We start from the raw sequence: 72,089 nt of genomic DNA, 5'->3' as shown, positions 1-72,089 counted from the left end.
TTGGGAGGACTGGAGATTACGTGAGGGAAGATATTGAGAGATTAGTTTGGAAATATATGGAGGAGAAAGGTTATGGATGGCTTTGTAGGTCAGTGTTAGTAGTTTAAACTGGATACGCTGGGAAATTGGGAGCCAGTGAAGGGATTTGCAAAGAGTGTAAGCAGGAGTGTAGCGAGGAGAGAGATTAATTAGTCGGGCAGCAGAGTTAAGGATGGACTGGAGGGGTGCGAGAGTGTTAGAAGGTAGGCCACAGAGGAGTATGTTGCACTAGTCGAGGCGGGAGATGATTAGGGCATGCACATGCATTTTGGTAGAGTGAGGGTTGAGGAAAGGACGGATTCTGGAAATATTTTTGAGCTGGAGGCGACAGGAGGTGGCGAGAGCTTGGATGTGCGGTTTGAAGGACAGGGCAGAGACAAGGGTTACTCCGAGGCAGCGGATTTTGGGGAAAGTGTGATTTCATTTCTTTTGATAGATCAGGTAGGGAAGATATGCGAGATGGAGGAAAGATAATTAGTTCAGATTTGTCCACGTTGAGCTTGAGGAAGCGAGAGGAGAAGAAGCAGGATGTGGCTGATAGACACTCTGGGATTCTGGAGAGCAGAGAGGCGACATCAGGGCCAGAGAGGTAGATCTGGGTGTCATCAGCATATAGATGGTAATGGAAGCCATAGGACTTTATGAGTTGTCCCAGGTCAAGTGTATAGATCGAGAAGAGTAAGGTTCCTAGGACAGAACCTTGAGGGACACCAACGGAGAGGGGGCGGGATGAAGAGGTAGTATTGGAGTAGGAAACGCTAAATGTGCGGTTGGTAAGGTATGAGGAGATCCAAGATAGGGCAAGGTCTTTGACACCAAAGGAAGAGAGGATCTGTAGTAGGAGGCAATGGTCAACTGTGTCGAAGGCAGAGGACAGGTCTAGAAGGAGAAGTATAGAGAATTGTCTATTAGCTTTGGCTGTAAGTAAAGGTACCTTCACACTAAACTACTTAACAATGATATCATAGTAACATAGTAACATAGTTAGTAAGGCCGAAAAAAGACATTTGTCCATCCAGTTCAGCCTATATTCCATCATAATAAATACCCAGATCTACGTCCTTCTACAGAACCTAATAATTGTATGATACAATATTGTTCTGCTCCAGGAAGACATCCAGGCCTCTCTTGAACCCCTCGACTGAGTTCGCCATCACCACCTCCTCAGGCAAGCAATTCCAGATTCTCACTGCCCTAACAGTAAAGAATCCTCTTCTATGTTGGTGGAAAAACCTTCTCTCCTCCAGACGCAAAGAATGCCCCCTTGTGCCCGTCACCTTCCTTGGTATAAACAGATCCTCAGCGAGATATTTGTATTGTCCCCTTATATACTTATACATGGTTATTAGATCGCCCCTCAGTCGTCTTTTTTCTAGACTAAATAATCCTAATTTCGCTAATCTATCTGGGTATTGTAGTTCTCCCATCCCCTTTATTAATTTTGTTGCCCTCCTTTGTACTCTCTCTAGTTCCATTATATCCTTCCTGAGCACCGGTGCCCAAAACTGGACACAGTACTCCATGTGCGGTCTAACTAGGGATTTGTACAGAGGCAGTATAATGCTCTCATCATGTGTATCCAGACCTCTTTTAATGCACCCCATGATCCTGTTTGCCTTGGCAGCTGCTGCCTGGCACTGGCTGCTCCAGGTAAGTTTATCATTAACTAGGATCCCCAAGTCCTTCTCCCTGTCAGATTTACCCAGTGGTTTCCCGTTCAGTGTGTAATGGTGATATTGATTCCCTCTTCCCATGTGTATAACCTTACATTTATCATTGTTAAACCTCATCTGCCACCTTTCAGCCCAAGTTTCCAACTTATCCAGATCCATCTGTAGCAGAATACTATCTTCTCTTGTATTAACTGCTTTACATAGTTTTGTATCATCTGCAAATATCGATATTTTACTGTGTAAACCTTTTACCAGATCATTAATGAATATGTTGAAGAGAACAGGTCCCAATACTGACCCCTGCGGTACCCCACTGGTCACAGCGACCCAGTTAGAGACTATACCATTTATAACCACCCTCTGCTTTCTATCACTAAGCCAGTTACTAACCCATTTACACACATGTTCCCCCAGACCAAGCATTCTCATTTTGTGTACCAACCTCTTGTGCGGCACGGTATCAAACGCTTTGGAAAAATCGAGATATACCACGTCCAATGACTCACCGTGGTCCAGCCTATAGCTTACCTCTTCATAAAAACTGATTAGATTGGTTTGACAGGAGCGATTTCTCATAAACCCATGCTGATATGGAGTTAAACAGTTATTCTCATTGAGATAATCCAGAATAACATCCCTCAGAAACCCTTCAAATATTTTACCAACAATAGAGGTTAGACTTACTGGCCTATAATTTCCAGGTTCACTTTTAGAGCCCTTTTTGAATATTGGCACCACATTTGCTATGCGCCAGTCCTGCGGAACAGACCCTGTCGCTATAGAGTCACTAAAAATAAGAAATAATGGTTTATCTATTACATTACTTAGTTCTCACCGTGAATACCGTGGAGAAGAAGGTGTTTAATATGTTAGCTTTTTCCTCGTCATCTACAACCATTCTTTCCTCACTATTTTTTAAGGGGCCTACATTTTCAGTTTTTATTCTTTTACTATTGATATAGTTGAAGAACAGTTTGGGATTAGTTTTACTCTCCTTAGCAATGTGCTTCTCTGTTTCCTTTTTGGCAGCTTTAATTAGTTTTTTAGATAAAGTATTTTTCTCCCTATAGTTTTTTAGAGCTTCAATGGTGCCATCCTGCTTTAGTAGTGCAAATGCTTTCTTTTTACTGTTAATTGCCTGTCTTACTTCTTTGTTTAGCCACATTGGGTTTTTCCTATTTCTAGTCCTTTTATTCCCACAAGGTATAAACCGCTTACACTGCCTATTTAGGATGTTCTTAAACATTTCCCATTTATTATCTGTATTCTCATTTCTGAGGATATTGTCCCAGTCTACCAGATTTAGGGCATCTCTAAGCTGTTCAAACTTTGCCTTCCTAAAGTTCAATGTTTTTGTGACTCCCTGACAAGTCCCCCTAGTGAAAGACAGGTGAAACTGCACAATATTGTGGTCGCTATTTCCTAAATGCCCGACCACCTGCAGATTTGTTATTCTGTCAGGTCTATTAGATAGTATTAGGTCTAAAAGTGCTGCTCCTCTGGTTGGATTCTGCACCAATTGTGAAAGATAATTTTTCTCGGTTATTAGCAGAAACCTGTTGCCTTTATGGGTTTCACAGGTTTCTGTTTCCCAGTTAATATCCGGGTAGTTAAAGTAACCAGGACCTCATTATGGGTTGCAGCTTCATCTATCTGCTTTAGAAGTAGACTTTCCATGCTTTCTGTTATATTTGGGGGTTTGTAACAGACCCCAATGAGAATTTTGTTACCATTTTTCCCTCCATGAATTTCAACCCATATGGACTCGACATCCTCATTCCCTTCGCTAATATCCTCCCTTAAAGTGGACTTTAGACAAGACTTTACATAGAGACAAACCCCTCCTCCTCTCCGATTTTTACGATCCTTTCTAAACAGACTGTAACCCTGTAAGTTGACTGCCCAGTCATAGCTTTCATCTAACCATGTCTCGGTTATTCCCACTATGTCAAAGTTACCTGTAGATATTTCTGCTTCTAGTTCTTCCATCTTGTTTGTCAGGCTTCTGGCGTTTGCGAGCATGCAGTTTAGAGGATTTTGTTTTGTTCCAATCTCCTCACTGTGGATTGTTTCAGAAATGTTCTTACCTCCCTTCAGAGTATGTTTTCCTGGGTCGTCTTTGTTCGAGTCTAATGTTTTTCTTCCCGTCCCCTCTTCTTCTAGTTTAACGCCCTCCTGATGAGTGTAGCGAGTCTTCTGGCGAATGTGTGTTTCCCAGGTTTGTTGAGGTGTAGTCCGTCTCTGGCGAGGAGTCCATCATACCAGTAATTCACACCGTGGTCCAGGAATCCGAATCCTTGTTGTCTGCACCATCGTCTTAGCCAGTTGTTTGCATCAAGGATCCTGTTCCATCTCCTGGTGCCATGCCCGTCTACTGGAAGGATAGAAGAAAAAACTACCTGTGCATCCAGTTCCTTTACTTTCTTCCCCAACTCTTCAAAGTCCTTGCAGATTGTCGGTAGGTCCTTCCTTGCCGTGTCATTGGTGCCAACATGTATCAGAAGAAATGGGTGGACGTCCTTGGAGCTGAAGAGCTTTGGTATCCTATCGGTCACATCCTTGATCATCGCACCTGGAAGGCAGCATACTTCTCTTGCAGTTATGTCCGGTCTGCAGATGGCTGCTTCTGTGCCTCTCAGTAGTGAGTCTCCCACCACCACCACTCTTCGTTGCTTCTTGGCTGTACTTTTTGCTGTCACTTGTTGCTGTGTGCCCTTTTCTTTTTTGCTTGCTGGTATTGCTTCATTCTTAGGTGTGCCATCTTCATCCTCTACAAAGATTTGATATCGGTTCTTCAGTTGTGTGGTTGGTGATTTCTCCATGGTCTTCTTGCTTCTTTTGGTCACATGCTTCCACTCATCTGCTTTTGGAGGTTCTCTGACACTTTTTTCACCTTCTGTGACCAGTAGAGATGCTTCTGTTCTGTCTAGAAAGTCTTCATTCTCTTTGATGAGTTTCAAAGTTGCTATTCTTTCTTCCAGACCCCGCACCTTTTCTTCTAAAAGGGCCACTAGTCTACACTTCTGACAGGTGAAATTGGATTCTTCTTCTGGTCGATCTGTGAACATGTAGCACATGCTGCAGCTCACCATGTAGGTTGTCACATCTGCCATGTTGCTCCTAGATCCTGCTGACTTGCTGTGTGTTTTCCTTCTTGTGTAATCTACTCAGCCAAGCTCTCTTGCAATAATGTCCTACAGGCAAAAATTTGGTGATGCTTTCGAAGCAGCTGGTCCCGGCTGTACCCAACGATCTTCTAGCTTAGGGAGACTTCGCTTCTCCCAGAAGGCACCTGGAATATGCAAATTAGCCTCCTGAAGCTTGAATCCCTGGTTTGGTGATGCTTTCGAAGCAGCTGGTCCCGGCTGTACCCAACGATCTTCTAGCTTAGGGAGACTTCGCTTCTCCCAGAAGGCACCTGGAATATGCAAATTAGCCTCCTGAAGCTTGAATCCCTGGTTTGGTGATGCTTTCGAAGCAGCTGGTCCCGGCTGTACCCAACGATCTTCTAGCTTAGGGAGACTTCGCTTCTCCCAGAAGGCACCTGGAATATGCAAATTAGCCTCCTGAAGCTTGAATCCCTGGTTTGGTGATGCTTTCGAAGCAGCTGGTCCCGGCTGTACCCAACGATCTTCTAGCTTAGGGAGACTTCGCTTCTCCCAGAAGGCACCTGGAATATGCAAATTAGCCTCCTGAAGCTTGAATCCCTGGTTTTCAAACAAATATATATAAACATTTCTGGTATCTAGATCAACCAGGATCAGAACTCACATATGAAGAAACCTAAAAACTATCCTCCAGAGAATAAACCTCCGTCTTATACCACTACACCACCTGGTGGTCTTAGTAGCAGCGTCCTGGATAGCGATATTGTTGTGTTTGACACGCAGCAGCGATCTGGATCCTGCTGTGACATCGTTGGTCGGAGCAGAAAGGCCAGAACTTTATTTCGTCGCTGGATCTCCCGCAGACATCGCTGAATCGGCGTGTGTGACGCCGATTCAGCGATGTCTTCAGTGGTAACCAGGGTAAACATCGGGTTACTAAGCGCAGGGCCGCGCTTAGTAACCCGATGTTTACCCTGGTTACCATTGTCAATGTAAAAAAAAACAAACAGTACATACTTACATTCCGGTGTCTGTCCCCTCGCCGTCAGCTTCCCACACTGACTGTGAGCGCCGGCCGGCCGTAAAGCACTGCGGTGACGTCACCGCTCTGCTTTACGGCCGGCCGGCGCTGACACAGTGCAGGGAAGCTGAGGCCGGGGGACAGACACCGGAATGTAAGTATGTAGTGTTTGTTTTTTTTTACATTCACAATGGTAACCAAGGTAAACATCGGGTTACTAAGCGTGGCCCTGTGCTTAGTAACCCGATGTTTACCCTGGTTACCAGGGGACTTCGGCATCGTTGGTCGCTGGAGAGCTGTCTGTGTGACAGCTCTCCAGCGACCACACAGCGACGCTGCAGCGATCGGCATCGTTGCCTATATCGCTGCAGTGTCGCTTAATGTGACGGTACCTTTAGTCGTTAGTAATTTTGGTCAGGGCAGTCTCAGTGGAATGGTGGGGATGGAAGCCAGATTGTAGGTTGTCGAAGAGAGAGTTAGATGCAAAGTGAGAGGAAAATTCTGTATGGACATGCTGCTCAAGGAGTCTGGAAGCAGATAGGAGCAAAGATATGGGGCGATAGCTGGACATAGGATTCGGGTCAAGGGATTGCTTTTTGAGGATAGGTGTGATTGTGGCCTGTTTGAAAGCAGAGGGGATGATAGCAGAAGTTAGTGATAAGTTGAAGAGGTGGGTTAGGGATGGGATAAGTGTGGTGGTGAGGTTGCGGAGGAGGTGGGATGGGGTCAAGCCCACAAGTGGTGAGGTGTGATTTGGAGAGAAGATGCTCAAGATCCCCTTCAGTGATTTTGGAGATGGAAGTTATGGGGTTACGGCATTGGTCTGGTATACAAAGGAGTTGTGGTGGTTTGTCAACAAAGACTTGCCTTGTTTGGTCTATCTTACTTTTGTAGTGCTTGGCACAGTCCTTTGGAGAGATTAGGGAACTCGGAGGGGGCAGTGGTGGGCTGAGGAGGGAGTTAAAAGTGTTGAACTGTTTGGGATAAAGAAAATAGGAGGGATGTAAAATAGGCCTGTTTAGAAGAGGTGATAGCTGATTTGAATGCGAGTGTTTGTTTGAGTGCAGTGGAATCATCTTGCGAATGCGTTTTCTTCCAACGCCTTACTGCAATTTTGGATACTTGCCAAAGCTTTTTAGTGATGTTATTGTGCCAGGGTTGTCTATTGATTCGTCGCACTCTGATGCGAGAGTGGCATTGTAGAAACTAGTGGCAGTGTCTGTGCCGTGGAGTGAGGATATGGGTGCCAGTGGTAGGATAGAGTCAAAGAGCGTGTGGGTGTCAAGGTGTGCGAGGTTTCTGCGGGGGGGTGCATGTTGCTGGACATGGGTGACAGGTGAGGAGGACAGGGATGACAAAGTGAGTAGATGGTGGTCAGAGAGAGAGAGAGGGGGGAGGCTGTGAAGTTGGATAGGGAGCAGAGACGGGTGAAGACCAGGTATGTCCATCTGTGTGGGTGGCTGAGGAGGACTGTTGTGAATTCTGTGGCAGAGCTCCCTCCTGTGGCCACAAGTGGTATTTCGGCTGGTTCTCTCTGTGAGCTTCCGTTGGTGGAAGGAAGTGGTACTGCGGCTTCTGAGTCTCCTTCCTCAGGTGATGTGGTGATGTCGTTAGACGTTTCCTATTTAACTCCACCTAGTGCTGTGATCCTGGCCTCCTGTCAATGTTCTAGTGTGGGTCTAGCTTCCTCCTGGATCGTTCCTGTGGCCTGCTGCTCTGCATAAGCTAAGTTGTGCTTGTGTTATTTTTGGTTTGCTGTTTTTTCTGTCCAGCGTGCTCTTTTTGTTTTTGTTGCTTGCTGGAAGCTCTGGGACGCAGAGGGTGTACCTCCGTGCCGTTAGTTCGGTACGGAGGGTCTTTTTGCCCCCTCTGCGTGGTTGTTAGTAGGGTTTTGTGTTGACCGCAAAGTTACCTTTCCTATCTTCGGTCTATTCAGAAAGTCGGGCCTCACTTTGCTAAATCTGTTTCATCTCTACGTTTGTCTTTTCATCTCACTCACAGTCATTATATGTGGGGGCTGCCTTTTCCTTTGGGGAATTTCTTTGAGGCAAGTTAGGCTTGTTTTCCTCTTAGGCCTAGCTAGTTTCTCAGGCTGTGCCGAGTTGCATAGGTATCGTTAGGCGCAATCCACGGCCGCCTTTAGTTGTGGTACGATAGTATAGGGATTGCGGTCAGCAGAGTTCCCACGTCTCAGAGCTCGTCCTATGTTTTTGGGTTATTGTCAGGTCACTATTTGTGCTCTGAACTTCAACATCCATTGTGGTTCTGAATTACCATTTCATGACAGTACAGGAGGCCAAAGTACTAATGATTCTCAATAGAGGGAAAAAAGAAGTTCTGAGACCATTTTTTTTTCCTCTGCACTGTGTTCTGCCTTTTTTTTTTTTTTTCCCCTAGACATTTGGGTGGTTCAGGACACAGGTGTTGAAATGGACATTAAAGGTCTGTCTTCATGTGTGGATAATCTCACTGCACGTATTCAAAAGATTCAAGACATTATTGATCAGAAATCTATGTTAGAACCGAGAATCCCTATTCCTGATTTGTTTTTTTGGAGATAGAAATACATTTCTGAGTTTCAAAAATAATTGTAAACTTTTTCTGGCTTTGAAACCTCGTTCTTCTGGTGATCCAGTTCAACAAGTTAGGATCGTTATTTCTTTTTTGCGTGGCGATCCTCAGGACTGGGCATTTTCCCTTGCGCCAGGGGATCCTGCATTAAGTAATATTGATGCATTTTTCCTGGCGCTCGGATTGCTGTACGATGAGCCTAATTCTGTGGATCAGGCAGAGAAGAATTTGCTGGCTCTGTGCCAGGGTCAGGATGAAATAGAAGTATATTGTCAGAAATTTAGAAAGTGGTCCGTACTCACTCAATGGAATGAAGGTGCGCTTGCAGCGATTTTCAGGAAGGGTCTCTCTGAAGCCCTTAAGGATGTCATGGTGGGATTTCCCATGCCTGCTGGTCTGAATGAGTCTATGTCTTTGGCTATTCAGATCGGTCGACGCTTGCGCGAGCGTAAATCTGTGCACCATTTGGCGGTATTACCTGAGCTTAAACCTGAGCCTATGCAGTGCGATAGGACTTTGACTAGAGTGGAACGGCAAGAACACAGACGTCAGAATGGGCTGTGTTTCTACTGTGGTGATTCCACTCATGCTATCTCTGATTGTCCTAAACGCACTAGGCGGTTTGCTAGGTCTGCCACCATTGGTATGGTACAGTCAAAATTTCTTCTGTCTGTTACCTTGATCTGCTCTTTGTCATCATATTCTGTCATGGCATTTGTGGACTCAGGCGCTGCCCTGAATTCGATGGACTTGGAGTATGCTAGGCGTTGTGGGTTTGTCTTGGAGCCCTTGCAGTGTCCTATTCCACTGAGAGGAATTGATGCTACGCCTTTGGCCAAGAATAAGCCTCAGTACTGGACCCAGCTGACCATGTGCATGGCTCCTGCACATCAGGAGGTTATTCGCTTTCTGGTGCTGCATAATCTGCATGATGTGGTCGTGTTGGGGTTGCCATGGCTACAAGTCCATAATCCAGTTTTGGATTGGAAATCCATGTCTGTGTCCAGCTGGGGTTGTCAGGGGATACATGGTGATGTCCCATTTCTGAATATTTCATCATCCACCCCTTCTGAGGTTCCTGAGTTCTTGTCTGATTACCGGGATGTATTTGAGGAGCCCAAGTCCGATGCCCTACCTCCGCATAGGGATTGTGATTGTGCTATCAATTTGATTCCTGGTAGTAAATTCCCAAAAGGTCGACTGTTTAATTTATCTGTGCCTGAGCACGCCGCTATGCGGAGTTATGTGAAGGAGTCTTTGGAGAAGGGGCATATTCGCCCGTCATCGTCGCCATTGGGAGCAGGGTTCTTTTTTGTAGCCAAGAAGGATGGTTCACTAAGACCTTGTATAGATTATCGCCTTCTTAATAACATCATGGTTAAATTTCAGTACCCCTTGCCATTGTTATCTGATTTATTTGCTCGGATTAAGGGGGCTAGTTGGTTTACCAAGATAGATCTCCGTGGTGCGTATTAAGCGAGGCGATGAATGGAAAACTGCATTTAATACGCCCGAGGGTCATTTTGAGTACCTAGTCATGCCATTCGGATTTGCCAATGCTCCATCAGTGTTTCAGTCCTTTATGCATGACATCTTCCGAGAGTACCTGGATAAATTCCTGATTGTATACTTGGATGATATTTTGGTCTTCTCGGATGATTGGGAGTCTCATGTGAAGCAGGTCAGAATGGTGTTCCAGGTCCTGCGTGCTAATTCTTTGTTTGTGAAGGGATCAAAGTGTCTCTTCGGTGTTCAGAAGGTTTCATTTTTGGGGTTCATTTTTTCCCCTTCTACTATCGAGATGGACCCTGTTAAAGTCCAGGCCATCCATGATTGGACTCAGCCGACATCTCTGAAGAGTCTGCAAAAGTTCCTGGGCTTTGCTAATTTTTATCGTCGCTTCATCTGCAACTTTTCTAGTATTGCTAAACCATTGACCGATTTGACCAAGAAGGGTGCTGATGTGGTCAATTGGCCTTCTGCTGCCGTGGAAGCTTTTCAAGAGTTGAAGCGTCGTTTTTCTTCTGCCCCTGTGTTGTGTCAGCCAGATGTCTCGCTTCCGTTCCAGGTCGAGGTTGATGCTTCTGAAATTGGAGCGGGGGCTGTTTTGTCGCAGAGAAGTTCTGATTGCTCGGTGATGAAACCATGCGCCTTCTTTTCCAGGAAGTTTTCGCCTGCTGAGCGAAATTATGATGTTGGCAATCGAGAGTTGCTGGCCATGAAGTGGGCATTCGAGGAGTGGCGTCATTGGCTTGAAGGAGCTAAGCATCGCGTGGTGGTCTTGACTGATCACAAGAATCTGACTTATCTCGAGTCTGCCAAACGATTGAATCCTAGACAGGCTCGTTGGTCGTTGTTTTTCTCTCGTTTTAACTTTGTGGTTTCTTACCTTCCGGGCTCTAAAAATGTGAAGGCGGATGCCCTGTCTAGGAGTTTGTGCCCGACTCTCCGGGTTTATCTGAGCCGGAGGGTGTTCTCAATGAGGGAGTAATTGTGTCTGCCATCTCCCCTGATTTGCGGCGGGTGCTGCAAAAATTTCAGGCTAATAAACCTGATCGTTGCCCAGCGGAGAAACTGTTTGTCCCTGATAGGTGGACGAATAAAGTTATCTCTGAGGTTCATTGTTCGGTGTTGGCTGGTCATCCTGGAATCTTTGGTACCAGAGAGTTAGTGGCTAGATCCTTTTGGTGGCCATCGCTGTCGCGGGATGTGCGTTCTTTTGTGCAGTCCTGTGGGATTTGTGCTCGGGCTAAGCCCTGCTGTTCTCGTGCCAGTGGGTTGCTTTTGCCCTTGCCGGTTCCGAAGAGGCCTTGGACACATATCTCGATGGATTTTATTTCAGATCTTCCCGTCTCTCAAAAAATGTCAGTCATTTGGGTTGTATGTGATCGCTTCTCTAAGATGGTCCATTTGGTACCCTTGCCTAAGTTGCCTTTCTCCTCTGATTTGGTGCCATTGTTCTTCCAGCATGTGGTTCGTTTGCATGGCATTCCAGAGAATATCGTATCTGACAGAGGTTCCCAGTTTGTTTCGAGGTTTTGGAGAGCCTTTTGTGCTAGGATGGGCATTGACTTGTCTTTTTCCTCGGCTTTCCATCCTCAGACTAATGGCCAGACCGAACGAACCAATCAGACCTTGGAGACATATCTGAGATGCTTTGTTTCTGCTGATCAGGATGACTGGGTGTCTTTTTTGCCTTTGGCTGAGTTCGCCCTTAATAATCGGGCCAGTTCGGCTACCTTGGTTTCGCCGTTCTTCTGCAACTCTGGGTTCCATCCTCGGTTCTCGTCTGGGCAGGTTGAGTCTTCGGACTGTCCTGGTGTGGATACTGTGGTGGACAGGTTGCAGCAGATTTGGACTCATGTAGTGGACAATTTGACCTTGTCCCAGGAGAAGGCTCAACGTTTCGCTAATCGCAGACGCTGTGTGGGTCCCCGACTTCGTGTTGGGGATTTGGTTTGGTTGTCATCTCGTCATATTCCTATGAAGATTTCCTCTCCTAAATTTAAGCCTCGTTTCATTGGTCCGTATAGGATTTCTGAGGTTCTTAATCCTGTGTCTTTTCGTTTGACCCTTCCTGAATCTTTTTCCATCCATAACGTGTTCCATAGGTCATTGTTGCGGAGATACGTGGCACCTATGGTTCCATCGGTTGATCCTCCTGCCCCGGTTTTGGTGGAGGGGGAGTTGGAGTATATTGTGGAGAAGATTTTGGATTCTCGGGTTTCAAGGCGGAAACTCCAGTATCTGGTTAAGTGGAAGGGTTATGCTCAGGAAGATAATTCCTGGGTCTTTGCCTCTGATGTCCATGCTCCCGATCTGGTTCGTGCCTTTCATATGGCTCATCCTGGTCGTCCTGGGAGCTCTGGTGAGGGTTCGGTGACCCCTCCTCAAGGGGGGGTACTGTTGTGAATTCTGTGGCAGAGCTCCCTCCTGTGGCCACAAGTGGTATTTCGGCTGGTTCTCTCTGTGAGCTTCCGTTGGTGGAAGGAAGTGGTACTGCGGCTTCTGAGTCTCCTTCCTCAGGTGATGTGGTGATGTCGTTAGACGTTTCCTATTTAACTCCACCTAGTGCTGTGATCCTGGCCTCCTGTCAATGTTCTAGTGTGGGTCTAGCTTCCTCCTGGATCGTTCCTGTGGCCTGCTGCTCTGCATAAGCTAAGTTGTGCTTGTGTTATTTTTGGTTTGCTGTTTTTTCTGTCCAGCGTGCTCTTTTTGTTTTTGTTGCTTGCTGGAAGCTCTGGGACGCAGAGGGTGTACCTCCGTGCCGTTAGTTCGGTACGGAGGGTCTTTTTGCCCCCTCTGCGTGGTTGTTAGTAGGGTTTTGTGTTGACCGCAAAGTTACCTTTCCTATCTTCGGTCTATTCAGAAAGTCGGGCCTCACTTTGCTAAATCTGTTTCATCTCTACGTTTGTCTTTTCATCTCACTCACAGTCATTATATGGGGGCTGCCTTTTCCTTTGGGGAATTTCTTTGAGGCAAGTTAGGCTTGTTTTCCTCTTAGGCCTAGCTAGTTTCTCAGGCTATGCCGAGTTGCATAGGTAGCGTTAGGTGCAATCCACGGCCGCCTTTAGTTGTGGTACGATAGTATAGGGATTGCGGTCAGCAGAGTTCCCACGTCTCAGAGCTCGTCCTATGTTTTTGGGTTATTGTCAGGTCACTATTTGTGCTCTGAACTTCAACATCCATTGTGGTTCTGAATTACCATTTCATGACAGAGGACCACTGAGTAAGTCCAAACCATGAAGTAAGGGACATGAGTTTGGAGGCTGCTGACTGGTGGGTGTCAATGGGGATTCCCACCATGATGATGGTGGGAATGTCAGCAGACAGAAAATGAAGAAGCCAGGTGGAGAATTCGTCAATAAAGGGAGTGGTCGGGCCCGGAGGTCAGTATATGACGGCCATTTGGAGGTTGTAGGGGGAGTAGATGCAGACAGAGTGGACTTCAAAAGAGGGGAGATGTAGTGTAGATGTAGGGTAGTGCAGCACTGTTGAGAGGATGGTTAGGGTGGTAGACAGTGAAGAGGAGATGTAGGGCAGTACAGCACTGTGGAGATGACGTTAGGGTGATAGACAGATGATGAGATGTAGGATGGTGCAGCACTGTGGAGAGGACAGGTTGGGTGGTAGACAGATGAGGAAGAGATGTAGAGTGGAACAGCACTGTGGAGAGGACGGGTAAGGTGGTTTACAGTTGAGGGATGAGATACAGGGTGGTGCAGCACTGTCTAGAGGTCGAGTAGTGTGGTAGACAGAGATGAGGAGCTTTATCTTTCAATAATATATATTTTTAATATATAATACTCGCTATATAAGTGAGTTAAATAAAGAAAACAATAAATAAATAAAACTGGCAATTTGCAAGATTAATTTCCCATGACATGGCCTATAAGTCTCCCTATGTCAGTTTGGCACTCTACAAGGAGAGATGTTACCCCTTAGATATTATGTAGGATGACATGCATTATCCCTTTTGTAAAGGCCCCACCTCCGCCTCTTAGCACCTCAATAGCGTCTGGTCCAGAGACATCCTTCACAGTCTGAATAGAATTGAAGCTAGAAAGGATAAGTGTAATTTTGAAGCCAGAAAGGGAAATGCCTACAGGGCATCTTTTCAGAATTTGTGGAGTCCTATGCCCAAGAATGTTTAACGGCCTCTACCCCAATTAAAGACAATCACACAGACACTAGATTCCTCTACCATGTCTACATGCTCTACTGACAAAATTGACCTTACATTTTTTTTTTAATCCTGCTCATTTTTTTGTGCTTTTTTGTGTCAAACAATTCTCATTCAAAGACATTATAGACCTGATGTAGACACTTTCAAAGTGTGATTCCACCATAGCGTCTGCAACCCCTGCTGAGAGTGTTAGGACACACATCCAAAGTCACATCTTCTCCCTCATGTCAGCTTACAATCACATTCTCTGTTAAACTAACAAAAAGTTTTGAAAGTGTATTGAACCGATAAGTTTCATTACAAAAAGGATGTCATCATTGAAATCATCCACAGTAAGGCTGCCGTCACACTAGCAGTATTTGGTCAGTATTTTACATCAGTATTTGTAGCCAAAACCAGGAGTGGAACAATTAGAGGAAAAGTATAATAGAAACATCTGCACCATCTGCACGGGGGCCTAGCTATTCCCAATGCTTGGATTTATTATCATTGATGGGTTATACGTTTCCTCACTCTGACATGCAAGGCTTGGCTTGTCACTCTCCACAAGGAGAAACGTTACACCTTAGATCCCCACCTTAGATCCCAGTCCAGAGCCTCTCATCTAGCCAAATCAGATCTCACACTTTGCACTAATGAGAGGCAACAGTCCAAAACATCGTTCCTGTAAATTGGCTTTTATCCCAAGTGATATTGCAAGACTTTTAGGATTGCTGTTTCCTATAGGTGTCTCTAGATTTCTAGTCCTCTTCCTTTCTGAAGAGACAATTTGCATATTTAATTTCCCATAGGAGCATGCATGGCTTAGGGTACCGTCACACAGTGGCACTTTGATCGCTAGGACGGCACGATCCGTGACGTTCCAGCGATATCCTTACGATCTCGCTGTGTCTGACACGCTACTGCGATCAGGGACCCCGCTGAGAATCATACGTCGTAGCAGATCGTTTGAAACTTTCTTTCGTCGCTGGATCTCCCGCTGTCATCTCTGAATCGGTGTGTGTGACGCCGATTCAGCGATGTCTTCACTGGTAACCAGGGTAAATATCGGGTTACTAAGCGCAGGGCCGCGCTTAGTAACCCGATGTTTACCCTGGTTACCAGCGTAAACGTAAAAAAAACAAACACTACATACTTACATTCCGTGTCTGTCCTCCGGCGCTGTGCTTCTCTGCACTGGCTGTGAGCGCCAGCCAGCCGTGACGTCACCGCTCTGCTTTACGGCTGACCGGCGCTGACAGTGCAGAGGAAAGCAGAGCGCCGGAGGACAGACACGGAATGTAAGTATGTAGTGTTTGTTTTTTTTACGTTTACCCTGGTAACCAGGGTAAACATCGGGTTACTAAGCTCGGCCCTGCGCTTAGTAACCCGATGTTTACCCTGGTTACCAGGGGACCGGGATCGTTGGTCGCTGGAGAGCTGTCTGTGTGACAGCTCTCCAGCGACCAAACAGCGACGCTGCAGCGATCAACATCGTTGTCGTATCGCTACAGCGTCGTTTTAGTGTGACGGTACCCTTAATCTTAAGTGCATTAGATGTGCTTTACCAGATGTTATGTTTTATCGGCTGCTGCAAGATTGCAATAAAATGTAATAAAAGGCGATCAAAACATTGTATCTGCTCCAAAATGGTATCAGTAAAAAAGTCAGCTCAGAGCACACAAAAAAAAAGCCAGCACACAGCCCCATATCTTGAAAAATGAAAATGTTACGTGTCTAGGAAAATAGCAACAAAAGCTTTAAAAAAAATCCAATTTCTGAATTTTTTTTTCACCATTTGAAAAAACAAAAACAAAGACAAAGTATAAATGTTTGGTATCTGCGAGAATCATATTTCCAGGTCAGTTTTATCATATAGTGAACCTAGTAAATAAAAAAATTGTGGATGGTGTCATTCAAAACTACAACTTATCCCATTAAAAAACAAGCCCTGATACAGCCATGTGGATGCAAGAATAAAAAAGTTGTGGCTCTTGGAGGAAAGGGAGATGAAAAATTAAGATATTGTGCAAGCATCACTTTTCATGACCTCATCTAAACATTTAATATACCAGACTCTGAATTTTTCAACTTTTTGGAAGATCGGAAATATTAGTATAAAAATTTTAAGTTTCCCCTCACACTTCCTAAGTGTTGAATCTCGTAAACAACCCTTCTAACAATAATAAATGGAGGACAAGTGATCTTTATGCATCCTTTAATGAGGATATTAAATTCTTAAGGAAAGCACGTATCTTGCCTTGGGAAAAAAAATTTGACCAATCATTTTGAGACAGGTAGTTGGGTCATAGCATTTAAGATTAATTATTCCTGTCTTCTCCCGTGCTGCACCAATCCTCTGGAATGCTCTACCCCAAGTTATTAGGACCATCCATAATTTGCATAGTTTTAGGCGCTCGCTCAAAACACATTTGTTCAGAGCGGCCTATCACGTTCACTAATCAAAGTTATGTTATGTGTGTGTGTGTGTGTGTGTGTAGCCCATTCACTATCCCCATCTATTCCCCAACCCCTGAAGATGGCTGGACCATCATTGTAAATACATCATTGTAAATACACACCTGTACTTGTATCTCCCCCACCTCATTGTAGATTGTAAGCTCTCACGAGCAGGGTCGTCTTATTTTGCTTTAATTATTGTACTGTTAACGTTGTTACTTATGACTTTTGTGTTTGAAACTGTTAAACTGTAAAGCGCTGCGGAATATGTTGGCGCTATATAAATAAAGATTATTATTATTATTATTATTATTCCTGTACTTCTTGTGCCCTGCTATGTGCAACAAAAATGCTCATCAGCTATGAGTGCTGGCCGAGGGGCAATGACCACCACAGAGGGCAAATAACCCTCATTTTGCCCCATTCAAAATAAAACAAATTAAATTAGAAAATACACATATTTGGTATTGTCGCGTTCAGATCTATCAAAATATAAAATTAATTAATTTGATCGGTAAATGGTGTAACGAGAAGAAAAATCAAAACGCCAGAATTACTTTTTGGGGGGATCTGCGCAATATTGCATTAAAATGCAATAACAGGCGATCAAAACATTGTATCTACACAAAAATGGTATCAATGAAAATGTCACCTCGGCACACAAAAAATAAGCCATCGCCCAGCCCCAGGTCCCGAAAAATGGAGATGCTATGGGTCTCAGAAAATGGCGACTACAATGATGCCTGATGAACTGACCTATAGTGCACTCAGACGCCTGAAATGCGACTTTTTTTTTCAATTATCTATTAAAAAGGGATCAGCCATGGATCAATTTTTAGATCTTTCGGGATACCTTAACCTTGCTTAATAATGGAGACCTGAGAAAAGACAAAAGCTCAAGACTAGCCAACCCTGAGATATAGATGAGACAAGAAATGATCGGAGTAGAGTAAGGGTACCGTCACACAGTGCCATTTCGATCGCTACGACGGTACGATTTGTGACGTTCCAGCGATATCGTTACGATATCGCTGTGTCTGACACGCAGCAGCGATCAGGGATCCTGCTGAGAATCGTACGTCGTAGCAGATCGTATGGAACTTTCTTTCGTCGCTGGATCTCCCGCTGTCATCGCTAGATCGGTGTGTGTGACACCGATCTAGCGATGCGATCTAGCGATGCGTTCGCTTGTAACCAGGGTAAACATCGGGTTCCTAAGCGCAGGGCCATGCTTAGTAACCCAATGTTTACCCTGGTTACCAGCGTAAATGTAAAAAAAACCAAACAGCACATACTTACATTCCGGTGTCCGTCAGGTCCCTTGCCGTCTGCTTCCCGCACTCACTGACTGCCGGCCGTAAAGTGAAAGCAGAGCACAGCGGTGACGTCACCGCTGTGCTGTGCTTTCACTTTACGTCCGGCAGTCACTGAGTGCGGGAAGCAGACGGCAAGGGACAGATACCGGAATGTAAGTATGTGCTGTTTGTTTTTTTTTACGCTGGTAACCAGGGTAAACATCGGGTTACTAAGCGCGGTCCTGCGCTTAGTAACCCGATGTTTACCCTGGTTACCCGGGGACCTCGGCATCCTTGGTCGCTGGAGAGCTGTCTGTGTGACAGCTCCCCAGCGACCACACTACGATTTACCTACGATCACGGCCAGGTCGTATCGCTGGTCGTGATCGTAGGTAAATCGTATAGTGTGACGGTACCCTTAGAGGTGAGGAAGTCTGGGAAATGCAAATTGATAAGAAAGCTCCCAGTCACTGACAAAAGGACTGATAACACGTAGTTCACACCTCGGCACCCAGCAGACTGACTCCAGAGCTCTGAACTCCTAAGGACCCCATGCACATTAGAATAAAGTCTCTTCCAACAGACAATGACAGGAAAAATAAGCTGCAGCCAGATGGACTTCATCCAAGGCTTCCCATAGAAAATACATGAACACTAAAGGACTATTTCAATGAGTCAATTTGGAAGTGGTTTCTGACTATTGGCGGCCCGTATAAACAGGCCAGCAAACATCTAAGGCTGCTTTCACACATCAGGTTTTTTTGTTTCAGGCGAATTCCGGCTCTTCCGCCAAAAAACAGAATTGAAAACCGGAGAATCCGGATCCGGCTTTTCCCCCGTTGAATATTATTGGCGCCGGATGGCCCAGCGTTCCTTCCGGTGTAATGCCGTATCCAGCGTCGAGTCGATTCCGGCGTCTGGAAAAAACGTCTACTGCTAACGTTTTTTGTCTCCAGCGAAAAAGCTGGAAAGGCCGGATCCCGCCTTTCTGGCTTTTTGCAACAATGCATGTCTATGGACACCGGAAAGCGCCGGATCCGGAAAAAGTCGGATTCGGCGGCCGTATCCGGCTTTTTACACTGAGCATGTTCAAAAACCTATGGCCAACCCCCTGGACTATATATAAAGCAGGGCCATGAGGCCTTCATCCATTTCCAGCCAGAAAGCAGAAGAGCCAACACCCTGCCACACCCTGCCAAGACGGAAGGAGCCAGAAACCTGCCAGAGAGCCGAGAGCCTGCCACAAAGCCGAGAGCCTGCCAGACAGCCGAGATCCTGCCACAGAGCCGAAAGCCTGCCAGAGAGCCGAGAGCCTGCTACAGAGCCGAGAGCCTGCCACAGAGCCGAGAGCCTGCCACAGAGCCGAGAGCCTGCCAGAGAGCCAAGAGCCTGCCAGAGAGCCTGAAGTCTGCAGCCATGTCTTCGTGGAGCCCTTCTCCTCGTCAACACACAGAGGTAAATATGAACATAAGTTCTCTTGCTCCATCGTTGTCGAGTGTGTGTGAGTTTGTGTGTGTGAGTGTATCTATAATGTATTTTTTTATCTTTCATCGTAGGAAGCTGACGAGGCTGACTCCCCAGTAGAAGAGGTGCTCCCCGAAGAAGAGGGAAGGGGTGGAGAAACACACGGAGAGGGCTCACAATTGGTATGTATCTGTCATGTATTGCGGAAACACACCCTACACTACACACAAAACATAACACGAGATACTTACAACAAAACACATAAAAACTGATACTTTCAAACCTCACACAACACATACAAAACATATATATCACATGGCACACAACACAGAATCACTGCCAACAAGCACATAATTTTTTTTATTTTTCTTCTAGAGTTCGGAATCTGGTGCCCAAGCAAGAGGTCCTTCCAGTGGCTCCCAGGGTCGTCGGCGTGATTCACGTGGCGGCCGTCGTCGTGTAGGTTTTTTTTTTATTTTTTGGGGGGAGGTTAGCAATGTTTCAAATTTGGTGTTACATTTTTTTTCCCCCTTTTCAAACAGGTTTCACAGCGTGCTCCAGATTCAGACGGTGAGGAGGTCGGCCTTGATAGTGACCTCCTCATCGATCTTGTCAGAGACAGGGAGCCGTTGTGGAATATGGCTGACCACCACCATGCTAATCTCTCAGTGACCCGTCGACTCTGGGAGCAAATCTGCTGTGAACTGATACCGAGGTGGGAGGACCTTGATGTTCAGGCCCAGATTCAAGAATGCAAGTATCCTTAGTTCAGTTTTGGTGATGCATTCTAAAATGCTGTTTCTAACCAAGATGTCTTTCTCCTTTTTTAACAGGTGAGCGGATTGTGAAAAGGTGGCGGTCGATCAGGGATCGCTTTTAGAATGAGTTCAACAAAGAGATGCGGGCCCCGAGTGGATCTGCAGGACGCAGGAGCTGGTACAAATATGCAAGGGCCCTGTCATTCCTCAGGTCAACGATGGTTACCCGAAGGTAAATATTACCCACCACATGCACTAATGTTTTACATGTCTAAACCTCTTTTGCTCTTTCAGCCAGGGCCATGCAATGACAGTATATTAATTGTTTGTTTTTCTCTTTTTCCACAGTACCGTCGGGAGCACTCTGGAGCCTGCAGCACAGTTGAACCCTTCTGGGGCGATCCCTCAGGAGGCCGCCACCAAGGGACACTTTGACAGTGAGGAACCCTCTGCACCTTCCCACTCTACTGATCCCTCTTTCCCATCCACGAGCGCTGGAGCATCCTGGCCGGTTCCATTGCATGTAGCTGCTGGTGAGGACATAGCGTTTCCTGTACCCCACACCTCTGCTGCAGCCACTTCTAGTGCACCTGTAGCATCGGGGTGGTTTCGGCAGAGGGGTCAGGTACATAGTTATGCTCCCGAGTTCTTGCACCTGAACGCATCGTTCCAGAACTGTCTGAAAGTTTTGTCCGAGCAAATGGCTGCAGGCTTCAATTTCATAAATAAAAGTATGCTCGAGATGCATACACTTCTGGTAACGATGCGTTCAGAGGCAAGACAGTCACCGAACAACACTTTTTTTCAGTCGGTGCTTGAGCAAATGGAGACGCTATCTACTTCTCAGCAGATGCAAGTAATGGAATCCTGCCAGTCTACTCTAGTGTTCATTGCCTCTAGAGCAGATAGTCTTTCCAACCATCCTCCAACTGCCCCCCCTTCCTCCACTGTCCATCACTACAGCCAGTACCATCCTCCTGACCCGTACCGCCAAACTGACCGTGCCCCATCCCGCCCACCTCACCATCATCCACATCGTGCCCCGTCCCAACAGCCACAACACTTTCAGCGTTCCTGTGCCCCTTCCCACCAGCCACACTACCAGCCCCGTGCCCCTTCCCACCATCCACACTACCAGCCTCCCGCACGTGACCCTTCCCACCAGCCACACTACCAGCCTCCCGCCCGTGCCCCTTCCCACCCATATGATGATCCCGACCCATACAACTTCCCATCTACTTCATCCTCGCCTCCTCTCCCTGCCCACTTCCAACAGCCTCTATCACCTTCTTCCCAAACATCTTCTACACACATCATTCCTTCTGCCTCCCAATCCTCACAAAACATTACCTACACCCCTCCATCCTACCAAATTCCTAACCCCAATCCCACTTTCTTGTCCACCCGCTCAATAGCTTTCTCCACTCCTTCACCCCTAACTATAGAACATTCCTCACCACCACCACATTCCTCTCTCCACACTCCCACTGTCGAAGTGTCCCTATCCGACAGTCCCTCCAACAGTATCTCCACCCCGACGTATGAAAACCTTTTGTTACCTGTATGTTTTTTTGGTTGTTTAATAATGTTAATAAAACTTTTTGGTTGAAAACTCTCTTGTATTTATTCATTAGGGACAAATAACACTTTTGTTAAACAAGGTTTATTGGTAACAGCTAAAGTACCTTGGGTACAACCCAAACAGATGCACATCTTGGTTAAAAATTAAAATCAAACAGGTACACAACATGGGTAAAAGGTAAAAACCAAACTGGTACACAACATGGGTAAAGGTAAAAACAACAGGTACACAACATGGGTAAAGGTTACAGTTATTAATAGGTACATACAAAGTGTTTAAACTCTCTCATCCTGCCAGTGTATTCTTCCTTGGGGTGAAATAAAATATTCTACAAAGTGATCCCGTATTCTGGAAACTGTGGCAGAACTTCTGTATGTCTGGTTGCTATAATCCGTCAAGGTGGTTTCAGAAGAGTGGTCCTCAATGGAAAGCTGTTCCTTGGATATAACATAATTGTGTAGAACACACGCTTTCACCACCTCATCCACAGTGTCTGCCTTCAAGTTAATGGATGTCAGGAGAACTCTCCATTTGGCGGTTAGGATCCCAAACGCACACTCCACCATTCTCCTTGCACGTGTGAGTCTGTAGTTGAAAATTCTTTTAGTATTGGTTAAACCACGGCTGGAGTAGGGTTTCAAAAGATACTCGGAAAGCTGAAAAGCTTCATCCCCAACACATACAAATGGCATTGGTGGCTCAGAGGTTTGAGGCAGTGGTCTTGGGGGGGGATAATTGAAAGGTTTGTCCGTATAAATGCCGCCCCATAGAAGACAGTTTGAAAACTTGCGAATCATTAGAACAGCCATACGCCCCAATGTCCACCGCTACAAATTTGTAATCCGCATCGGCGATGGCCATCAGCACGATGGAAAAGTACTTCTTGTAGTTGAAATACTGAGATCCAGAACCAGCCGGTTTCATGATACGGATGTGTTTCCCGTCCACCGCACCCAAGCAATTGGGAAACTGGCACACTTCCAGGAATCTGTCAGCTACTTCCAACCATGTCTGCATTGTGGGATGTGGAATGTATTCTTCATGCAGAGAGTCCCACAGTGCACGGCAAGTGTGCCTCACTATTCCAGATATGGTTGAAATTCCCAGTCTGAACTGAAAATGTAGTGAAGACAGGGATTCACCAGTTGCTAGGAATCTGTGGACAAAAGCAAGGCTGAAATTAGTGTAAATTCAAAATATCAAAGAAAGTGCCCTACAAGAGTTGATTAAAAAAGAATGCTTACCGAAGAGTGACCATCAGACGCTCAGCCGGGGTAATGGAGAATCGGCAATAGGTATCACTCCTTATCAGATGTTCAACCCGCTCCACCAATATATCAAACTTCTCCGCTTTCATCCGAACATAGCTGAAAAACTTGTCAGGGTCACCTCGAAGCTCCATATACAAAGTGGAAAAGACTCCCCGGGTCATTCTCTGTGCCGTGATGGGGTGGATCCACAAACGGCGTCGACGCAGACGCATGACGCGCTGTCTCTCTTGCTCTTTCTCAATAACAATTGCTTTCAATCGATTCGCCTCTGTGATGAAATCCACGTTGTTCTGCAGAATCATTGCAATAATGCCATCCATCTTGCTCTGTATCTTGCTCCTCTCCAACCCGTCACAGATGCTATGAACACTGTATATATAGTTTTCAGCCGGCCAATCACCTTTTTAGCCTTTCAGGGGGCGTTTTTAAAAGCCAGATCCGTAAAACGGAAAGAAAACCAGACGAAACGGATGGCAACCGGATGAGACGGATCTGTTTTTTCGCCGGATCTGGACACCTGATCCGTCTGAAAAACTGATCCGTCTCATCTGGTTCCCATCCGGTTTCTTTTTTTAAAAAAACGGATCCAGTGATGCGGCGCGACGCCGGAACCGGCATCCGGCGAAAAACCTGATGTGTGAAAGCAGCCTTACATATGAGCAAAGCACTTGTTCATTAGCTGCTCTGATTTTTCAGCAGGCTTAAAAATCAAACAGGAGAAGAGCCGCCATTACGGACGATATTCACATTACAGACTGTTCTGGGTCTGAAGAACTTTCCTCGTCCGGTGTATATAGGTCCGTAAACTGCTGTTCCACTTATATATGGCGGACTGACGGTCCTTTATCATAGGATCAAGAGTTTTCTACCCGAAACGAGTAAGCATTATGGGTTTCCTTTTTTTTCTCAATATGTGCACATTCTCCCAACTTTTATATCCTATATGAGTAATGGATAAGTTTTAATTACTTTCATTTGGTGCTGGAGAACATCCCATTTTGGGCCAAGGAGAGCGCTAAAAAAGTGACAAGTGACACAAAAAAGTGCACAAGGATGCAGCCCTCAACAACCGGTTGAAAGGCCCCCATTAAACCAATCCTGACCCTCCAGACCAGAAGGCCACAACAAGAGTCAGGGATTAGTGGCCCCCCATAGCAGAAGCCATTCTTGCTGCCTTGCCAGTGGAAATAAGATCTGCTCACCTCCGACAGAGGAAAGCCTTGGGTTTGCAGGGGGGTGCGAAACCTGAATGCCGCACAGTCCCCCCTAGACTGACACAAGGACACACTGTAAAAGGGTGATACACAATTATAACAAAGTCCTTGTGTGGGTCCAGCACTGTGGCACATTGTTCTCACAGCCCTGTCAAAAAAAAACTATCATATCAAACTAACACACAAGAATTTTTTTTCCCACTGATTTCAATTGAAAATTTTTTGGTTTTGCCTTATCTAAAGAATGATGCAATTGTAAAGACAACTCCTATAATACTACAGTTCCATCCCAGTGTGCATTGTCCAGGTAGGATACTGACCACACCTGAAGCGCAGGGTCCGACACTGCCCACAAGCAGCTGTTACTCGCCGTTTTCATTGCGCTTTATTCCAGTCACTTAGGGTACATTCCCACGGTCAGTAAACGCTGCTGGATGGACGCTGCATACATCAGCAGCATCCAGATGTTAAAGCATAATGGATGGGATTTCAAGAAATCCCATGTCCACTATGCGTCCAGAGACGCCAGCTGCTTCCCTGCGGAGACGGACATGTGGCACATCTTTCCAGACCGCAGCATGTTTATTTATCTTGCAGAGACGTGAGTCTCCACAAGATAAATGTCACTCGTACAATGTATTGGGATGAGGTGATTCCGCACGGTACAGTGAACACATGGAATAACCTGCGTTCAAAAGCCGGCAGCGCTTTGGATACAGCGGACACGTGCTGTGTCCAAAGTGCTGCTGATTACTGACCATGGGTACATACCCTTACGAGTTTTACCATTTCTCTACTAGTCATTTGTACAAGAAACCCACGATTTATTGCTTATAAAATCTGCAACTCATCATGAAACTTGTTCAAAGACTTAATTAATAAGAAAAGATTTTCAGTGTGGAAATAGGGAATAATATAAATCTTGGCCTTAAACACAACATGCCCTACCTGTCGCGGTTGTCACCAAGTTTGTCAGATAATTAGGACACGGTGCTATAAAACTGTAGCTTTTACTTGAGCTCCTATGATTGCATTGTTTCCTATACACCATATGGAGAAAAGTATTGGGCAGTTCATCTTAATCACTCAATTGTTTTCTCATTCAGTCCCATTGGTACAAGGGTTTAACACCCGGCCCCTCGCCATAGAGTCTAACGTGTGACATAACAAGTTGTTTACAACAAGCCCATGATACCAGCGCGGTCCTGTAATAGGAACCTCAAGTCCATCTATGGCATTTCTTCCCCCATCACCTGTAAGTGATATTATTGAGAAATGTAAGGAACCGCAAGAACTCACCACGAAGTGGAGACCCTGTAATGTTACAGAGAAGGGGCCTAGTGATGAGGAGCAGAAAAGTCACCAATGCTCTGCTGACCCCTTAACTACAGAGTCCACACCTCCTCTGGTATAACATCAGCACAAACACTGCACCCCCTCCGGAAGCTTCAAGGCCGAGCAGCTGAATGCAGCCATACATCCCCAAGGACAATGCCGAGCGTTGGATGGAGTGGTGTAAAGCCGCCACCACTGGGCTCTGGAGGAGACGTGTTCTGTGCAGTGACGGATCGCACTTCTCTATCTAATGACTGATGGAGGATTCTGGGTTTGGTGATTCCAGGAGAACGTTACCCCCGGACTGCATTGTGCCCCTGTGCAGATGGTGGAGGAGGATAATGCTATGGACTTGTCATCAGGGCTCGGCCCCTTAGTTTCAGTGAAGGGAATTCTTAATCTTCAGCGCAAGACATTGTGGACAATTGTATTTTCAGCTTTGTGGGAGCAGTTTGGGGAAGACCCTAATCTGTTCCTCATGACTGTACAAAAATACAGACATGGAGAGAAGAACACGGGCGGCCGCACAGAGCCCGGACCACAGCCCAAACCAGCACCTATAATGGAGATTGTGTGTCCGGCCGCCCCCATTATAAATAATGATAAATAATAAGTAACCATCGAATACAATACTCACACTTCCAGGGACCCCTTACTGACCTCAGTATCCTGGGCTACATTGATGTTGTTTCCACATGGATCTCCATCTCAGTTGGATGAAAAGGGGACTATGACTGTTTAGCATTTACAAATAGGCACTTTCTTGGTGAATACGCAGAGCGCGTTCACCCAACATAACGTGAGCACAACCATACATGTGTGTTCATCAACACTGGTTATGTATAGGGATAAGCGGACCTGAGGAAGTTCGGGTTCATCAGGTTGGACCAAAGTTTAGTCCTGAACTCTACCGGAACTTTTACCAGAACCCCATAGAAGTCAATGTGGACCCCAACTTTGATCCCTCTTTCCTCCTGAAATTCACCCGTAACTCCAAACACTAAAATGGACATCCGGGAGAAGTCTGTGTTCAGAGTGTAAACTTAAAGTTCAGGTTCACTCATCTTTAGTTATGTACACCAACCTCAGTCAAAAGCCCACTAGGGTGTGTTAAAATCATTAAAACACCTTTTTAGTCTTTCTGTGCAGTAAAGCCAAAAATATTTTCTAGTTAATAAAATCTCTCCGGGTTAGTGGTTAAGGGATTAAAATTATTGCACACATCGTTAGTTTCAGGCCGGCGAAACGGCAACTTTTTCAAGAGGAACAAATTTCAGGAGATGTTGTTCCTGACCTCTTTTGATCATTTTTCAGGCGTGTTTTTACATTTTTTTTTAATTTTTTTTATTTGTAAAAAAACCTTAAACTCCAGACCACAATTAAAATACAACTAGCGTTTTTTCAAGCAAAAATGCTTCTCACTGACTTGTTTTGTAAGTATAGAGCTACATCTAAGCAGAAAACACCCGTACAATGGACTGGTCACATTTGTTTTTAAAGGGAACCCGTCACCCCCAAAATCGAAGGTGAGCTAAGCCCACCAGCATCAGGGGCTTATCTACAGCATTCTGTAATCACCCAGGGGCGGTCCCTGTTCTGTTCCGATGGGTGTCGCGGTCCGTTCCGGGGCCTCCCATCTTCTTATGATGACGTCCTCTTCTTGTCTGCACGCTGCGGCTCTGGTGCAGGCGTACTTATATGCCCTGTTGAGGGCAAAGTACTGCAGTGCGCAGGTGCGGGGCTTCTCTGACCTTTCCCGGCGCCTGCGCACTGCAGTACTTTGCTCTGCCCTCAACAGGACAGATAAAGTACGCCTGTGCTGGAGCGTGAAGACAAGAAGAGGACGTCATCCCATGAAGATGGGAGGCCCCGGACCGGACAGCGACGCACATCGGACCAGAACAGAACCGGGACCGCCCCTGGGTGAGTATAATCTAACCTCTTTTTCTCATCTTTCAGGATACATCGGGGGCTTATCTACAGCATTACAGAATACATTACAGAATGCTGCAGATAAGCCCCTGATGCCAGTGGGCTTAGATCATCTTAGATTTTGGGGGTGACAGGTTCCCTTTAAGTATTTTGCGTTTTTGAAAACCTGAACTTGAATGTGAAGGGTGAACAGCAAATTACTTTTACATAGCGATTCATATGTCCGTAGCACTTTTTCAGGCAGGTTTTGGAGCGCCACCAGCTACAGTTGCGGCAAAGCGGATGGGATTTATAGAAATCTTGTCCCTTCTGTGTGTTTGTATTTTGCGTAATGGGGCAGGTAACGGCACCCACCAGAGGTAATTTCTGCTCCATCTTGATTTTCCGTGTAGCCCTCCATGCTTCTTTAAGAGAAAGTTTTTTCCACTAGGATTTGTTGGCCTTTTTTGGATGTATTATCCTGTGAAGTGTGTTAGTTCATTAATTTCTATGTACAACCTCTTAATAATATGTGGTGGGTTCCTGATGCCAAATTTTTGGGTACCCACTTTTTAATACCTTTGTCTTTTTGGTCCTTTTCTGTCAATAAAATATTGTATTTTTTTATTATGATTGATTCTTGTGTACATTTTTTTTTCTGATTTTGTTATATTGTACTGAACCCTGTTTATGTACATTTTTGTTTGGCATTTTATTATTATTTCTTGTATTTTATGTTTTGATTTTAATGCCATAATTTTTTGACCCAACCCCTTTATAGCTCACTTTTATATGCAGATTTTCTCCATAAAATTGCATTAGATGCTGAAAATCTGCAAGTAAAGCTGTATGTGTGATTTTAGTCTGCTTCTGCAGCGGAAATGCATGTAATCAACACGACTATCAATAAAGTTATGTTAAAGCCAAACATCAAGGAGTATCAAACACAAAGCAGCTTTATTTAAAACATGACAAACCAACAAGATACAAAAGATCCGACATAATAAAATGTGATAAAAAGGCACTAAAAACGTAGTGAAGAATCACAAATAACTTAATATACACAGGCGATGCCAAAAAAAATCAGCAAAATCAAAATACTCATTATGGGAATGCAGCCTAAATGTACCCATTTTTGCTCCAACTTTAACTCATTGAGGACTGGGTCAATTTTGGACTTGTGAAGAAGAAAACCTTTCCCAATTTTTCCTCTTTGTAGTCTGGCAGTCATATATTCTAATTGAGGCTTTGATTTTCACTGGCAAAGTGTATTTTACTTAAGTAACACGGTTTTGTACATATGCAATCCTCAACATAAAAATGGTAACAACAAGAAGGAAAAGTCATGGAATAAATGATGGAAATCACAGGATGGAGACGTTAGTGATTGGCGAGTTAAATAGATAAAAATGTAGATTATGCAGAAATCCCGACACCTCCAGTCTCCGATGCTATCAGGTTATTCATGTAGGTCTGAGGAAGGTTCTGCTAAAAGTCTATGACATTTCAGAAATCTCATGCACACGCCTTGCTTTTCCGATTTTTTTGTCAAAGAGCTTGATTTTTGCAAATTACAACATCTCACTTCTTCCAGCGTTTTTTGTATAAATCATTTTTATTGGTCACAGCAATAAAGAATAAAGGTAAATAATACAAACTGGTAAATCTGTGCAATGATAGGCAGTAGTTACAAGTTAAACAAGTGAAGCATTGTTACAACATTTAAGTCTTATAATTTAACTTTCTAATTAATAATGCTGTTGGTTATCCCGAGATTATGAGGTGTTAACAATATAGAACAGCCGGGATAGTTGGTAACCATTGTTAAATTCCTTTGTAGTCATTTAAAAGTACAATATACAATCAAACTGGATATGAGGAAGACAAACATAGAAAGTAAAAAAGGGGAAAGAAAAGGGGTAGAAAGAAGAAGAGAGGAATGGATGAGGGTATGGGGAATTCTGGGAAGGAGTGTGGCTGCCTCCGTACCCCAGCGGACAGAACGCATGCCGAGAAACGGCCCAGAAGTACACGAAAATAAGCTATATAATGCGTCGGGTTTTGGAAACCCAGTGATCTAGTTCAGGAGATTCCCTAAAAGCGATCCAGGGAGTTCATATGTTGTAGGTTTTTTCTACATTACCTGGTGACTGGTTTATCAGCTGCTCCATTCTATAAATGTTATTAAGTTCTGCCACAAATTCTGTACGGGAAGGAAATTTTTCTTGTTTCCAAAACCGAGGGATTAGATTTCTGACTGCGGTAAGAAAGTGTCTGAGGATTCCCCTCTTAAACCTAGATATCGACAAGTCACATAAAGACAGCAATACTAGACTTGCTGAAGGTTGGATCTGTGTGATAGACAACCTATTATGAAGTTCAAAGACGGCCAACCACAAATCCTTTATGGGGGGGCAGTCCCACCAGATATGCATGTAAGAGCCGATTTCCTTTAAACCTCTCCAACAGGTGTCAGGAGTCGTGGGGAAAACCGCATGCACCATGGATGGGCATCTATACCATCTTGCTAGAATCTCATAGCTCCTCTCCTGTGATACCGCGCATAATGACGATCTGGACGAGAAGAGAAGAATTTTTCCCCTGTCTTCGGATGACAAGGGCCTTCCCAGATCGCCCTCCCATTTCGAGAAAAACATTGGCCAACCCTGCAGCGGAGCCCTTCCCTCTTGGAAGATTTTATATAGCAGCGAGACAGTATGATCCGGGGGGCTTGCTGATATGCAAAGCATCTCAAAGGGAGTTAGCGGCCTGCTGATATTGGTTTGTTTAGAGATTGAGTGGATATAACTTTTTAGTTGTTCATAGAAGAACCAATCAACAGAGTGTGTTTCCTCCTCTGGGAATAATTCCCAAAGGGACTTCATCCCAGTTTCTTTTAAATAATCGTGGATGATGGGTTTGGATTCTTTTCTCTTGTTTAGATATATCTCTCTATTCAGTCCCACCGGAAAAGCAGAATTGTCATAGATTTGAATTAAGGGACCCGGGAGAGTTGTGATCTGAAGGTCTTTGTTTCGGTTTTTAATAAGAAGCAATATGTTTCGTGTGAGGAAGGGTATGTAGATGCCTGGCCCTACCCCCTTGCCTCCAGTCCAAAGAACAACTTGGGAGTCGCATCCATTAGGATCGTTTTCTAGGTTTACCCACTTTTTACTATATTTTTGGTGATAAAGGTCCAGGATACATGTTCCCATTGATGCATAACTATAAATTGCGAGATCCGGGAGACCCAATCCGCCTGTCAGTTTAGATCTACTTAATGATGTATATGAAATACGTGCCTGATTATGAGACCAAACAAAACGAGTAATTATTTGTTTGAGGCGGGAAAAGAAGGAAGCTGGTAGGTATAGAGGAATTGTTTGAAAAAAATATAAGAGACGAGGCAGGAGGTCCATCTTGACTGCATTGATCCTACCCAGCCAAGACAATTGGAGCCTGTGCCATTTCTCTAAGTCTGAGTTTGTTTTCTGTAGAATTGGCGCAAAGTTGGTTTCAAACAGTTTAGACGTTTTGCTTGTAATTTTGATACCCAAACAAGTGAGGGTATCAAAGCGCTATTTAAATGGGAAGGTTGTCCTTAATTGATCAGCCAAGGGGAGCTGGAGGGAGATGTTTAGGATTTCGGATTTATGGGAATTCATTTTGAAGTTACTTAGGAGACCAAATTTATGTAGTTCCGAAATAATGTTTGGTAGGCTCGTAGAGGGGGACGTGATATATAGGAGAATGTCATCTGCAAAAAGTGCTAGCTTATGTTCTTCAGAATGTAGTTTTATACCATTAATTGAGGGGTTATTTCTCAAGGCCACAGCCAAATGCTCCATTGTTAGGATATATAAGAGGGGAGAAAGTGGGCACCCCTGCCTTGTACCATTTCTGATCGGGAACATATCCGATAATGCGCCGTTTACCTTGACCTGAGCACTAGGAGAAGAATACAAAGCGGAGATCCTACGCAGCATATTTTCTTTTAGGCCAATTTCCTCTAGGGTCTGAGAAATAAATTCTCACTGGACCCGGTCAAAGGCCTTTTCAGCATCGATTGACATGATACACAGGGGGGTCCCCCTCTCTACCCGCTCTGTCAATTAGAGAGATAGTTCGGATTGTGTTGTCTCTCGCCTCTCGCCCTGGAACGAAGCCCACCTGATCCTGGTTTATTAGTTTTGGTAAAAGGGGGCATAATCTATTTGCTAACATTTTTGCATATATTTTAATATCCAGATTTATCAGAGAGATCGGGCGGTAATTATCGCACGTAGAAGGGTCCTTGCCAGGCTTGGGGAGAACTGTTATGTGAGCGATGAGTGCCTGTGTAGGGAAAGAGCCCCCAAGAGAGACAAAATTACAAGCCTTCAGAAATATTGGACTAAGCAGTGTGTTGAATGACTTGTAAAAGCCTGCTGAGAACCCATCAGGGCCCGGGCTCTTGCCCTGTTTCAGGGCACTGATGGTTTCAGATATCTCCTCCACTCCTCCTTTTCAAGATCAAGTAGATCACCTTCTGGCAGTGTGGGTAGTTTATGTTCCTGTAAATCTGATTTGATTTTATGACGGAGAGAATGTAGTGGAGCCTCTTTATAGTGTCCCGCTATGTTATATAGAGATTTGTAGTATTCGCTGAAGTTGGAAAGAATATCTCTGGTATTAAACACTTTCTTCCCCTCTTTGTTTTTAATAAAAGGAATGTAGGTATTGGGATTGTGTTGATTAAGAGCTCTGGCCAAGAGTCTACCACTTTTATTGCCGAGCTGGTAGAAGCGGCTCTTGAGACTTTCTCTGAGGCATTTGGATTTTTGGTCTATGATAGTTAGCAGTTTTTGTCTGACCGAGGAGAGCTGAGCAAATGTGCTGGCCTCAAGGTCCCGTTTATGTTTGTTTTCTAATTGGTGGATTTGTTCTGTTAAGCTAAGTATTTCCGCCGCTCTTTCTTTTTTCAACCTAGCACCATGAGAGATGAGGACGCCTCTTATTACACTTTTCAAAGCTTCCCATTTCACAGTGGGGGACGTGGTGTCTTCCTCGTGGTCAGTCAGGAAATCTGTGATTGTTTGATCAATCTTGGATTTACATATGGGATCCTGGAGCAGGTTTTCATTCAGACGCCAGGAGAAACCTGGTCTCGAGGCAGAATGAAGTGAGATTGTTAAGTAAATAGGAGCGTGATCTGACCACAATATCGACCCCACGTTCGCCTTTATCTGCATATCAAGCAGTTTGTGTGAAACGAAAAAATAGTCTATTCTACTGTAAGTGTTATATATTTTTGAGAAGAAGCTATTGTCCTTAGTTGTTGGATTAAGAACCCTCCAGACATCTACCAGTCTCAGGCTGCGCAGCTGGGATCTTATTTTGTTAATAGAAGATGTAGGATATGAAGACTTACCCAAAGAGACATCCACCGCAGGGTTCATAGGAATATTAAAGTCACCCCCAAGTATCACAGGAGAGGAACCAGCAAACTCCTCGAGACGTCTTTTGCAATCAGCTCCAAACTTCTGCTGCCCTTGGTTTGGGAATTATACGTTAGCAATTACAAGTTTATGTGCTGCCCATGTGATAAGTAAGAAGATATATCTGCCATTTTTTGTCAATTTGTGAGTCCAAGATCTCAGGCATAAAGGATTTATGGAAGGCTATTGAGACACCTTTTGACTTTGAAAATGGATTTGGACTGTGATACCATTTAGGGTAGTTTTTCGTGATACAGTGCGGCACCACACCAGTTTTGAAATGTGTCTCTTGGAGCAGTAGCACAGAGACCTTTTGTTTGTGGCTATCAAATAGGACCTGCCGTCTTTTTTTCTGGGATATTTAGCCCCTTTACGTTAAAGGACCAAAATTTAATTTCATCCATTATTATTATTATTATTACTAGCTATTGAACCCGTTCTACGCCCGGGGTGGCGAGCATCTATATTGGTATATGGTCTCCATCCTGTCATGAGCTGCTCCATCCTGCGTCCCCATCCTGTCATGAGCTGCTCCATCCTGCGTCCCCATCCTGTCATGAGCTGCTCCATCCTGCGTCCCCATCCTGTCATGTGCTGCTCCATCCTGCGTCCCCATTCTGTCATGTGCTGCACCCATCCTGCACCCCCATTCTGCCATGTGCTGCTCCCATCCTGCGCCCCCATTGTGACATGTGCTGCTCCCATCCTGCGCCCCCATTCTGACATGTGCTGCTCCCATCCTGCGCCTCCATTCTGACATGTTCTGCACCCATCCTGCGCCTCCATTCTGTCATTTGCTGCTCCCATCCTGTGCCCCATCCTGTCATGTGCTGCTCCAATCCTGCACCCCCATTCTGACATGTGCTGCACCCATCCTGTGCCCCCATCCTGCCATGTGTTGCACCCATCCTGTGCCCCCATCCTGCCATGTGCTGCACCCATCCTGCGCCCCCATCCTGTCATGTGCTGCACCCATCCTGCACCCCCATTTTGCCATGTGCTGCTCCCATCCTGCGCCCCCATTCTGACATGTGCTGCACCCATCCTGCACCTCCATTCTGACATGTTCTGCACCCATCCTGCGCCTCCATTCTGTTATTTGCTGCTCCGATCCTGTGCCCCCATCCTATCATGTGCTGCTCCAATCCTGCACCCCCATTCTGACATGTGCTGCTCCATCCTGTCATGTGCTGCACCCATCCTGCGCCCCCATCCTGCCATGTGTTGCACCCATCCTGTGCCCCCATCCTGCCATGTGTTGCACCCATCCTGCGCCCCCATCCTGCCATGTGCTGCACCCATCCTGCGCCCCCATCCTGTCATGTGCTGCACCCATCCTGCGCCCCCATCCTGCCATGTGTTGCACCCATCCTGCGCCCCCATCCTGCCATGTGTTGCACCCATCCTGCGCCCCCATCCTGTCATGTGCTGCTCCCATCCTGTGCCCATGTTCTGTCATGTGCTGCTCCCATCCTGCGCCCGTTCTGTCATGTGCTGCCCTATTCTGTCATGTGCTGCTCCCATTCTGCGCCTCCGTTCTGTCATGTGCTGCTCCCATCCTGCGCCACCATTCTTTAATTTGCTTCTCCCATCCATATGCCCCATAAGCTGCTCCATTATGGTTGATGGCCCCCATAAAATGCTCCATAGTATATGCCCCGTACACTGCTCCATTATGGTTTATGGCCCCCATAAGTTGCTCCATAGTGTATGCCTCCTGTACACTGCTCCATAAAGGTTTATGGCCCCCATAAGATGCACCATAGTGTATGCCCCCCATACACTGCTCCATAAAGGTTGATGGCCCCCATTAGACGCTCCAGTGTGTATGCCCCCGTACACTGCTCCATAAAGGTTTATGGCCCCCATAAGATGCTCCATAATATATGCCCCCGTACACTGCTCCATTATGGTTGAAGGCCCCATAAGATGCTCCATTGTATTATATGCCCCCCATAAGATGCTCCATTGTATATGCCCCGTATGCTGCTGCCATATACAGTTAGGTCCATATATATTTGGACAGAGACAACATTTTTCTAATTTTGGTTATAGACATTACCACAATGAATTTTAAACAAAACAATTCAGATGCAGTTGAAGTTCAGACTTTCAGCTTTCATTTGAGGGTATCCACATTAAAATTGGATGAAGGGTTTAGGAGTTTCAGCTCCTTAACATGTGCCACCCTGTTTTTAAAGGGACCAAAAGTAATTGGACAGATTCAATAATTTTAAATAAAATGTTCATTTTTAGTACTTGGATTGAAAACCCTTTTTTGGCAATGACTGCCTGAAGTGTTGAACTCATGGACATCACCAGATGCTGTGTTTCATCCTTTTTGAAGCTCTGCCAGGCCTTCACTGCGGTGGTTTTCGGTTGCTGTTTGTTCGTGGGCCTTTCTGTCTGAAGTTTAGTCTTTAACAAGTGAAATGCATGCTCAATTGGGTTGAGATCAGGTGACTGACTTGGCCATTCAAGAATATTCCACTTCTTTGCTTTAATAAACTCCTGGGTTGCTTTGGCTTTATGTTTTGGGTCATTGTCCATCTGTAGTATGAAATGACGACCAATCAATTTGGCTGCATTTTGCTGGATCTGAACACACAGTATGTCTCTGAATACCTCAGAATTCATTCGGCTGCTTCTGTCCTGTGTCACATCATCAATAAACACAAGTGACCCAGTGCCACTGGCAGCCATGCATGCCCAAGCCATCACACTGCCTCCACCGTGTTTTACAGATGATGTGGTATGCTTTGGATCATGAGCTGTACCACGCCTTCGCCATACTTTTCTCTTTCCATCATTCTGGCAGAGGTTGATGTTGGTTTCATCTGTCCAAAGAATGTTCTTCCAGAACCGTGCTGGCTTTTTTTAGATGTTTTTTGAGCAAAGTCCAGTCTAGCCTTCTTATTCTTGATGCTTACGAATTGCTTGCACCCTGCAGTGAACCCTCTGTATTTACTTTCATGCAGTCTTCTCTTTATGGAAGATTTGGATATTGATACGCCTACCTCCTGGAGAGTGTTGTTCACTTGGTTGGCTGTTGTGAAGGGGTTTCTCTTCACCATGGAGATTATTCTGCGATCATCCACCACTGTTGTCTTCTGTGGGCGCCCAGGTCTTTTTGCATTGATGAGTTCACCAGAGCTTTCTTTCTTTCTCAGAATGTACCAAACTGTAGATTTTGCCACTCCTAATATTGCAGCAATTTCTCTGATGGTTTTTTTTCTGTTTTCGCAGCTTAAGGATGGCTTGTTTCACCTGCATGGAGAGCTCCTTTGACCACATGTTTGCTTCACAGCAAAACCTTCCAAATGCAAGCACCACACCTCAAATCAACTCCAGGCCTTTTATCTGCTTAATTGAGAATGACATAACGAAGGGATTGCCCACACCTGTCCATGAAATAGCCTTGGAGTCAATTGTCCAATTACTTTTGGTCCCTTTAAAAACAGGGTGGCACATGTTAAGGAGCTGAAACTCCTAAACCCTTCATCCAATTTTAATGTGGATACCCTCAAATGAAAGCTGAAAGTCTGAACTTCAACTGCATCTGAATTGTTTTGTTTAAAATTCATTGTGGTAATGTCTATAACCAAAATTAGAAAAATGTTGTCTCTGTCCAAATATATATGGACCTAACTGTATATTAAAAAAAAACAAAAAACACCATACTCACCTATGGTCGCTGGGCGCCGAGTGCTGGGGGCCTGAGCAGGCGGTGACACCGGCACGCTGTGGGGGTCAGGTGCTGGTATCACCACTAGCTCAGGCCCCCAGCACTTGCTATACTCACATGTCTGTCCCGTTCCACCGCTGCGCGCCGCCATCTTCCGGCTCCTCTGGCTGTGACTGTTCAGTCAGAGGGCGGCGCCGGCGTGCATTAAGCGCGTCATCGCGCCCTCTGAACTGTGAACGTCACAGCAGAGGACCCGGGAGACGGAGCCGCATGCAGCGCTGGAACGGGGGACAGGTGAATATACTTACCCTCCTGGCGGTCCCTGACTCTCCGGTGGAGATCGCGGTGTGCGTTCAGTGTTTACGCATACCGCGATCTCCTGGGAGCGTCACTCTGTGGGGGCCAGACTGCGCCGGCGCTTGCGCAGTCTATAAAGGCTTCGGACAGAGTGACGCTTCCAGCGTTATATTATAGATTATTATTATTATTTATTTATATAGCGCCATTAATTCCATGGTGCTGTACATGAGAAAGGGGGTTACATATAGAGTTATAGATATCATTTACAGTAAACAAATTTACAGTGACAGACTGGTACAGAGGGGAGAGGACCCTGTCCTTGCGGACTTACATTCTTTATCAAATACCTCTACGCCATCCCGCGACATCATGCGCCCCATCCGCCAGAACACGTGACAGCCAAGGGTGGTAGGGAGAAAACAATAGGAGGGAAGGGAAAAAGGCAGGGTAGAGAAGAAATAATAGAACCTGGAAAACATAAGAGAAGGTGCGTTAGGATTGACGCACCAAATCAGACTATGCATCTATGTAGCTAGGGCAAAAGAATGGAGAAGGAGAAGTCTCCTCCCCTCCCCTCACCCGTGCACCTTAGGTGGATAAGGGAAGCCGAGGGAAACACTGAAGCCCCCAACCCCCCGAACTTGGTAGGTCCCATGAATGAGAACTTGCAAACATGTAAAGTCTAGTTAAACAGAATAATAACCCTTGCACAAGCGAGATGTCCCGCATGCCATCAGAGAACAAAAAAAAATAAAAAAAAAAATATATATATATATATATAATGGGGGGGGGAAGACAAAATTCACCGATGACAGGCAAGACACCACGCGCTCGAGTGCTCAAAGATTAGGGTCAAACCTCCATAGTAGATAGTCCGCCCCACCAGGAGATTGGGCCAATTAACAATAAGTATCCATGAGACCACTCAACTGCAGCAGAGTATTTGAGTATGTTGCAGCAATGAGTAGAAACTGATTGAAACTAAAAAGAAAAGTGAACTAAAGATGAAAGAAGAACTTCATGGAGGATCTGAGGAGCCTTCGTTGGTATGTCGATTCTTGGAACGGGGAACCTTGAGCCACCTAGCAGGGGCATCTGGAAGTGTCGGAGCCAGAGGCCAATCCGGAAGATCTATTAGTGGAACTTCAAACATGCCTAGGAAGTTAGCCAGGTCTCCAATCCGACGGAAGTATGCGCTTTTGCCACCTTTGAATGCTGTTAGTTGAAATAGGAACCCCACCTGTAGGGGATATATCTTTCCTTGAGAACCGCCAACAAGGGCTTCAGAGCTTTGTGCAAGAATAGAGTGCGCCTGGATAGATCTGACAGGAGTAGGATTGGTTGACCTTCAAACTGGAGGGATCCCTTTTTCCTAGAGGCTATCATGATGGCCTCCTTAATTCTGAAGTAATGCACCCTGCAGATGACGTCTCTAGGGCGCGATTCAGACGTGGGTTTAGGACCAAGGGATCTATGAATCCTGTCGAACTCAATGGTGTTGTCCTCATGGTCGCCGAGAATGTCCAGAAATATTCTCTGAACTGTACGGTCTAGGTCCTGAGGACTGACAGATTCTGGGAGGCCACGTATACAGATATTGTTACGCCTATTGCGATTTTCCAAGTCCTCAAGACCAGATGACATTTCCTCCAGTTTCATGGTGTGGTCCATTAAGATTTCTCTGTGTGCCTGAAGTTCCTGTGAGATATCTGTTATGATCTGGTGGTTTAGGAACAACATGAGACAAGCTCTGAAGGAGGTGGTACAGTGGCGTATCTAGGGGGGGGCAGCCGGGGCATGTGCCCCGGGCGCAGCTGGCAGGGGGGCGCAGTTGGGCCGCCAAATGTCTCCCCTGGCAGCTGCATTCTGCCGCCCCTGCACTCGGAGTCAGCTGTTCTCTGTGTCGGACTGTCAAGCTGACATCCGGCACAGAGACGCTGCAGCGCGCGGCTCCCAGTGTTCAATTGTACTCGTATCTTAGGCTACGTTCACATTAGCGTTGCGCCGCCCTGCGTCGGCGACGCAACGCGCGACGCACGGAAAAACGCGCGCAAACGCGCGCAAAAACGCGCGCGTTTTGCGACGCGTGCGTCGTTTTTGACGAAAATCGGACGCACAGAAAATGCAACTTGTTGCATTTTCTTGCGTCCGACGCTAGCGTCGGAAACGACGCACGTGGCGAAAAACGCCACCCAAAAAACGCACGCGTCCCCTATGTTAAACATAGGGGCGCGTCGCCGCTGCGTCGCCGACGCAACAGCGGCGCAACGCTAATGTGAACGTAGCCTTATGGACATGAGTACAATTGAACATCTGACTGCAGTGCCTGTCTAGAATGGAGCTGAGGTAAGATGTCACCGGAAGGGGCGGGGCCTCCTTCAGTCCAGTGAAGACAGATAGCAGGAACCAGGAAGCTGCTGGAGTCGTGAGGAGGACTGAGGGTCTGCAGCATGCAGCCATGTGAGGAGATTACCGAGGTGTGTGGGGATTGGAGGGATAATGATGAGGGGCTGTGTAGTGGATGATGAGAAGCTGTCTGGGGAATGGAGGGATAATGATGAGGGGCTGTGTAGTGGATGATGAGACGCTGTGGGGATTGGAGGGATAATGATGAGGGGCTGTGTAGTGGATGATGAGAGGCTGTGGGGAATGGAGGGATAATGATGAGGGGCTGTGTAGTGGATGATGAGAAGCTGTGGGGATTGGAGGGATAATGATGAGGGGCTGTGTAGTGGATGATGAGACGCTGTGGGGATTGGAGGGATAATGATGAGGGGCTGTGTAGTGGATGATGAGAGGCTGTGGGGAATGGAGGGATAATGATGAGGGGCTGTGTAGTGGATGATGAGAAGCTGTGGGGATTGGAGGGATAATGATGAGGGGCTGTGTAGTGGATGATGAGAGGCTGTGGGGAATGGAGGGATAATGATGAGGGGCTGTGTAGTGGATGATGAGAGGCTGTGGGGAATGGAGGGATAATGATGAGGGGCTGTGTAGTGGATGATGAGAGGCTGTGGGGAATGGAGGGATAATGATGAGGGGCTGTGTAGTGGATGATGAGAGGCTGTGGGGAATGGAGGGATAATGATGAGGGGCTGTGTAGTGGATGATGAGAGGCTGTGGGGAATGGAGGGATAATGATGAGGGGCTGTGTAGTGGATGATGAGAGGCTGTGGGGAATGGAGGGATAATGATGAGGGGCTGTGTAGTGGATGATGAGAAGCTGTGGGGATTGGAGGGATAATGATGAGGGGCTGTGTAGTGGATGATGAGAAGCTGTGGGGATTGGAGGGATAATGATGAGGGGCTGTGTAGTGGATGATGAGAAGCTGTGGGGAATGGAGGGATAATGATGAGGGGCTGTGTAGTGGATGATGAGAAGCTGTGGGGAATGGAGGGATAATGATGAGGGGCTGTGTAGTGGATGATGAGAAGCTGTGGGGAATGGAGGGATAATGATGAGGGGCTGTGTAGTGGATGATGAGAAACTGTGGGGAATGGAGGGATAATGATGAGGGGCTGTGTAGTGGATGATGAGAAGCTGTGGGGATTGGAGGGATAATGATGAGGGGCTGTGTAGTGGATGATGAGAAGCTGTGGGGATTGGAGGGATAATGATGAGGGGCTGTGTAGTGGATGATGAGAAGCTGTGGGGAATGGAGGGATAATGATGAGGGGCTGTGTAGTGGATGATGAGAAGCTGTGGGGATTGGAGGGATAATGATGAGGGGCTGTGTAGTGGATGATGAGAAGCTGTGGGGATTGGAGGGATAATGATGAGGGGCTGTGTAGTGGATGATGAGAAGCTGTGGGGAATGGAGGGATAATGGTGAGGGGCTGTGTAGTGGATGATGAGAAGCTGTGGGGATTGGAGGGATAATGATGAGGGGCTGTGTAGTGGATGATGAGAAGCTGTGGGGAATGGAGGGATAATGATGAGGGGCTGTGTAGTGGATGATGAGAGGCTGTGGGGATTGGAGGGATAATGATGAGGGGCTGTGTAGTGGATGATGAGAAGCTGTGGGGATTGGAGGGATAATGATGAGGGGCTGTGTAGTGGATGATGAGACGCTGTGGGGATTGGAGGGATAATGATGAGGGGCTGTGTAGTGGATGATGAGAAGCTGTGGGGATTGGAGGGATAATGATGAGGGGCTGTGTAGTGGATGATGAGAGGCTGTGGGGAATGGAGGGATAATGATGAGGGGCTGTGTAGTGGATGATGAGAAGCTGTCTGGGGAATGGAGGGATAATGATGAGGGGCTGTGTAGTTGATGATGAGACGCTGTGGGGAATGGAGGGATAATGATGAGGGGCTGTGTAGTGGATGATGAGACGCTGTGGGGAATGGAGGGATAATGATGAGGGGCTGTGTAGTGGATGATGAGACGCTGTGGGGAATGGAGGGATAATGATGAGGGGCTGTGTAGTGGATGATGAGAAGCTGTGGGGATTGGAGGGATAATGATGAGGGGCTGTGTAGTGGATGATGAGAGGCTGTGGGGAATGGAGGGATAATGATGAGGGGCTGTGTAATGGATGATGAGACGCTGTGGGGAATGGAGGGATAATGATGAGGGGCTGTGTAGTGGATGATGAGACGCTGTGGGGATTGGAGGGATAATGATGAGGGGCTGTGTAGTGGATGATGAGACGCTGTGGGGAATGGAGGGATAATGATGAGGGGCTGTGTAGTGGATGATGAGAAGCTGTGGGGATTGGAGGGATAATGATGAGGGGCTGTGTAGTGGATGATGAGAAGCTGTGGGGATTGGAGGGATAATGATGAGGGGCTGTGTAGTGGATGATGAGAGGCTGTGGGGAATGGAGGGATAATGATGAGGGGCTGTGTAGTGGATGATGAGACGCTGTGGGGATTGGAGGGATAATGATGAGGGGCTGTGTAGTGGATGATGAGACGCTGTGGGGATTGGAGGGATAATGATGAGGGGCTGTGTAGTGGATGATGAGACGCTGTGGGGATTGGAGGGATAATGATGAGGGGCTGTGTAGTGGATGATGAGAAGCTGTCTGGGGAATGAAGGGATAATGATGAGGGGCTGTGTAGTTGATGATGAGACGCTGTGGGGAATGGAGGGATAATGATGAGGGGCTGTGTAGTGGATGATGAGACGCTGTGGGGAATGGAGGGATAATGATGAGGGGCTGTGTAGTGGATGATGAGAGGCTGTGGGGAATGGAGGGATAATGATGAGGGGCTGTGTAGTGGATGATGAGAAGCTGTGTGGGGAATGATGATGGGCTGTGAAGTGGATGATGAGGGGCTGTGTGGGGAATGGAGCATGATGAGGGGCAGTGTGGAAAAAGAAGGAATGATGAGGGGCTGTGTGGGAGAAGGGGGGTGATGAGGGGCTTTGGGGGAGAAGGGGGGTGATGAGGGGCTGTATGGGGGTGATGGGCTGTGTGGGGAATGGGGGATGAGAGGCTGCGTGGGTGATAATGAGGGCCTGTGGGGAATGGGGGGATGATGAGGGGCTCTGTGGAGAAGCGGGGTGATGAGGGCCTTTTTGGGGAATGATGAGGGCCTGTGGGGAATGGGAGGATGATGAGGGACTGTGTAGGGGTGATGAGGGGGAGATGGGGTTGATGAGGGGCTGTGTGGGGGATCAGGAGATGGAGGTGATGAGGGGCTGTGTGGGTAATGGGGGGATTTATTGTGTGGGGTTGAATTGGAGTGGAGATGGGAGATTTGAGGACACAAAATGAACAGCAAAGGGGGTGATGGGGCACAGAATAGAAACTGAGTAGTGGGTTCGTAGCATGGGGGCAGTGTAAGGGCACAGCCAGGAGGGGACAGTATACCAAGGAGGGGGAGTGTGATGAGAGAGTACAGCATAAATACTGGGCCCTATATGGGGGACACAGTGTGAGAGGACAGTGTGAAGAGGGGACCGGTATGTACCATAAGAGGGACAGTGTGGGGGTCATATTTTGTGAAGACAATATAGTGAGGGGCAATTTTTCATTCAGGAGCATTATAATGACACTTGTATCTTTAAGGGCATCGTGAAGATGAAGAAAAGAAGAACGACTCCAGAGACGACATCATCTATAAGGTACCTGGATGTAAATGTTAATTGTGATACTGACTAACTCTCATGTTTTTATTTATGTTAGGAGCATTAAAGGGGATGTCCAGGTTTGTAATGAGTCTGCAGTCATTCTTCGTGACTGCAGACTTCTGAGTTCTCACAGTGCTCATTGCACGCTGTCAGGATTCTCTCGTGCTGGCAATTTACATACATGTGGTCACGTGCTGACTAGACATGTGTGGCCTCCGTCAATGAAAATGAACTGAGCGAGGCCGGGCACGTCTAGTCGGAATGTGTTCAGAATTATACAAATCACATGCTTGTGCTGACATGACCGTCCACCAGCAAGGGAGAATCCTAAAAGTGTCCAGTGCATTCGTTGTGAGAATTCAGAAGTCTGCGATGTCAGGATTCAGGTCAGCAGGTTCCAGTAGTCGTCACATGGACACCTCACTCATATGTGACTTTCACACTTATGGTCTGGTGACAACGAGCTTTTCTTCTGCTTCTCAGTTTTTCACTGAACATTGAGAGCATTAGGGAGAGGAGCTTGTGGGTACATGACTAAGTGCGCAAATCGCATATGTGCTGGGGGGGGGGGAGAGGGGGGGGGGGCGCCAAAATGAATTCTTGCCCCGGGTGCCAGAAACCCTAGATACGCCTCTGAGGTGGTATCTGTACTGACCGCAAACCCTGAACCTAGCAGCGCAACTAACAATAGCCGTGGGGGGTACCTGACGCTCACTAGACCCCTCGGCACAGCCTAAGATCTAACTTCCCCTAAAGATGGAAACAGGAAACCTATCTTGCCTCAGAGAAAATCCCCAAAGGAAAGATGGCCCCCCACAAATATTGACGGTGAGAGGAGGGGAAAATAACATACGCAGAAATGAAATCAGATTTTAGCATAGGAGGCCAGTCTAGCTTGATAGATAGGACAGGAAAGGATACTGTGCGGTCAGTATTAAAACTACAAAACAATCCACACAGAGTTTACAAAAATATCCACACCTGACTAAAGTTTGTGGAGGGTAAATCTGCTTCCCAGAGCTTCCAGCTAACAGAAATAATCCATTCTGACAAGCTGAACAAATATAGAATGCACAGAACAATAAGTCCACAACATATGGACTGAAATTAGCAAAGCCAGAACTTATCTTTGCTGAACTGGTCAGGAACCCAGGAAAATCCAAGCAGAGATGTGAATCCAGCCAGGAAACATTGACAAGTGGCATTGGCTGAAGGAAAGAGCCAGGCATAAATAGCCGAGCAGAAAGACAGTTAGTGGAAGCAGCTGCAGACTGCTAAATCCAAGGAGCAGCCATTCCACTTACAACCACCGGAGGGAGCCTAAGAGCGGAATTCACAACAGATATCCTCTTGTGTCTTTTCCACATCCTCTAAACGCGATGTAAATTCTATCTGTAAATTATGTATCTCCTTTTTGTATGAGCTCTCAAGCCTGCACGCAAAACTTTCCAGGTCCGTTTTGGTTGGAAGAGCTTTAACCCCTTCACCCCCAAGGGTGGTTTGCACGTTATGGACCGGGCCAATTTTTACAATTCTGACCACTGTCCCTTTATGAGGTTATAACTCTGGAACGCTTCAACGGATCCCGGTGATTCTGACATTGTTTTCTTGTGACATATTGTACTTCATGATAGTGGTAAAATTTCTTTGATATTACCTGCGTCTATTTGTGAAAAAAAAAAGAAATTTGGCGAAAATTTTGAAAATTTTGCAATTTTCCAACTTTGAATTTTTATGCAATTAAATCACAGAGATATGTCACACAAAATACTTAATAAGTAACATTTCCCACATGTCTACTTTACATCAGCACAATTTTGGAACCAAAATTTTTTTTTTGTTAGGGCGTTATAAGGGTTAAAAAGTTGACCAGCAATTTCTCATTTTTCCAACACCATTTATTTTAGGGACCACATCTCATTTGAAGTCATTTTGAGGGGTCTATATGATACAAAATACCCAAGTGTGACACCATTCTAAAAACTGCACCCCTCAAGGTGCTCAAAACCACATTCAAGAAGTTTATTAACCCTTCAGGTGCTTCACAGGAATTTTTGGAATGTTTAAATAAAAATGAACATTTAACTTTTTTCACAAAAAATTTACTTCAGCTCCAATTTGTTTTATTTTACCAAGGGTAACAGGAGAAAATGGACCGCAATCATTGTTGTACAATTTGTCCTGAGTATGCCGATACCCCACATGTGGGGGTAAACCACTGTTTGGGCGCATGACAAAGCTCGGAAGCGAAGGAGCGCCATTTGACTTTTCAATGTAAAATTGTCAGGAATTGAGATGGGACGCCATGTTGCGTTTGGAGAGCCACTGATGTGCCTAAACATTGAAACCCCCCACAAGTGACACCATTTTGGAAAGTAGACCCCCTAAGGAACTTATCTAGATGTGTTTTGAGCGCTTTGACCCACCAAGGGCTTCACAGAAGTTTATAATGCAGAGCCGTAAAAATAAAACATTTTTTTCCCACAAAAATTATTTTTTTAGCCCCCAGTTTTGTATTTTCCCGAAGGTAACAGAAGAAATTGGACACGAAAAGTTGTTATCCAAATTGTCCTGAGTGCGCTGATACCCCATATGTGGGGGGAAACCACTGTTTGGATGCATGGGAGGGCTCGGAAGGGAAGGAGCACCATTTGGAATGCAGACTTAGATGGAATGGTCTGCAGGCATCACATTGCGTTTGCAGAGCCCCTAATGTACCTAAACATTGAAACCCCCCACAAGTGACACCATTTTGGAAACTAGACCCCCTAAGGAACTCATCTAGATGTGATGTGAGAGCTTTGAACCCCCAAGTGTTTCACTACAGTTTATAACACAGAGCCGCGCAAATAAAAAATATTTTTTTTCCACAAAAATTATTTTTTAGCCCCCAGTTTTGTATTTTTCCAAGGGTAACAGGAGAAAGTGGACCCCAAAAGTTGTTGTCCAATTTGTCCTGAGTACGCTGATACCCCATATGTTGGGGTAAACCCCTGTTTGGGCACACAGGAGAGCTCGGAAGGGAAGGAGCAGTGTTTTACTTTTTCAACGCAGAATTGGCTGGAATTGAGATCGGACGCCATGTCGCATTTGGAGAGCCCCTGATGTGCCTGAACAGTGGAAACTCCCCAATTGTACCTGAAACCCTAATCCAAACACACCCCTAACCCTAATCCCAATGGTAACCCTAACCACACCCCTAACCCTGACACACCCCTAACTCTAATCCAAACCCTAATCCCAACCATAAATGTAATCCAAACCCTAACTTTAGCCCCAACCCTAACTGTAGCCTTTACCCTAGCCCCAACCCTAACCCTAGCCCCAACCCTAACTCTAGCGGGAAAATGGAAATAAATACATTTTTTAAATTTTTTAATTTTTCCCTAACTGAGGGGGTGATGAAGGGGTGTTTGATTTACTTTTATAGCGGGTTTTTTAGCGGATTTTTATGATTGGCAACCGTCACACACTAAAAGACGCAATATTTTTTGCGTTACCACATTTTGAGAGCTATAATTTTTCCATATTTTGGTCCACAGAGTCATGTGAGATCTTGTTTTTTTGCGGGACGAGTTGACGATTTTATTGGTAACATTTTCGGGCACGTGACATTTTTTGATCGCTTTTTATTCCGATTTTTGTGAGGCAGAATGACCAAAAACCAGCTATTCATGAATTTCTTTTGGGGAAGGCGTTTATACCGTTCCGCGTTTGGTAAAATTGATAAAGCAGTTTTATTCTTCGGGTCAGTACGATTACAGCGATACCTCATTTATGTCTTTTTTTATGTTTTGGCGCTTTTATACGATAAAAACTATTTTATAGAAAAATAATTATTTTTGCATCGCTTTATTCTGAGGACTATAACTTTTTTTTTTTTTGCTGATGATGGTGTATGGCAGCTCGTTTTTTGCAGGACAAGATGACGCTTTCAGCGGTACCATGGTTATTTATATCTGTCTTTTTGATCGCGTGTTATTCCACTTTTTGTTCGGCGGTATAATAATAAAGCGTTGTTTTTTGCCTCGTTTTTTTTTTTTCCTTACGGTGTTTACTGAAGGGGATAACTAGTGGGACAGTTTTATAGGTCAGGCCGTTACGGACGTGGCGATACTAAATATGTGTACTTTTATTGTTTTGTTTTTTTTATTTAGATAAAGAAATGAATTTATTTGAATAATATATATATATTTTTTTCATTATTTGGGAATATTTTTTTTAATTTCTTTTTACACATGTGGAAATTTTTTTTTTTTTTTACTTTTTTACTTTGTCCCGGGGGGACATCACAGATCGATGATCTGACAGTTTGCACAGCACTCTGTCAGATCACCGATCTGAGAGCAGTGCAGGCTGCTTCACAGTGCCTGCTCTGAGCAGGCTCTGTGAAGCCACCTCCCTCCCTGCAGGACCCGGATGCCGCGGCCATCTTGGATCCGGGCCTGCAGCGAGGAAGGAGAGGTAAGAGACCCTCGCAGCAACGCGATCACCAGTGGTTCTCAGCCTGAACGGTCGCATTTTGGCACCGTCCAGATTGAAAACGATTTCTCTCACAGACATGGATTACGGCGTTGGACAGAACGACGGAGAGGTGAGGGATATTGTTGTTTTTTATTTTAGTTTTATTACAGGAGAACGAGGGCTTCGGTGGAAAAGGCATTTGGTGAATATAACTGTGTTTGTTATTTTTAAATACAAAAGGAAAACTCTGTTTTGTTTTATTTCTAACAAAGGACTTTATTCTGGCTGTGTCTTTATTTACCATGGAACTATAGGATTAGTAATGGAGAGGTGTCTTATAGACGCCTCTCCATTACTAAGCCGTGGGCTTGATGTCACCTGATAATATAAAGGTGACATCAACCCCATAAATATTAACCCCACTTGCCACCACTACAAGGCAAGTGGGAAGAGCTGGGCAAAGATCCAGAATTGGCGGACCTTAAAAATGTGCCTTTTCTGGAAAGCTGTGGGCTGCTATTTTTAGGCTGGGGCAATATCCATGGCCCCTTACCAGCCTGAGAATACCAGTCCCCAGCTGTCTGCTTCAGCAAGGCTGGTTGTCAAAAATGGGGTGCACTCTACGGCATTTTTAAAAAAAAATTATTTATTTAAATAATTAAGAAATACATCGTGGGGACCACTCTATTCTTGATTATCAGCCTTGCTGAAGCTGACAGTTGCAGCCCCCAGCTGTGAGTTTTGCCTGGATGGTTAACAAAAATACAGGGGAACCCACTCCGGGTTTTTTTTTTTTAATTATTTTGTTTACAGCGCAGGAGCTGGCTAATGAATACTCCCATCCGCCGCTCCTGCTCACCCTGTTATTAGCAGCAGCAGGTGTCAGATGATGGTTGCAGCTGATCAGAAACACTGGATGTTCGGGCCCCCATTCAAGTGAATGGGGACCGGGATCGGGTTTGGGTACTGTTCTGGTACCCAAACTTTTTGTAACTGTTCGGTCGAACCCAAACATCCAGGTGTCCGCCCATCACTTTTTATCATTTGTTGTCATCTGATGTAATTCAATAAACTATTACTTTTTTTCACCACACATTATATATGGACGTTATTGTCGGTTTCTCCATCTTCCTCTCTCTCCATATACGGTACATGAATAAAGTATACACTTATAGAAGACTATATGGTCAGGTGGCCCTGAAGTCATTTAATTAGAGTGGGCTGCAGCAGTGTGGACTTCGTCTTTATCTTTATTTTAGCCTTCTCACTATCTAGCAGTCAGGCTGAAGATTTACCATGGCAGACATACAGCAGCCAGTGGTGCCCTGTGATCTGTGTTTGCCACCTATTCACTCCTTGCCTACAGAGATAAATGGCAGCTTTTATTTAAGGTACATTTACACTATACGATTTACCAACGATCACGACCAGCGATACGACCTGGCCGTGATCGTTGGTAAGTCGTTGTGTGGTCGCTGGAGAGCTGTCACACAGACAGCTCTCCAGCGACCAACGATGTCGAGGTCCCCAGGTAACCAGGGTAAACATCGGGTTACTAAGCGCAGGGCCGCGCTTAGTAACCCGATGTTTACCCTGGTTACAAGCGAACGCATCGCTGGATCGGTGTCACACATACACCGATCCAGCGGGAGATCCAGCGGCAAAAGAAAGTTCCAAACGATCTGCTACGACGTACGATTCTCAGCAGTGTCCCTGATCGCTGCTGCGTGTCAGACACAGTGATATCGTATGGATATCGCTGGAACGTCACGGATCGTACCGTCAGAGCGACAAAAGTGCCACTGTGAGACGGTACCCTTACACACAGGTAATCTAATTAGGGTGAGGAAGCTTGTTTAAAGGTACCTTCACACTAAACGACGCTGCAGCGATCCAGACAACGATCCGGATCGCTGCAGCATCGCTGTTTGGTCGCTGGAGAGCTGTCACACAGACCGCTCTCCAGCGACCAGCGATGCCGGTAACCAGGGTAAACATCGGGTTACTAAGCGCAGGGCCGCGCTTAGTAACCCGATGTTTCCCCTTTTTACCATCCTAAAAGTAAAAAAAACAAACGCTACATACTTACCTACCGCTGTCTGTCCCCGACACTTTGCTTCTCTGCTCTGGCTGTGAGCGTCGGGCAGCCAGAAAGCAGAGCGGTGACGTCACCGCTCTGCTTTCTGGCCGCTGTGCTCACAGCCAGAGCAGAGAAGCAAAGCGCCGGGGACAGACAGCGGTAGGTAAGTATGTAGCGTTTGTTTTTTTACTTTTAGGATGGTAACCAGGGTAAACATCGGGTTACTAAGCGCGGCCCTGCGCTTAGTAACCCGATGTTTACCCTGGTTACCAGCGAAGACATCGCTGAATCGGTGTCACAAACGCCGATTCAGCGATGTCAGCGGGAGATCCAGCGACCAAAGAAAGGTCTAGCCCTCTAGCCCCGACCAACGACATCACAGCAGGATTCTGATCGCTGCTGCGTATCAAACTAAACGATATCGCTAGCGAGGACGCTGCAACGTCACGGATTGCTAGCGATATCGTTTAGTGTGAAGGTACCTTTACTCCTTAAAGGCCTAGGGCAATGATCCTTTTTTTCTTCCCCCAGCATTGCATTTCAAAAGCCTTAAAGGTGCTTGTAATATTGATCAGTCCTTCAGCTTTGGTCATTGATATAAGCAGAACTTAATTCTATGCATGTGAACAGCGCCAACGCCTTTGATGGAATCCTGTTCTTTTGTCTTCACAATCCATAACTTCCCACCAGTCTTCTCTTTAGGCCGGGGACACACACAACGTATAAAAAAACGGTCCGTATATTACGGCCGTAATACGCTGAAAAGTCCCGTAGCTCCTCCGTAGGCAGGGTGTTTCAGCATTTTTTGCGCATGGCATCCTCCGTATGTAATCCGTATGTCATCCGTACTGCGTGTTTTTATCGCAGGCTTGCAAAACCGACATACGGCTATACAAGGGATCCATGTGTAAAAAAAACCCAAAAAAACATATATACTGTCTATATATATATATATATATATATATATATATATATATATATATATGTCAGTAGACACATATATGTATATATATTAATATTTCATCCAGCGCGATATAGCAGAAAGCCGGTAATTCAATTACCGGCTTTTGCTTTCTCCTTCCTAAACCCGACATGATATGAGACATGGTTTACATACAGTAAACCATCTCATATCACCATTTTTTTTGCATATTCCACACTACTAATGTTAGTAGTGTGTCTATGCAAAATTTGGCCGTTCTAGCTAGTAAATTAAGGGGTTAAATGGCGGAAAAAATTGGCGTGCCACCTGCACAATTTTCTCCGCCAGAGTAGTAAAGCCAGTGACTGAGGGCAGATATTAATAGCCTGGAGAGGGTCCATGGTTATTGCCCCCTGGCTAAAAACATCTGCCCCCAGCCACCCCAGAAAAGGCACATCTGGAAGATGCGCCTATTCTGGCACTTGGCCACTCTCTTCCCATTCCCGTGTAGCGGTGGGATATGGGGTAATGAAGGGTTAATGCCATCTTGCTATTGTAAGGTGACATTAAGCCAGATTAATGGAGAGGTGTCAATTATGACACCTATCCATTATTAATCCAATACTAGTAAAGGGTTAAAAAAAATACACAAACACATTATTAAAAATTATTTTAATTAAATAAAATCAAAGGTTGTTGTAATATTTTATTTAACGCCCAATCCAATCACTGAAGACCCTCGTTCTGTAACCAAAAAAACATAATAAACCAACAATATCCTTACCTTCCGCAGATCTGTAAAGTCCAACGATGTAAATCCTTCTGAAGGGGTTAAAATATTTTGCAGACACGAGCTTTGCTAATGCAACGTTGCTCATGTCTGCAAAACTCCGGAGAATGAAGGTAAAGTAGGTCAATGACCTATATTTAGCTTCATTTGCGGTGAGGCGCCCTCTGCTGGCTGTTCCTAGATCGTGGGAACTTTCCTAGAAAGCTCCCTGGCTCGAGATCATAAGAGGGCGCCCTCTGCTGGTTGTCCTCATATGAAATCGAGTGTTGTGAATTCTGTGGCAGAGCTCCCTCCTGTGGTCACAAGTGGTACTTCGGCTGATTCTGTCTGTGAGCTTCCGTTGGTGGCGGAGAGTGGTACTGCGGCTTCTGAGTTTCCTTCCTCAGGTGATGTGGTGAAGTCGTTAGGTGCTGCTCTATTTAACTCCACCTGGTGCTTTGATCCTGGCCTCCAGTCAATGTTCTAGTATTGGACTTGCTTCCTCCTGGATCGTTCCTGTGGCCTGCTGCTCTGCATAGCTAAGTTTCATGAATGGAAAGCGATGAATGGAAAACTGCATTTAATACGCCCGAGGGCCATTTTGAATACCTAGTTATGCCATTCGGACTTGCCAATGCTCCATCAGTTTTTCAGTCCTTTATGCATGACATCTTCCGAGAGTACCTGGATAAATTCCTGATTGTATACTTGGATGATATTTTGGTCTTCTCGGATGATTGGGAGGCTCATGTGAAGCAGGTCAGAATGGTGTTCCAGGTCCTGCGTGCTAATTCTTTGTTTGTGAAGGGATCAAAGTGTCTCTTTGGTGTTCAAAAGGTTTCATTTTTGGGGTTCATTTTTTCCCCTTGTACTATCGAGATGGATCCTGTTAAGGTCCAGGCCATCCATGATTGGACTCAGCCGACATCTCTGAAGAGTTTGCAAAAGTTCCTGGGCTTTGCTAATTTTTATCGTCGCTTCATCTGCAATTTTTCTAGTATTGCTAAACCATTGACCGATTTGACCAAGAAGGGTGCTGATGTGGTCAATTGGTCTTCTGCTGCTGTGGAAGCTTTTCAAGAGTTGAAGCGTCGTTTTTCTTCTGCCCCTGTGTTGTGTCAGCCAGATGTTTCGCTTCCGTTCCAGGTCGAGGTTGATGCTTCTGAAATTGGAGCGGGGGCTGTTTTGTCGCAGAGAAGTTCTGATTGCTCGGTGATGAAACCATGCGCCTTCTTTTCCAGGAAGTTTTCGCCTGCTGAGCGAAATTATGATGTTGGCAATCGAGAATTGCTGGCCATGAAGTGGGCATTCGAGGAGTGGCGTCATTGGCTTGAAGGAGCTAAGCATCGCGTGGTGGTCTTGACTGATCATAAGAACTTGACTTATCTCGAGTCTGCCAAACGGTTGAATCCTAGACAGGCTCGCTGGTCGCTGTTTTTCTCCCGTTTTGTCTTTGTGGTTTCGTATCTTCCGGGCTCTAAAAATGTGAAGGCGGATGCCCTGTCTAGGAGTTTTGTGCCCGACTCTCCGGGTTTATCCGAGCCGGCGGGTATTCTCAAAGAGGGAGTAATTGTGTCTGCCATCTCCCCTGATTTGCGGCGGGTGCTGCAAAAATTTCAGGCTAATAAACCTGATCGTTGCCCAGCGGAGAAACTGTTTGTCCCTGATAGGTGGACGAATAGAGTTATCTCTGAGGTTCATTGTTCGGTGTTGGCTGGTCATCCTGGAATCTTTGGTACCAGAGAGTTAGTGGCTAGATCCTTTTGGTGGCCATCTCTGTCACGGGATGTGCGTTCTTTTGTGCAGTCCTGTGGGATTTGTGCTCGGGCTAAGCCCTGCTGTTCTCGTGCCAGTGGGTTGCTTTTGCCCTTGCCGGTCCCAAAGAGGCCTTGGACACATATCTCTATGGATTTTATTTCAGATCTTCCCGTCTCTCAAAAAATGTCAGTCATTTGGGTGGTTTGTGATCGCTTCTCTAAGATGGTCCATTTGGTACCCTTGTCTAAAATACCTTCCTCCTCTGATTTGGTGCCATTGTTCTTCCAGCATGTGGTTCGTTTACATGGCATTCCGGAGAATATCGTTTCTGACAGAGGTTCCCAGTTTGTTTCGAGGTTTTGGCGAGCCTTTTGTGCTAGGATGGGTAATGGCGGTGTAATAAGAGAAGATTCAACCAGCGGCGGACACCGCGTTGATGCACACCTCTTGCTCTTATTACACCGGAGTAGACCTGCTTCACACCTCCACTGGAGAATCTTCTCTAATAATATAAAAAAAATTTCTTGCATTAGATCATTAACCGCTCCTCCGGTGTTATATATCTCTACTTCGGCCAGTATACTTTATTCCAGGCGATTTATTTGGACACCACTCTTTATCTTGAGTTCCGGTATCATTCTAGCACCTTTTATAGGTCTAATTATTTCATACTAGTTACTCTAACAGCCCATTCTGGACGAACATATACATATGTATCTCGTTTATCTGGATACCTACCTATAACATTGAGGTCCAACAAATTACTACATCATAGGACCCTCTCTACCTACAACAGTCCTCCATATTCACCATTATGCTAGCAATCGGTTTACTGAAGAAGGTTTAAATGTAAAACCGAAACGTTTATGCTGGGCTGCTATTTCAAGTAATAAAATATTTTTTCTGTTTAATTTTCACTACCCACTTAGTTGAGTGCCAAGTTATTTATTTACTAATGTTCTAGTATTGGACTTGCTTCCTCCTGGATCGTTCCTGTGGCCTGCTGCTCTGCATAGCTAAGTTTCACTTGTGTTATTTTTGTTTTCTGTTTTTTCTGTCAAGCTTGCTTATTTGGTTTTTTCTTGCTTGCTGGAAGCTCTGGGACGCAGAGGGTGTACCTCCGTGCCGTTAGTCGGTACGGAGGGTCTTTTGCCCCCTTTGCGTGGTTGTTTGTAGGGTTTTGTGTTGACCGCAAAGTTACCTTTCCTATCCTCGCTCTGTTCAGAAAGTCGGGCCTCACTTTGCTAAATCTATTTCATCTCTACGTTTGTCTTTTCATCTTAACTCATAGTCATTATATGTGGGGGGCTGCCTTTTCCTTTGGGGTATTTCTCTGAGGCAAGGTAGGCTTATTTTCTATCTTCAGGCTAGCTAGTTTCTCAGGCTGTGCCGAGTTGCATAGGGAGCGTTAGGCGCAATCCACGGCTGCCTCTAGAGTGGTTGGAGAGGATTAGGGATTGCGGTCAGCAGAGTTCCCACGTCTCAGAGCTCGTTCTATGTTTTTGGGTTATTGTCAGGTCACTGTATGTACTCTGACTTCTATGTCCATTGTGGTACTGAATTACCTAATCATAACACTCGAGCCAGGGAGCTTTCTAGGAAAGTTCCCACGATCTAGGAACAGCCAGCAGAGGGCGCCTCACCGCAAATGAAGCTAAATATAGGTCATTGACCTACTTTACCTTCATTCTCCGGGGTTTTGCAGACATGAGCAACGTTGCATTAGCAAAGCTCGTGTCTGCAAAATATTTTAACCCCTTCAGAAGGATTTACATCGTTGGACTTTACAGATCTGCGGAAGGTAAGGATATTGTTGGTTTATTATGTTTTTTTTGTTACAGAACGAGGGTCTTCAGTGATTGGATTGGGCGTTAAATAAAATATTACAACAACCTTTGTTTTTATTTCATTAAAATAATTTTTAATAATGTGTTTGTGTATTTTTTTAACCCTTTACTAGTATTGGATTAATAATGGATAGGTGTCATAATTGACGCCTCTCCATTATTAATTTGGCTTACTGTCACCTTACAATAGCAAGGTGGCATTAACCCTTCATTACCCCATATCCCACCGCTACACGGGAATGGGAAGAGAGTGGCCAAGTGCCAGAATAGGCGCATCTTCCAGATGTGCCTTTTCTGGGGTGGCTGGGGGCAGATGTTTTTAGCCAGGGGTAGGCCAATAACCATGGACCCTCTCCAGGCTATTAATATCTGCCCTCAGTCACTGGCTTTACTACTCTGGCGGAGAAAATTGTGCGGGAGCCCACGCCAATTTTTCCGCCATTTAACCCTTTAATTTAATAGCTAGAACGGCCAAATTTTGCATAGACACACTACTATCATTAGTAGTGTGGAATATGCAAAACAAATGGTGATATGAGATGGTTTACTGTATGTAAACCATGTCTCATATCATGTCGGGTTTAGGAAGGAGAAAGCAAAAGCCGGTAATTGAATTACCGGCTTTCTGCTATCTCGCGCTGTATGATATATTAAAGGGAACCCGTCACCCCGTATTTTAAAGATGAGATAAAAATGGCATTAACTAGGGCCAGAGCTGTGCTTTACATTACTGTCTTCTTTGTGCTTTTATTCCGCACCTATCTTGCCGAAATACCTTTTGAAAGTCGCCGTTTGGTGCTGTCACTCAGTCAGGTCTGGTCAGATGGGCGTTGATAAGTTGCGGTTCCTCCCCCCTGCTCCTCGGCGTGTATGACTTAAATGCGTTCTGTGAATCGCACAGATCGCGCACTTTCTTCGCAGTTGCGCAGTAAATTAGCCTCTTGCGCCTGCGCATTATGCTGTGCCCAACTGTGGGCATAGCATACGTTACATCACTGCGCAGGCGCTGGTCGGCACTTTTACCTGTGTGCCCCGGAAGTGGTTATATGCGCATTTACTGTATAGCTGGATGCCGGTAAAATTTTCTCTGCACAACCTGCGAGCGTAGGTTTGGTGCCAAGTTCGCTTACCTACCTACCTATCTATCTATCTATCTATCTATCTATCTATCTATCTATCTATCTATCTATCGTTCTTTCTTTCTTTCTATCTATCTATTATCTATCTATCCTTTTTTCTATCGATCGATCTATCTATTATCTATCCTTCTTTCTATCTATCTATCTATCTATCTATCCTTCTTTCTATCTATCTTTCGTTCTTTCTATCTATCTATTATCTATCCTTCTTTCTATCGATCTATGTATCTATTATCTATCTATCTATTGGTCTATGTATCTATCTATCTATCTATCTATCTATCTATCCCATTCCATCTATCTATCTATGTATCTATATTTATCTATTGTTCTTTCTATCTATCGATCTTTCTATCTATTATCTATTGTTCTTTCTATCTTTCTATCTATTGATCTTTTGAACTATCTGTTATCTATCTATCTATCGTTGTTTCTATCTATCAATATATCTATCTATCGATCTTTCTATTACCTATGTATCTCTCTATCTATATATCTAGTTATCTATTATCTATCGATCTATTATCAATCTATCGTTCTTTCTTTCTATCTATGTATCTATCTATTATCTATCTATCGTTCTTTCTATCTATAGATCTTTCTATCTATCTATTATCTATATATCTCTCTATCGTTCTATCTATTTATTATCTATCTATCAATCGATGTATCTATCTATCGATCAATCTTTCTATCCTTTTTTATTGATCTTTCTATCTATCTATGTATCTCTATCGTTCTATTATCTATCTATCGTTCTTTCTTTATATCATCAACCTATTATCTATCTATTGTTCTTTCTATCTATCTAACGATCGAGCTTTCTATCTATCCTTTCTATATATCTTTCTATCGATCTCTATCTATCTATCTATCTATCTATCTATCTATCTATCTATCTATCTATCTATCTATCTATTATCTATCTATCTATCTATCTATGTATCTATCTATTATCTATCTATCTATATATCTATCTATTATCTAGCTATCTATCGTTCTATCTATATATCTATTGTTCTATCTATCGATCTTTCTATCTATCTATTATCTATCTATCTCTTTTCAGCTAGCTATCCGATTCTATCTATGGTATACCTTCTAACTTCCTTATTCCTTCTTTCTATTTATTTCTCTATCTCATCTATCTAACATCAGATTACATACAACATACACCCGGCAACATAAACACTGTGACATACACCCATCGATATATGACTTTCAACCTACCACTTTTGACATGCAACATACGACTTTAAACATACTAAGTTCGACATGCAATGTGCGACGACAACATGCAACATACGAAAACATGTGACACGCAACATGCTACTACATGCGATATGCAACAACAGGCGACATGCTATATGAGACTACATGTGAATACATGCGACATGCAACAACATGCACCATGCGACTACATGCGTCATGCAACAACATATAAGTACATTACACATGCAACAACATGCAACTACATACAACATGCTGCAACATGCGATTACATGCGACATGCAGCAACATGCAAGAAAAAGGCGACTACATGATACATGCGACTACATGCGACATGCAACAACATGCGACGTTCTACAACATGTGACTACATGTCACATGCGACTACATGTGACATGTAGTCAACATGCGACATGCAACAACATGCAACAACATGCAACTACATGCGACATGCAACAACATGCGACTACATGACACATGCAACAACATGTGACTACATGCGACATGCGACTACATGACACATGCAAAAACATGTGACTAAATGCGACTACATGCAACAAAATGCAACATGCGACTACATGAGACATACAACAACATGCAAGATTCAACAGCATGCGACATGCAACAACATGGGACTACATGTAACATGCGACTACATGCAAGTACATGACACATGCAACATGCAACTACATACAACATGATTCAACATGCGATTGCATGTGACATGCAGCAACATGAAGAAAACTTTGACAACATGCGACATGCGACTACATGCGACATACAATATGCGACTACATGCGACGTGCTACAACATGTGACTACATGTCACATGCAACAACATGTGACATTCAACATGAAACAACATGTGACTACATGTGACATGCTACGACATGCGGCAACATGCGACTACAGGCAACATTCAACAACCTGCGGCAACATGCGACCACATGCGACATGCAACAACATGTGACATGCAACTACATGCGACATGCGACCACATGCTACATGCGACAACATGCGACTACATGCAACATGCCACAACAGGCAAAATTTTACATGTGACTACATGCGACATGCAACAACATGCTGCGACATGCGGCAACATGAGACATGCAACAACATTGGACAACATGTGACATGCGACTACATGCGACATGCAACGACAAGTGACTACATATGACATGCAACAACATGGGACTACATGTGACATGCGACATGCAACAACAAGCGACTACATGCGACGTGCAACAACATGTGACTACATGTCACATGCAACAACATGCAACTACATGAGACATGCAACAACATGTGACTACGTGACACATGCAACAACATGCGACTACGTGACACATGCAACAACATGCGACTACGTGACACATGCAACAACATGCGACTACATGAGACATGCAAATACATGCTACAAAATACAACATGCGACTGCATGCGACATGCAACAACATGCAAGATTCGACAACATGCGACATGCAATAACATGGGACTACATGTGACATGCGACTACATGCGACATGCAACAACATGCGACTACATACGACATGCAACTACATGCAAGATTCGACTACATGCGACATGCAAATACATGCGACTACATGCAACACGATGCGACATGCAACAACATGCAACAACAGTGTGTCACTGAGGGTCCTATACAGCAGTGACATCACCCGATGTCACTGTTCTATAGGGGAGATCATCGTGGGACACTCGTTAGTTGTTGGACTCCGTCGAAGACAGGTACTATACGGTTTATTAGTTTCCTTTTTTTACAGGTGCAGAACTATGGTAAGTATGGTCAAATGAAGAATATTAAAAAAAATTTTGGGGGGAAAAATGTGTGTGTGTTTTTTTTAAACCAATACTATCATTGGATTACTAACGGATAGGCGTCTTATTGACGCCTCTCCGTTATTAACCCGGCTTAATGTCACCTTATGATAGCAAGGTGACATTAACCCCTTATTACCCCATATCCCACCGCTACACGGGAGTGGGAAGAGAGGGGCTAAGTGCCGGAAGTTGCGCATCTTATAGATGCGCCATTTCTGGGGCGGCTGCGTACTGGTATTTGTAGCCGGAGGGGGCCAATATCCATGGACCCTCTCTAGGCTATGAATATCAGCCCGCAGCTGTCTGCGTAGCCTTTCTGGCTAAAAAATATAGGGGGACCCCACGTCATTTTTTTTTTGGTGGGGGTCACCCTATTTTAATAGCCAGTAAAGGCTACGCAGACAGCTGCGGGCTGATATTCATAGCAGGCTATGAATATTGGTCCACGGCTGTCGGCTTTCCCCCTCTGGCGCAGAAAATTCCGCGGAAGCCCACGCCGTTTTTTTTTTTTTCATTTTGTTTTTTTTTTTTTTTTGGGGGGGGGGGGCTCTGTCAAACTTCTAACATCGGGACTTGCTTTCCACCATGGGTTCATGAAGTTTTGATATCTGTTATTGTAATCCTGATACAGTTTGGATAATTGGACGTCAGTGCCATATATCCACTGTGGTACACAATAAGGGTAATATATTAATGGTCATATACATAATCACTGATTAGCTGTCTGTATTTCCTTTGATTGTTTGGTGGTACCTTTTGCACATATACTTTTTTTTTCCCTTTTTTACATTTCTTCTATATAGACATCTGTCATTCTATCTATCTCTGATTCCTTCAATCTATTCATCTATATGCATTTATCTATGCTTCCGTTAATATTTATTATTCCTTATTTTTATCTATGTTCTCTATCTATTTCATTGATACATTTTATTCCTACATACATACATTAATTTACCCAGATTAATTTTACCTCTCCTCTTATATGGTGTGGTGGTGCCAGATTGCCTTTCAAGCATCCTTTTTAAAGAATGTCTGTATTACATTTTATCGATCTTAAATAAATTAGTAACATTTTATAAATTTTTATATTTTTAACAAATTACTGTTCTAATTGACATTTTATTTTTATATTTTTATTATTAGAATGGAAAGCACTGAACAAGAAACCATAATTAATGCTGTAAGTACAATTAATAAAACATTAACACATAAATGGACATTTCGTGCAGGATGGAAACACATGGAGATTGAACAGCGCTGCCAGCTTCAGAGCAGCACTTTTCACACATAGGAATGGGGTGGTGGTGGGGCCTTTATTTTCACACACGGGACCTCGGGGAGAAATAACTTTGCCCACACGGGACCATGGGTCCACTGACTTATCGCACACAGGCCTGGGGGTGCACTTACTTTTCACACACGGGCCTGTGGGTGCACTTATAACACATGGGCCTGGGGGTGCACTTACTTTTCACACACGGGCCTGTGGGTGCACTTTTCACACATGGGCCTGGGGGTGCACTTACTTTTCACACACGGGCCTGTGGGTGCACTTTTCACACACGGGCCTGTGGGTGCACTTACTTTTCACACATGGCCCTGGGGTTGCTATTACTTTTCACACACGGGATCGGGTGTGTACTTCATTTTCACACACGGGGACGGGGGTGCACTTACTTTTCACACACGGGAACAGGTGGGCACTTACTTTTCACAGACACGATGAGGGGTCACTTACAGTTTAGTGTGTAAGAGTATAGGGGTGTCGGTTGTCGGAGTGTGTCAGTGTCATAGTCAATTTCTTTTGATGTTTGTTACTTTGATAAATGATCATGTCCTAAAATGGACGCCATGCATTTGCAAAGCTGCCATCTTTGTAAGGTAAAGTTTGTGGTCATGGAAACGTCAGTATGATTTCCTATGGGCAAAATTTTTTTTTAAATGTGATCTTTGAAAAAAACAAAAAATATTTGATCAACTCCTCAAATACATAGCACACCTAGCCCCACCAAGGGCTTTGAAACGCCCCCTGAACGAGGTCTAAGCGCCGAGTGGTTCGGGCTGCATTAATTGTGGAAAACGCGTAGAAGAATAATAATAAAGTATACGAAATCATATTACAATATGTTCATTGAACCTAGGGTCAAAGCATCATAATAATAAAAAATATATTTAATTATATTAATTTTTTTAAGGGACTGGTAAATAAAATTTAGGATATCTCCTTTTGTTTTTCTCATTACGAATTTTAAAAAACATGTGAATTTTAAGCAGAGCAAATATGACGCAATGTGTACGATTCCATGATGGTGAAGTATCAATACTTGTATTAGTAATACACCATTTTTTGAACACATATTTCACTAAAATAATTGTACATTTTTACATATATTTAGACGGTATTATTGTTGTCAGAAAATTATGTCAACTACCTACTTTTCTGGTCCATGTTAATTATGTTTTAAATTCTAATTGTCACTGTCATTGTAACTACTTTGTCAATATCCTCATGCTATGGTTGCAATATCATATTAAACCTTGATTTTATTGATTGTAGGCAGAAGAAAACATTGTGATAACTGACGGTGATGGTCTAATAATGCAAATATCAAGGGGAGCTGATTCAGAGTTGTTGTTGCAAACAAACTACAACGTTTTGTCATGTATTGTAGAAGATCAATACGAACACATACAGGTATGTGAAATTCTAAATATTTATATTCAACATTCATATATATTCATTTAAAACAAATTACTGTTGGCATAATTTGCGTCTACAATTTTAATAATATTTTTTTTTTTTCATACGGCCAAAAAAAAAAAAACCTACAAATTTTAACATTTATAACAACACATATACCGTATATACTCGAGTATAAGCCGACCCGAGTATAAGCCGCCCCCCCCTAATTTTGCCAAAAAAAAATGGGAAAACGTATTGACTCGAGTATAAGCCTAGGGTGGAAATGCAGCATTTACCGGTGAATTTCAAAAATAAAAATAGATCATTATTTCCCCATAGCTGTGCCATATAGTGCTCTGAACCGTTCATATTTACCCATAGCTGTGCCCCATACAGTGCTCTACACCGTTCATTTTGTCCCATAGCTGTGCCCCATACAGTGCTCTGCTCGGCACCGTTCATTATTGTCCCATAGCTGTGCCCCATACAGTGCTCTGCTCGGCACCGTTCATTATTGTCCCATAGCTGTGCCCCATACAGTGCTCTGCTCGGCACCGTTCATTATTGTCCCATAGCTGTGCCCCATACAGTGCTCTGCACCGTTCATTGTGCCCCATACAGTGCTCTGCACCGTTCATTGTGCCCCATACAGTGCTCTGCACCGTTCATTGTGCCCCATACAGTGCTCTGCACCGTTCATTGTGCCCCATACAGTGCTCTGCACCGTTCAATTGTGCCCCATACAGTGCTCTGCACCGTTCAATTGTGCCCCATACAGTGCTCTGCACCGTTCAATTGTGCCCCATACAGTGCTCTGCACCGTTCATTGTGCCCCATACAGTGCTCTGCACCGTTCATTGTGCCCCATACAGTGCTCTGCACCGTTCATTTTGTCCCATAGCTGTGCCCCATACAGTGCTCTGCTCTGCACCGTTCATTTTGTCCCATAGCTGTGCCCCATACAGTGCTCTGCACCGTTCAGTTGTGCCCCATACAGTGCTCTGCACCGTTCATTGTGCCCCATACAGTGCTCTGCACCGTTCAATTGTGCCCCATACAGTGCTCTGCACCGTTCAATTGTGCCCCATACAGTGCTCTGCACCGTTCATTGTGCCCCATACAGTGCTCTGCACCGTTCAATTGTGCCCCATACAGTGCTCTGCACCGTTCAATTGTGCCCCATACAGTGCTCTGCACCGTTCATTGTGCCCCATACAGTGCTCTGCACCGTTCATTGTGCCCCATACAGTGCTCTGCACCGTTCATTTTGTCCCATAGCTGTGCCCCATACAGTGCTCTGCTCTGCACCGTTCATTTTGTCCCATAGCTGTGCCCCATATATGCTCTGCACCGTTCATTTTGTCCCATAGCTGTGCCCCATACAGTGCTCTGCACCGTTCATTGTGCCCCATACAGTGCTCTGCACCGTTCATTGTGCCCCATACAGTGCTCTGCACCGTTCATTGTGCCCCATACAGTGCTCTGCACCGTTCAATTGTGCCCCATACAGTGCTCTGCACCGTTCAATTGTGCCCCATACAGTGCTCTGCACCGTTCATTTTGTCCCATAGCTGTGCCCCTTACAGTGCTCTGCTCGGCACCGTTCATTATTGTCCCATAGCTGTGCCCCATACAGTGCTCTGCACCGTTCATTTTGTCCCATAGCTGTGCCCCATACAGTGCTCTGCTCGGCACCGTTCATTATTGTCCCATAGCTGTGCCCCATATATGCTCTGCATCGTTCATTGTGCCCCATACAGTGCTCTGCACCGTTCATTGTGCCCCATACAGTGCTCAGCACCGTTCATTATTGTCCCATAGCTGTGCCCCATATATGCTCTGCACCGTTCATTGTAACATACATAGTAACATAGTAACATAGTAACATAGTTAGTAAGGCCGAAAAAAGACATTTGTCCATCCAGTTCAGCCTATATTCCATCATAATAAATCCCCAGATCTACGTCCTTCTACAGAACCTAATAATTGTATGATACAATATTGTTCTGCTCCAGGAAGACATCCAGGCCTCTCTTGAACCCCTCGACTGAGTTCGCCATCACCACCTCCTCAGGCAAGCAATTCCAGATTCTCACTGCCCTAACAGTAAAGAATCCTCTTCTATGTTGGTGGAAAAACCTTCTCTCCTCCAGATGCAAAGAATGCCCCCTTGTGCCCGTCACCTTCCTTGGTATAAACAGATCCTCAGCGAGATATTTGTATTGTCCCCTTATATACTTATACATGGTTATTAGATCGCCCCTCAGTCGTCTTTTTTCTAGACTAAATAATCCTAATTTCGCTAATCTATCTGGGTATTGTAGTTCTCCCATCCCCTTTATTAATTTTGTTGCCCTCCTTTGTACTCTCTCTAGTTCCATTATATCCTTCCTGAGCACCGATGCCCAAAACTGGAAAAACTGCCCAAAACTGCCCAAAAGTGCTCTGCACCGTTCATTGTGCCCCATACAGTGCTCTGCACCGTTCATTGTGCCCCATACAGTGCTCTGCACCGTTCAATTGTGCCCCGTACAGTGCTCTGCACCGTTCATTATTGTCCCATAGCTGTGCCCCATACAGTGCTCTGCTCGGCACCGTTCATTATTGTCCCATAGCTGTGCCCCATATATGCTCTGCACCGTTCATTGTGCCCCATACAGTGCTCTGCACCGTTCATTGTGCCCCATACAGTGCTCTGCACCGTTCAATTGTGCCCCATACAGTGCTCTGCACCGTTCATTGTGCCCCATACCGTGCTCTGCACCATTCATTGTGCCCCATACAGTGCTCTGCACCGTTCATTGTGCCCCATACAGTGCTCTGCACCGTTCATTGTGCCCCATAAAGTGCTCTGCACCGTTCATTGTGCCCCATACCGTGCTCTGCACCGTTCATTGTGCCCCATACAGTGCTCTGCACCGTTCATTGTGCCCCATAAAGTGCTCTGCACCGTTCATTGTGCCCCATAAAGTGCTCTGCACCGTTCATTGTGCCCCATACAGTGCTCTGCACCGTTCATTGTGCCCCATAAAGTGCTCTGCACCGTTCATTGTGCCCCATACAGTTCTCTGCACCGTTCATTGTGCCCCATAAAGTGCTCTGCACCGTTCATTGTGCCCCATACAGTGCTCTGCACCGTTCATTGTGCCCCATAAAGTGCTCTGCACCGTTCATTGTGCCCCATACCGTGCTCTGCACCATTCATTGTGCCCCATATATGCTCTGCACCGTTCATTGTGCCACATACAGTGCTCTGCACCGTTCATTGTGCCCCATAAAGTGCTCTGCACCGTTCATTGTGCCCCATACCGTGCTCTGCACCATTCATTGTGCCCCATATATGCTCTGCACCGTTCATTGTGCCCCATAAAGTGCTCTGCACCGTTCATTGTGCCCCATACAGTGCTCTGCACCGTTCATTGTGCCCCATACAGTTCTCTGCACCGTTCATTGTGCCCCATAAAGTGCTCTGCACCGTTCATTGTGCCCCATACAGTGCTCTGCACCGTTCATTGTGCCCCATAAAGTGCTCTGCACCGTTCATTGTGCCCCATACCGTGCTCTGCACCATTCATTGTGCCCCATATATGCTCTGCACCGTTCATTGTGCCACATACAGTGCTCTGCACCGTTCATTGTGCCCCATAAAGTGCTCTGCACCGTTCATTGTGCCCCATACCGTGCTCTGCACCATTCATTGTGCCCCATATATGCTCTGCACCGTTCATTGTGCCACATAGATGCTCCACATAAATCTTTGCCGCTGCTGCTGCTGCTGCAATATAAAAAAACAACAACACATACTCACCTTTCTTTCTTGCAGCTCCCAGCGACCGGTACCGGCGCCTCCATCTTCCCGGCGTCTCTGCTCTGACTGATCAGGCAGAGGGCGCCGCGCACACTATACAAGTCATTGCGCCCTCTGACCTGAACAGTCAGAGCGCAGGCGCCGGGAAGATGGAGGCGCCGGGAAGATGGAGCGACGCCCGGCGGCTGGAACGCGGACAGGTGAATATAAAATACTTACCTAGTCCCGCCGCTCCTGACGCTCCCCCTGCCGTCCCACGGTCTTCTGTGCCGCAGCTTCTTCCTCTATCAGCGGTCACCGGCACCACTGATTAGAGAAATGACTATGTGGCTCCGCCCCTATGGGAGGTGGAGCCGCCTATTCATTTCTCTAATGAGCGGTCCCACGTGACCGCTGAAGAGGGGAAGAACTGCAGCACCGAAGACCGTGGGACGGCAGGGACAACTCCAGGATCGCTGGCGCTAGGTGAGTATGCCTCAGCGCCCTCTCCCCCTCACACGCCGACCCTGCCGCCCACCTTGACTCGAGTATAAGCCGAGAGGGGCACTTTCAGCCTAAAAATTTGGGCGGAAAATCTTGGCTTATACTCGAGTATATACGGTAGTTAGGGTATAATTCATACTGCTTATTCACATTTTACACAATGTGCTTATTTTTCAGGCCTTTAACCCCTTCATGACCCAGCCTATTTTGACCTTAAAGACCTTGCCGTTTTTTGCAATTCTGACCAGTGTCCCTTTATGAGGTAATAACTCAGGAACGCTTCAATGGATCCTAGCGGTTCTGAGATTGTTTTTTCGTGACATATTGGGCTTCATGTTAGTGGTAAATTTAGGTCAATAAATTCTGTGTTTATTTGTGATAAAAACGGAAATTTCGCAATTTTCACATTTTGAATTTTTATTCTGTTAAACCAGAGAGGTATGTGACACAAAATAGTTAATAAATAACATTTCCCACATGTTTACTTTACATCAGCACAATTTTGGAAACAAAATTTTTTTTTTGCTAGGAAGTTATAAGGGTTAAAATTTGACCAGCGATTTCTCATTTTTACAACGAAATTTACAAAACCATTTTTTTTAGGGACCACCTCACATTTGAAGTCAGTTTGAGGGGTCTATATGGCTGAAAATACCCAAAAGTGACACCATTCTAAAAACTGCACTCCTCAAGGTGCACAAAACCACATTCCAGAAGTTTATTAACCCTTCAGGTGCTTCACAGCAGCAGAAGCAACATGGAAGGAAAAAATGAACATTTAACTTTTTAGTCACAAAAATGATTTTTCAGCAACAATTTTTGTATTTTCCCAATGGTAAAAGGAGAAACTGAACCACGAAAGTTGTTGTCCATTTTGTCCTGAGTACGCTGATACCTCATATGTGGGGGTAAACCACTGTTTGGGCGCACGGCAGGGCTTGGAAGGGAAGGAGCGCCATTTGACTTTTTGAATGAAAAATTGGCTGCACTCTTTAGCAGACACCATGTCAAGTTTGGAGAGCCCCCGTGTGCCTAAAAATTGGAGCTCCCCCACAAGTGACCCCATTTTGGAAACTAGACGCCCCAAGGAACTTATCTAGATGCATAGTGAGCCCTTTAAACCCCCAGCTGCTTCACAAATTGATCCGTAAAAATGAAAAAGTACAATTTTTTCACAAAAAAATTCTTTTAGCCTCATTTTTTTCATTTTCACATGGACAACAGGATAAAATGGATCCTAAAATTTGTTTGGCAATTTCTCCTGAGCACACCGATACCTCACATGTGGGGGTAAACCACTGTTTGGGCACATGGTAAGGCTCGGAAGGGAAGGAGCGCCATTTTACTTTTTGAATGAAAAATTATCTCCATCGTTAGCGGACACCATGTCGCGTTTGGAGAGACCCTGTGTGCTTAAACATTGGAGCTCCCCCACAAGTGACCCCATTTTGGAAACTGGACCCCCCAAGGAACTTATCTAGATGCCTCAGGTGCTTCACAAATTGATCCGTAAAAATGAAAAAGTATTTTTTTTTCACAAAAAATTTCTTTTCGCCTCAATTTTTTCATTTTCACATGGGCAATAGGATAAAATGGATCCTAAAATTTGTTGAGCAATTTCTCCCGAGTACGCCGATACCTCATATGTGGGGGTAAACCACTGTTTGGGCACACGGCAGGGCTCGGAAGGGAAGGCCTTTTGACTTTTTGAATGGAAAATTAGCTCCAATTGTTAGCGGACACCATGTGGCATTTGGAGAGCCCCTGTGTGCCTATGCAATGGAGCTCCCCCACAAGTGACCCCATTTTGGAAACTAGACCCCCCAAGGAACTTATCTAGATGCATACTGAGCACTTTAAACCCCCAGGTGCTTCACAGAAGTTTATAATGCAGGGCCATGAAAATAAAAAATAATTTTTCTTTTCTCAAAAATTATTTTTTAGCCTGGAATTTCCTATTTTGCCAATGGTAATAGGAGAAATTGGACCACAAATGTTGTTGTCCAGTTTGTCCTGAGTACGCTGATACCCCATATGTGGGGGTAAACCACTGTTTGGGCGCACGGCAGGGCTCAGAAGGGAAGGCACGCCATTTGGCTTTCTAAATGGAAAATTAGCTCCAATCATTAGCGGACACCATGTCGCGTTTGGAGAGCCCCTGTGTGCCTAAACATTAGAGATCCCCCACAAATGACCCCATTTTGGAAACTAGACCCCCAAAGGAACTAATCTAGATGTGTGGTGAGCACTTTGAACCCTCAAGTGCTTCACAGAAGTTTATAATGCAGAGCCATAAAAAAAAAAAAAAAATTCTTTTCTCAAAAATGATTTTTTAGTCCGCAATTTTTTATTTTCCCAAGGGTAACAGGAGAAATTTGACCCCAAAAGTTGTTGTCCAGTTTCTCCTGAGTACGCTGATACCCAATATGTGGGGGTAAACCACTGTTTAGGCACATGCTGGGGCTCGGAAGTGAAGTAGTGACGTTTTGAAATGCAGACTTTGATGGAATGCTCTTCGGGCGTCACGTTGTGTTTGCAGAGCCCCTGATGTGGCTAAACAGTAGAAACCCCCCACAAGTGACCCCATTTTGGAAACTAGACCCCGAAAGGAACTTATCTAGATGTGAGGTGAGCACTTTGAGCCCCCAAGTGCTTCACAGAAGTTCATAACACAGAGCAGTGAAAATAATAAATACGTTTTCTTTCCTCAAAAATAATTTTTTAGCCCAGAATTTTTTATTTTCCCAAGGGTTACAGGAGAAATTGGACCACAAATGTTGTTGTCCAGTTTCTCCTGAGTAAGCTGATACCCCATGTGTGGGGGTAAACCACTGTTTGGGCACACATTGGGGCTCAGAAGGGAAGTAGTGACTTTTGAAATGCAGACTTTGATGGAATGGTCTGCGGGCGTCACGTTGCGTTTGCAGAGCCCCTGGTGTGCCTAAACAGTAGAAACCCCCCACAAGTGACCCCATTTTGGAAACTAGACCCCCAAAGGAACTTATCTAGATATGTGGTGAGCACTTTCAACCCCCAAGTGCTTTACAGAAGTTTATAACACAGAGCCGTGAAAATAATAAATACGTTTTCTTTCCTCAAAAATAATTTTTTAGCCCAGAATTTTTTATTTTCCCAAGGGTTACAGGAGAAATTGGACCCCAAAAGTTGTTGTCCAGTTTCTCCTGAGTACGCTGATACCCCATGTGTGGGGGTAAACCACTGTTTGGGCACACGTCGGGGCTCAGAAGGGAAGTAGTGACTTTTGAAATGCAGACTTTGATGGAATGGTCTGCGGACGTCATGTTGCGTTTGCAGAGCCCCTGGTGTGCCTAAACAGTAGAAACCCCCCACAAGTGACCCCATTTTGGAAACTAGACCCCCCAAGGAACTTATCTAGATATGTGGTGAGCACTTTGAACCCCCAAGTGCTTCACAGACGTTTACAACGCAGAGCCGTGAAAATAAAAAATCATTTTTCTTTCCTCAAAAATGATGTTTTAGCAAGCAATTTTTTATTTTCTCAAGGGTAACAGGAGAAATTGGACCCCAGTAATTGTTGCGCAGTTTGTCCTGAGTATGCTGGTACCCCATATGTGGGGGTAAACCACTGTTTGGGCACACGTCGGGGCTCGGAAGTGAGGGAGCACCATTTGACTTTTTGAATACAAGATTGGCTGGAATCAATGGTGGCGCCATGTTGCGTTTGGAGACCCCCTGATGTGCCTAAACAGTGGAAACCCCTCAATTCTAACTCCAACACAACCCTAAACCTTATCCCAACTGTAGCTGTAACCCTAATCACAACCCTAACCCCAACACACCCGTAACCCCAACACACCCCTAACCCTAACCACAACCCTAATTCCAACCCAACCCTAGCCCTAAGGCTATGTGCCAACGTTGCGGATTCGTGTGAGATTTTTCAGCACCATTTTTGAAAAATCCGCGGGTAAAAGGCACTGTGTTTTACCTGCGGATTTACCGCGGATTTCCAGTGTTTTTTGTCCGGATTTCACCTGCGGATTCCTATTGAGGAACAGGTGTAAAACGCTGCGGAATCCGCACAAAGAATTGACATGCTGCGGAAAATACAACGCAGCGTTTCCGCGCTGTATTTTCCGCACCATGGGCACAGCGGATTTGGCTTTCCATATGTTTACATGGTACTGTAAACCTGATGGAACACTGCTGCGGATCCGCAGCGGCCAATCCGCACCGTGTGCACATAGCCTAATTCTAAAGGTGTGTCCACACGCTGCGGAAAACGCTGCGGATCCGCAGCAGTTTCCCATGAGTTTACAGTTCAATGTAAACCTACGGGAAACAAAAATCGCTGTACACATGCTGCGGAAAAACTGCACGGAAACGCAGCGGTTTACATTCCGCATCATGTCACTACTTTCTGCGGATTCCGCAGCGGTTTTACAACTGCTCAAATAGAAAATCGCTGTTGTAAAACCGCATTGAAATGCGCAGAAAAAACATGGTAAATCCGCCATAAATCCGCAGCGGTTTAGCACTGCGGATTTATCAAATCCGCAGCGGAAAAATCCGCAGAGGACCAGAATACGTGTGCACATACCGAAACCCTAACCCTAAACCTACCCCTAACCCTACCCCTACCCCTAACCCTACCCCTAACCCTAACCCTACCCCTAACCCTACCCCTACCCCTAACCCTACCCCTAACCCTAACCCTAGTTCTTACCCCAACCTTAGTGGAAAAAAAATATATATATATATTTTTTTTATTGTCCCTACCTATGGGGGTGACAAAGGGGGGGGGTCATTTACTTTTTTTTTTTATTTTGATCACTGAGATATAACCTATCTCAGTGATCAAAATTCTCTCTGGAACGAATCTGCCGGCCGGCAGATTCGGCGGGCGCACTGCACATGCGCCCGCCATTTTGGAAGATGGCGGCGCCCAGGAAAGAAGACGGACGGTCCCCGGGAGGCCAGGTAAGTATAAGGGGGGGAGATCAGGGCACGGGGGGGGGGGGGCGTCGGAGCACGGGGGGGGTGGATCGGAACACGGGGGGGTGGATTGGAGCACGGAGTGGGGGATCGCTGTGCGGGCAGGTGGATCGGAGCACGGGGGGGATCGCTGTGCGGGGGGGTGGATCGCTGTGCGGGGGGGGGGATCGGAGTGCGGGGGGGTTTGATTGGAGCACGGGGGGTGTGATTGGAGCACGGGGGGAGCGGGCAGGAGGTCGGGGGAGCGGAGCACAGGACCGAGGGGAGCAGACCACAGATCGGGGGGCTGGGGGGGCGATCGGAGGGGTGGGGTGGGTGCACATTAGTGTGTCCAGCCATGGCCGATGATATTGCAGCATCGGCCATGGCTGGATTGTAATATTTCACCATTTTTTTAGGTGAAATATTACAAATCGCTCTGATTGGCAGTTTCACTTTCAACAGCCAATCAGAGCGATCGTAGCCACGAGGGGGTGAAGCCACCCCCCCAGGGCTAAACTACCACTCCACTCCACTACCACTCCTGTCCCTGCAGATCGGGTGAAATGGGAGTTAACCCTTTCACCCGATCTGCAGGGACGCGATCATTCCATGACGCATATGCTGCGTCATGGGTCGGAATGGCACCGACTTTCATGACGCAGCGTATGCGTCAAAGGTCGGGAAGCAGTTAAACACAGAATTATGTTTTTCTTTTTGTCCAACAATAAAATTTATAACATACTTTTTCATTTTTTTTTAAATAAGTTAACTTTATTTTCACTTAATTTACATTTTATGTTAGTAAAAACTATATTTTTAAATGTTTATTTTTTTTTTTTTAGAATTTATTTGATGAGGAAGAACATGTTTCAAGTAACTCAACAACAGATGTTATTGATAATAATTATCTTGATGATAGACCTTCGGATGAAGGATTTGTAATCACAGATAGTAACATGATGACTCATGCTGATAGCAGTGATGAAGAGGTGTGTGTAACGGATATACTCTTGTAGAATAGGCGATTTTAATTACTTGGTGTAATGAAATTATCCTATAGACTTCTACACAATCTGTTATGGCTGTGGAGTGTGTCTGTGCTGCCAGAACACATTAGACTCACCCTCCTGGCCTCATCGCTACATGTATACAGTTAGGGTACCGTCACACAGTGCAATTTTGATCGCT

The 72,089-nt window shown here is 45.3% G+C and overlaps 1 long non-coding RNA gene across 1 annotated transcript; it reads left to right on the top strand.

Annotated features, from left to right (window-relative positions):
* The first annotated feature begins 60,109 nt into the window (after positions 1–60,109).
* Positions 60,110–66,212, top strand: LOC138654441 (uncharacterized). Its single transcript, XR_011316295.1, has 3 exons — positions 60,110–60,148; positions 61,526–61,663; positions 66,120–66,212. It is a non-coding gene; the product is annotated as an uncharacterized lncRNA (long non-coding RNA).
* The last annotated feature ends 5,877 nt before the right edge of the window (positions 66,213–72,089 follow it).

This window comes from Ranitomeya imitator, unplaced genomic scaffold, assembly GCF_032444005.1.
Source record: "Ranitomeya imitator isolate aRanImi1 unplaced genomic scaffold, aRanImi1.pri SCAFFOLD_172, whole genome shotgun sequence".
In the NCBI taxonomy this organism is placed as follows: domain Eukaryota; kingdom Metazoa; phylum Chordata; class Amphibia; order Anura; family Dendrobatidae; genus Ranitomeya; species Ranitomeya imitator.
This window is presented reverse-complemented; position numbering and strand designations above follow the sequence as displayed.